The sequence below is a fragment of the Eucalyptus grandis genome, chromosome 1 (genome assembly GCF_016545825.1).
Source record: "Eucalyptus grandis isolate ANBG69807.140 chromosome 1, ASM1654582v1, whole genome shotgun sequence".
NCBI classification, from domain to species: Eukaryota; Viridiplantae; Streptophyta; class Magnoliopsida; order Myrtales; family Myrtaceae; genus Eucalyptus; species Eucalyptus grandis.
Window position 1 is genome coordinate 48,240,346 of NC_052612.1, and position 68,881 is coordinate 48,309,226.

Here is a 68,881-nt window from a genome sequence, read left to right on the forward strand (position 1 = left end):
TACTAAATAGAGGATGAGATAAATTTTATCTTTTTCTTTAGAACAAAAACAGAAAAAGTGTTTAAAAACAGAAAAAAAACATAAACAAACAGAATTTTATCTTGATTGTCAAGATCCAGTATATAAATTTTGCAATTTTGTCGATGAGTCAGATGAAAATATCGCTGCGTGTGGAGGCCCGCCACGTAAGCGGTTCTAACATCCGCACCATAGTAAAAGAGCACTCGATCATCCCTCCTTCTCAAATGTCCAGCGCGGGAAAATCCGATAACTTGGCGCCCACCAGGACAGGCAGCCCCCAAAACCTCCGCACTCCATCGCTCCTTTCGATCCTCCGTCACCTTTCTTCCACCCCAGTCCCTCATCCTCGATCCATCTTCTCCGCCCCGAAGTTCTCCGATCGTTCGATCTCTCCTCGGAAGCTCGATCCGTCGGAGCTCGCGGCGCGATGGACACGCAGGGCCTCTCCGCGATCTGCGCCGGCCTCGGCATCGTCGATGAGGACGACGACGGCAACCGCGTCGGTTATTCCAAGGGCGCGCACTGCCTAGGTACGACGATTTTTTTCTAGCGATTTCCCGCCTTTGAAGTGCCGAAGAGAGAGCTAGGGATTTCGGTCTCGGCCGAAGGGTTGATGTCGTGCTGCTGCTACTCGAGTCCGTCTGTCGAGTCGATCGACTGTCTACTTTCTCGGTTCCGGCTAGGGTTTACGCCCCCATTGGTTTCTGATCGCCCAAGTTCGATGGTTAACTTAGCTCCCATCCGTCGCGTCTAATTCTCGCGCATGGCTCATTGGATCGGGTGACCGACGTGGAATATCAGTTCAGGGGCAGGAACGAAGAAATTTTACTTGAACCATCAGAAATTATGTCAGATTGCTACTAAAAATTGTACCAAATCGGGGTTGGGGATAAGGAGGCGAGCCCCCCCCGTGAACCGTCTTTTTCTGTTGTTGGATCCTTCTGTCGGTGAAGGACAGGAAACGAGTGTTTTCCGTTCATTTTTGTTTCTACATCATGAAAAGCAGTTTTGTTTAACAACGTGCATCGTCCTAGACTCCAAATGCTAGAATACTGCAATTTCATAGTTTCACTAATATTTTTTCGTTGATTTCACTTTCCCTAATTGGTCATCAATGTGTTACCTTACCTCTTCGTTGAAAAGAAATAATAGACTACCTTTTACTAGAGGGAAGTCCAAATGTCATGTTTTTTGTTATTCTTACTTTAACATGCCATCTCACTAAACTAGGTGATGTATTAGTTATCCACCTGCTGAGATAAACTGCTGTTTGTTCACTTGTTACCAGATAATTTAAAGGATCTGCTGAGATTTCTCAGGCGTGATGACCCACAGACGAGAGAGGTTTTCAAGCAAGTCTGCAAATGGAACTGCGTGTCCAAAGACTTGATACCCATTTTAGAGCATTGCCAAGACGACCGCAGCTTGGTTCTGAACACTGGTAAATTGACATCTCAAATGCTGCATTGCAAGTTCATTGAGCTTGTGTCTCAGTAGAAGAGATGATTTATTATTAATTTTTGGTTTTCTATAGTGAAGGTCTTGGTGTTTCTCACAATGCCCATTGAGCCCACCTCCTCCGGTATTCACCTACAGATTGAGTATTTATGGGATCTTAAATCTGCAATTACCATGAGTGACACAGTTGCAGTTATTATTTCGCTGCTTGAGAGCCCGCTGGAAAACTTGGAAAGGTGACACGACTCATCCCATTCCGTCTGTTTTATTCGTACATTGTCTAAGCACTTAAGATAGAGATGTTGCAGACTCGGTATTGGTTGTAATGCACACAGCACTTAAGAGAGAGAGAGAGAGAGAGAGAGAGAGAGATTTGGATTGCTTTAGTTTCTGTCATCTGTTACTGACAAATTGCTCTTATTTTTTTCAAACTACATGGATACATTCCAGTGAAGTATTCACAGAGGATGACTGGAAGTTAGTGCAGCTCGTTCTTACTTTATTTCGAAACCTACTGGCCATCCAGGACATTTCAGCACTTCAGAAGGCTGCTGGATTTGCCACTCGAATATTGTCACTTCGAGATAGATTTTTGGAGCTTTTGTTCCGTGAAAATGTGATGGATCTATTTTTACTCGTTGCTCAGCACATTGGTGGGTCTTCTGACTACCTTCATCAAGATAATTGGCTTTTGCTGGAAATCTTTTACTATATATTTAATGGCCAAGATCCTGAGTTGGTCGCAAAAGCACATCTGAATAGTCTCAAGGTGGGTATAACTCTATTATTCTCATCTTTCAGTTTATGATACATCGGAATATGTAGACTGTAGAAGAGAGTACTTGACTAAATCTTCTGTATTTTCTGAAAAATGACCATTTTATCTTAAAATGATTGGCGTGATATTACTGAAACATGAATGGAAGCCACATAGATCATATTTGGTGTCTCAATTTGACTGTGCCATGATAAAGAACCTGATAAGTGGTCTTTCTTTTTGTTTAATCTCTTGTTGCTGAGATTTAGAGTAGACTTCTATTTTGTGTCCTTTACAAATAGTTGATTGACATGCATGTCCTGAATTCATTCACAATAATGTCATGAAGGATGCGGAAGCCAAAACTTCCTTGAGTGGCCTCAAATCAATTATTGAAGAGGAGAAGGACAAAAGGAGGCTTTCCAGGCTACAATATGGCAGCCGCTATTCACATTTTTCAGGGACATTTGAGCGATTTACCATGGTACGAGTTACCTTTTCTTTTACTTGCATATCAATTTTGAGCTTAGTAAACTCTATTTTCTTCTTTCAGGATGGTTCCAAAGCCTTTCTTAAGGGAACTCCTAATTCTGCTTCGCTCGATGTATACTCTAAATCTGATAAGTTCTGTCGGGGTCCAACAAAAAAGATCGTATGGGACCAGGGGAGAATACCGACAACAACTGATAACATTTTAAAGTTGCTTCATGGTTTCTTGAATCAGTTTCTATCTGGGGGTTACAATGGTATTTTTCAAACTAAAAGGATGATTTATATTATTTCGTTTTAGCACCCTCTGATGCATTGCTGAAACTTATCTGGTCCATGTATCAGTTTTGATGCAGTCAGTTTGCGAGGATATTGAGAGGGAACAACTTAATATTCAGAGAAATGATGTGGTGTACTTCTTTGAGGTTGCTAAATTTGTCACTTCTTTCCAGTATCACAAATTTTCGACATCAAAGGTAAGATTTAAATTTGGAAATTCACATATTTGCTTGTATCCTCTGCAATGTGGAGGATCTTATTGCACTATTTCCTCTTAAAATTAGGGTAGGTCATGTTTTGAATTATGTACTTTTGGGAAGTATGAATGCATTTTTTATTTGGGTTTCACTCGGTGAGGTACAGGGTTGATCAGTTATCAATTTTGCTGTTTGTTTTCTCTGGATTGACATCAATCCCATATGTATGCTGTAGACTTCTTCTGGTATAGGGGAATTTCGAGATTGGGAAATGCCACAAGGAAGGAGATTATGAGAGAAACCTCCTAGAAAGAGGAATAACTTCTAAGTGAGCAAATGTATGAGGGCATTATTTGAACCTGTGCATTGCACATTGCTTCTTTTTTTATGCTTCCTTATGCTTGAGTTTAAAATCTCATTCATACATTTGAATTCTAAAAGATCGTTCTATCTGTATACATCATTGTGGGAGGATATTGTCACAGAGCTTATGGTCACCTTTCTACAACCTTGGAAAATAATGTTTATGAGCAGTTGACAAAACCTATTACTTCAGTATAGGTTTGATAGGCATCTTTATACTGTTATTTGTTTGCCTATGCCCCTTAACTTTTTTCATTGTTCTGGTGGGAGTAGATATGGTTAGTATTCCTTCTTTTGAGTTCTGAAAGAGGGAAGTATACATAAGCTCAGATTTTGTAATCAGTCTCCAGTGACATGTGAGATTTTATATGAATATTTGGTTATATTACAGCCTAATGCAGAGATGGGCAGTTCCCTATCGAGTCATAGCAATGAAGATGGCATCCTATTTAGTGGTGATATATGCAGGCCAATTGCTGCATCAATGAATGAATCTATGTTTCTGATGGTTATTTCGAGGTGGCGTGATGGCTTTGATGGATTAAAGGAAACAAAAGACTACAAGTTTTTATCTGCAGCAGGATCTCTTCTGAAAGCAATGGTAAGTATTTCTTTTTGTCTACCCTAAAAAATGATTCTTGGAGGACAAGTTTTGACCGTATGCATCTTCCATGTTGCTCATGTATTGATGGATGCTTGGGTGAATATGTTGAATTTTCACTCAGGTCATGGATTACATTGTTAGGAGAAAGGAACGAGAGATTAGTATTCAAGCTCCTGCAAATTTTATTACTGATAACTTTTTGGAGCATTGATACTTGGATCTTTTGCAGTGTTATGAGAGATGTGCATTGGAGATGAAATTTTCCATGGTGACAGGGACTTAGGTACATCATAAGAAATGAAAGGAAAGATTCCTACTCAATTGCACAAGTATATAGTTTGAAGGAATTAATAAACTGTGTAATATGATAAGAACATAGTAGGACTGAGTAAATACTAAATATTTAATCTGATAGTGGTCTTCATATATTAATGGAATGGTGGGGTTTTGATATTCAAAATAAGTTGTGGACCACAATTGGTATAAAATTAGAAAATTAATCAGTTACTGCAGCACGCGATAGAGAGGTGGTTCATCCTTAAGTGGGTTCATTGAGAAGGAACGCTAAATATCTCATTTTATTGTAAGTTTAGTTGGCCTTTATTTTTCTACTGGGATCATAGGATGAAACAATAGAACTAATCTGCTGTCATGGACTTACCGCAAGACTGTTCATTGTTGTGGTTTTGATTTGTTTTTTGTGCAAAACATGGTTGAGGAACCCCCCTAAGTTTTGTATTTGTACTTCCTATCTACTGTTTTAAACTACATCCTGATGTTGGAGGGGATGTTGTGATGACTTGATGTCTTCCTGCTGATCGTAAAGTAAGCACTGTTATGGAAGGAATTAGTTTACTCACCTAAAAATTTCTTCTTTTGCAGATTCGGACACTAGATTTGGTGCTTAAATTATTGCCAGAAAATTCCAGGGAGCCTCAGACTGCTCGGGTTCTTCTTTACAAGTTATTTTACGATCAGACTGATCAAGGAATGACTCATTTCCTTCTCAATCTTGTCAAATCGTTCGATGTTCACAAGCAACCTAGAAGGTCTTCTACTTCATATGTGCTGTTGTTGTATAACATAGTGAAATTACTACTAGTGCTGGCTCTCTGAACATTTTACCTTAAGCTGGGACATAGTTCTATCATTAAGCAGCAGCTGATAATTTGAAACTTAGATGATATATGTTGCCTGTAAAAGTCATATGGTAAAGAAGAGGAGTCTTAGTTCTTACTGATGAGCTACCCACTGAGAAATCACCTCCCTGAGATAACACTACTTTTGCCTCATTTATATGCAAAGTGGATCTACATTACATGAAGTGTGAGAAAAAGTACCTGCCACTAAAATGTTTTCTCTGACTTTTGTCTGCTTTCCTTCTATATCCTGAACCCTATACTAGCAGAGGAAGGTGGGTGGGTAACAGTACTGCTGCCTGACTTTTGATCTTTTGTGTGATGGAAGTATTAGTGACATACTTTTGAGATTTTTGAGGATATTGTACTATGTAGTGAGATTAGCTGGGGTTACATGCCCTTTTTAGCAGTGTACTAAGGATAGTTTCCTAACTCCTAAGTATTACTGACTGCCTGACTTTCTATACTCTGTCATTGTAGTTTGCCAGGTGTAAAAAGTCAATGAAATTGATCTGCTTCCAGCAAACTTCTCATGTGTGTATAGCATTATTTCATAATCGAACTTTCCTTCCCTGATTTTCTTTTTTCCTCGTTATCAGTGATCTTGCAGATTTGGTGGAAGTGATTCACACAATCACGCAGTTGATGGAGAGACTTCAAGATCGCGGAACACTAAGGGTATGTGACAATTGTACAAGATGGGAAATATGCACTTTTCTGGCAACTTGGTTGAGGTGATTCATTGGATAATCTCTGTTGATGGCATTTCACAGTGATACCATGAGGCTTTTTATGATTTAACTTTGTTCTCAGCTAGTGTTTATCCATTTGCCATCTGTAGTATCAGAAGTGGTAAGAAAGGGGAGAATGCAATAATATCTAAGGTTAAAAAGATGAGGACATTAATTTGTGGTTAGGACCATTGACTTTTGCATGCTGCTCATCTCCCTCAAGAACCGATCTTTTACTTATGTGGCAAGTAAATTTCAGGTGGACCTATTGATTCTTTGTGCTATACTTTCTTGTAGGAGGAGACAAATTAATGAGTCTTGTCTCATTTGGAATACATAATCAGGTGCAGGCCCTGTTATCATGTAGAAAATCATTTAATCCTGCAGTAAGAAATGCCTGGTAGATGAATGCTACAAATGCAGCATATCATACATTTCACCTACACATAAATTTTTGGTCTCTTCATCCACAAGCATCTGCAATGACTCATTCTTTATGCAGTATCAAAGTTGACATCCTGTGAGTGCTAGAGTCACCACCTGCCTGAAGCCGGGTCCAATTTAAATTATCTGTTTTTCTAGAGAGGAGTTGATGTCTGTCGTTATGTCCATCCATTATTTTTGTCATCTTCTGTCGATGTCTGTTTCTGTTCGTGCTGTATACCTACGATGTGATTCTATTGAGGAACGCATCACCACACACCCAAAATCAACATACTGGGACACCAATGCAGAATAGTTTGCAGTCATGCATTATGCTTATGTTCCCTTGCACAAGGAACCAGTGATACTGACATAATGGGGTTTGATTATTTCTTGAGCTTGTATTATCAGATGCCAATATGATTTGCCCAATTATGAGGAATATCATCAATGAACTTTTTGGAGTAAACTCATGCAGTCTTCATAATCTTGTCAAGCATGTGTGGATTGTTTTTATAGTGCTCACACTGCCGTATCAGATGTTTACAGATTACTTTTCTATTTCAATAGATTTTATCTTGCAAATGATTGCATGCCCAATTATCTTTCTGGTTTATAAATGCCCTCTATCTCAGTATTATATATTTCTCAAAGAACTCATTTTGATAGGTTACAAAAAAATCCAGAAAGAGGAGAACGGGGAAAAGGGTGACCGACAAAGTAGAAGCAGCCATGGAACCTTCGGCAGATTGTCTTGTTGTTCAGAATGAAATTGCTATATCTAGTAGTGAAAAATTAGCTTCTGGAGACAAGTGTCACCAAGATGGCCAATTAGATACAGATTCTAATGGTGGGAAAACTGGCATTCTTCTTGATGCTGAAATTTCAGAGAATCATGGTGAATCTACCATGGAGCAACAGAATACTGACAACAATCTGCTATGTTCAGGAAAATCTGATCCTCCCCATGATCTTTGTTACAGTACAGGTGATTCATCTGGTGATGAACAAACTGTTCAATATGATGAAGTTGATTTTAAAGTGTCTACTGTAGTATCAGCTTTTGCAAACAATGGCATCATCCATAATCTGTGTTGGTTATTAAAGTTCTACAAGAGCAACTCTATCAACACAAATCGCTATATAATATCAATTCTGAGGAGGATTGCTGATGATCTGGAGCTCTCTCCAATGCTATATCAGGTCAAGGACGCATTCTTTATTTATGAAATTTGGATACTCACTTATCAAGTTTCTCAATATCTAAAGAGTCCTAAAACATTTTGCAGTTATCACTCTTGTCTATATTTCACGAAATATTGGTTGAGCAGAAGTCTTGTCCAAATGAGGAATACACAGAAATAGTGGACTTTTTGACCAACTTAGTCAGGAAAATGCTACGCAAGATGAAACAACAACCCCTTCTTTTTGTGGAAGTGCTCTTCTGGAAGACCCGCAAAGAGTGTCACTATATTAATGCCGAATATTTATTGCATGAGGTCAGCGAGTTGAAGAAACAGAATGGATATGGAGAAATTGGTTCCATGCATACTACAGGATGGGTTCGTAGGAGCATAGCAGATGCCTTGGGTGAAGATGAAGCTGATGTGGTGATAAGTCATGATGTAGGGTACCAGAAGTAAGAAACCCTAAAATCTCTCATGTGCACTACACATTCTGCAATAATATTATCTGAAACACGAATAATCCAGATAGCTACTTTTTGCTTTTTCATTGTGATTTCCTTATTTTAACGATTTTGCGATCGCAAGCTTTTGCTACTGTGTCGATATTATATAAATCATGTCCTCCATGTTTCCAGAGACAATGTAGACTCTGATGAATCACCAGAAATCACCAGTTCACTCATTGACATCGATGGGAAAGAGAAACTTGACTGGTACTAGATTTTCTAACTTGAAGAAATAATACTGAATTACCCTTGAATTCCCTGCTTTAAGTGTGGAAATGGCTGTTGCAGTGGAAATTCTTTGGACCATGACCATGGCAAGGTTTCCAAAAGAAAGAGAAGACTCGTTCTTAATGACGAGCTAGACTCCAAAATCAGAGATCTCTATGAAAAGTGAGTAGTATTATTCCTCCTTACTAATAATTTGTGAGTGCCATAGTAATGTTGGATCATTTTCTTTTCTGAAAAAAAAGAAAGAGAGAAAGAAAAACTCTTTCAAAAGTGCTTTGATAGTAGTTACATGTTGTTTTGTTGGTCATATGGCTCTAGAACATTATTCATGCCTTACCTAAGGATCAAGCGATTGTTCATTCATTCTGTTCAGTGTTTTGTGCTGCTTAATTTTGTTATAGGTTCAAAGATGAACAAAAATGCAATCATTTGATTGCGGAGGCTCTAGATCCTGATTGTAAAGTTTCACCTGCTCAAGTTGGGAACAAGCTTAAGCAACTAGGATTGAGAACTGCACGAAGGAACAGAATGCATTACAATAAAGAATCAACTTCAAAGCCCAGTCAGCCTGAGGATGGGGAAGATGCACAGGAAAGAGGGAGTTTGTCTCTCGAGTCACAGGATTTGATTGATCGTTCAACGAGACTACCTTTGTAAGCACCGATCTGAATGCTTGTGTTGTAAAGAAAAGTTAATTGCCTTATGTATGGACACTTACATAGATTTCTCTTTTCCTGTTTTGTGTACTGCTCAAGTTATTCAGACATTGAGATGCTGGGCCTTGAACAAATGTTGGTCCAGCAAAGAAGTAAACTCTTGTTGCTTCTTTTGTCCAGTCGGAAATTGGTTCTTTGTTTGTGTGGTCGGTCCACAGTAACTCCCTTAGGAAACAAGGAATATATTGTCTATGTTTTGTTAGTACCCATAAATCAATCTTTCCTTAGGAATATGAGATTGCACAAATCCCCTGTTTCTTCATTTAGAAGATTGTGAAAATCTGACACGAGCATCATAGAAGAGAAGAGATGACATTAATAGGATAAGAGGAATAGTAGCAGGAGTATGCTTTTGCTTTTTCTTATGATAGAGATGAAGTTGCCTTGTTTAATTAAGACTGAAATAGGTTCATTTTTTCTTCTTTAATAGGATTTTATCTTTGCAGCCATGGTACTAACATTGGATGTGCTCATAGAGAACTTTGAGTGTTATGTGAAATGCTGATGCTCTGTTTTGCTTCAGGCATGCAAGAAAAAGAGTACGTGCATTAAGTGAAGATCAGGAGGCAGCTATTAGAACTTTATTCGAGAAGTGAGTTTTGCCCAATCATCATCTCTCCACTTTTTTAGGACATTGTCCCTTTCCTTTGCACCACTGATGCTAAAAGTTATGTGGTATGACAGGTTTAAGGATCATAAAAGGTGCAGCTATATGATTGCAAACGCGTTGGATGGTGATAGGGTATTCACACCTGCACAAATTGCTCGTAAACTCAAACAGCTAGGTTTACGTGTTCCCCAACAGAAAAAGACTGAAGCCACCTTGCATTTGAGAGATGAGAATCTTAGTGATCATTCTGCTGATGAAATGCAGGATTCGGACAATGAGACATTGCTATCATTGAGGCTGAGGTAATTTGACTCGACTTATCCCTTCATGCATCCCCAGATGTTAGGTACACGGTGCTTGCCATTCTTAAAGAACAAAACAAGTCTGTTACAATAGCTATGCTATTTGTTTACTGTATTGTTCGAAACACTGGATTTGACTGGGCAGCTCATACTAGTCCAGGGGAAAGTGGTTTGGTCTCGAGTCTGTTTCAGCCCTTCAAACCATGGTCGGTTGCACATCTGATCAAAGGCAATTATCTCCCTTCATCTGTATTTGGGGTCTTGAAAACCAATGCATGTACTCTGTTACACCATTGGTCCACTTGAAATCAGTTGTTGGTAGTCATTTTTTTATTAATTATATAGATTTCATTTAGAAGGGGTCTGGCAATTAGGTTTTGGTGTATACATGACTCATCCTTCATCAATTTTGTTACACACGCTCCTTGACATAAACTGCCACCCATTTTGCATTTTCTCAACTTCTGTCAAATCTAACATCATTCCACGGCTGGGTGTCATGTTCGCAGCTTTGTTTTCTAAGAGGAACGTGCCACATCTTAGTCTTGAATCTCGATCCTCCCTGCCTTATATTTTGTATGGCTGTGACATAAGGTTTTTGTCAACTTGAGAAATCTTCCACAGCAACGGATGCTTAATATTATCCCAAATTTGTACTTGCCATCAGGGGAAGAAACAAGGAAAATAGAAACCTCTCCAGCAGTAAATTGCAGAGTGCAGAAATTGAAGGAAGATTGTTGGAAGATAATTCTGATGATGAAACATTGAGCTCAGTCCTGAAGTAAGTCTTTTAAGGAAAGCTGTAGGCTATAGTTGCTTTAGTCTCAGTTTTAGGCAGTATATAAGATTCTCCTAAGTAGTGCCAGAACTATAGATGTATGATCTCGTCTTTGAAACTTTACAACTTGAAGATGGATGTGGAGCATTCCTTTAGTTTTCTTCAGATTCATGTTCAGTTTCTCCAATTCATTATTTGATAGTACAGTTATTCACAGGCTAAATGGAAAACCGCTTACCAAGTAGTACCTCAGTTATGTAGGCAGTTGGAGCATGTAATTGCATGATCATCATGTCATTTACATCTATTTATTTTGACAATCCACTATGATTTACCATAAAAATGTGCATTAAGTTTATTGAAATCTACCCAAGATTAGTGTCACAAAACTGATTAGAGAACCCGCAGCAAGTAGAAAGAGAGAAAGAAGGAAGAGAGAAGGAGGAGAAAGAGAACGTAAAAGAAAGAAAGTGTATATAAGAAACAATAATATATTGAATATAAATTGTATATAACCTTATGTAAGTAAAAAAGGAAATAAAACTCTGATAATAAAGGAAACTTAATAAAGTAACTTAACAATTAGCATTCTGTAAACTGTTGGTGGCGGATCTTAAATAGCCATTTTCACTCAGTTTAGAAGGAGAATACCCCGAGTGCAGGTCTAATGAGAAAGAGAAAGTTATATACAAGTAATGTGTTTCCATAGACGTGAATCTTTCTAGTTGAATGGCTACACAATATCTTTCTCATTACTTAGTGTTCTGAACCTTTAGACCCATATTCAAGTTTTAAAGATAAGTAAAACTTGTTCTGCAAATTTGCCTTGTGTTTCCCCTGCAGATATATGGGGACCGTAGGTTTTTGTTATTCTGCATTTGTCATTCTAGATATATGCACACATGCCCACAAATAGACATGCCCCTGACATTCTCTTTGCTCATAGAAGTAGAAAACTCACCACATCATCAAAGATCAGGAGCTTTGCAAATAAGAGCATCAGAATAACTTCGTCAGAGGGGATCTTATTGGACACAGAGAGCGACAAGGCAATGGTTGAAAATTCTGCAGAAGGGTATGTTAACTAAGAAGAAACTTTTTGCTTGCTAAAGTACTCTTCTGGCCCTCTTCTACTGTTTATAGATGACTGCAGCCATCGGTTAAAAGGCTTCACTCATCTGCAACAAAATTTATCTGTGTATGTATGTATGTATGTATTCATGTATGTATATTGTGCACGTGCTTATGTATGTATGTATGTATGTATGATCTCAAACTATCGATTTCTCTCAGTTAACATGTTGCTGAATATTGACCCATGGAAGTGTCTTGAAACAGAGAAAATGAATGTTTTCTATGACTTACTTTTGTGAGCTGAAATTGCCAAGCATCATAATTATGGATGTGGATTTGCATTGACCCGCTCAGGTCAAACTGGCTTGGATTATTCTCTCAAGCAGATTAAACTTGTTTTGCACCAGGGATGAACAAAACTGGCCCATTAATGTTGAAGCCACGGGGGGTCAACACAGTGTTTTCTTGAACAGTTTAAACTCCAAGGGCACTTCTGAAGCTGAAATAACTGGCAGCATCAGTGACAATCTTGGTTCACCCATCGAACAAGCAAATGATGCCCCACTAGAGAAAATGGATGATGAGTTGGCAGATTCAGGTGATGACGTTCCCTCTACTGCTATAGCCCAAAAGGCTATTGGTGGGAGAAGATTGAGGGTCGTGTTTGATGATGATGAGGATTAGCATAATACCAAGGTTCTCATTTTTCTATAGGGGCCTTGAATAATTCTTCCAATGATTACGGTTGCCTCACAATGTGAATATTAGTTTGGATTTCTGTACACTTGCAATGCTACTCCACATTTTCTTTTAATTTATCCTTCACTATTACAAGTTGATCGATCGCCTGGTAAACTGAACTGCAACCATGATTAAATCTGAACTATTAATCACATTTTTGTAGAGAACTTAGAGTCGAATTGAATTTGGTCGGGTGGGAATCAGCAAGACTTGACTATGACCAAGTCCAGGCTTGACAAATGTAATCGTTCTAGCTTTTCCAAATATGAAAATTGTCACATACCAGTCGCTCCTAGGCTTCTGCATGTTCACGGTTTCTTCATCATTCTTATTAAATAGTATGTACATGATCCAGATGGGGGCCAAATGCAATTTTGAATTCTTACAACCGAACAAGAGAACATTATATGGAAGTCTGTTAAATGAGATTAATCTTAGATTTGCTGCTCTGAATAGTTTTCTGTCCTGATGTATTATTATTAGTCGATAGAGGCCACAGAACGGGGTTGTATTGTCATTGTAATCAAAACGATACCTTGTGCAGGCCTTGTGTTAAGAACCTGCATTGATTCCATTATCAGGAAATTATTGTGAATTTCCTCAATAAAGATTGTTACTAACAAAATCTAATCAATATATGGATATGATGCCAGACAAACTAGTTAAATCACTGAACGGATCAGGAGAGCAACCATAGGAGTTTGATGACAAGTTCTTGTTACACTAGTTCATAAACCATATGGATAAAGGACAAAGAATGTAAGTTTCATTAGGAATGGCTAATCGAGGCAGTGGCACTTCGTGGTTGGCTTTTCTCCGTCTCGGCTAACTAGACATTGTCTGTCATCAAACTGGATTTTATCACCAGAGAGAACAGAGAGAAAGGACGCAAGAATTGCAACTGCGAGACTTGCAAGCTTTCAATACCATGCCTTCCAAGCTAAAGAGCAAGAGGGCATTTTTGTTAATTCCAATGAGAGGTCTTTCTAACATCTATAAAAGAAAGTGCCCTTCAAACTTATGAGCGTATAACCTCCAACATCTTCTCCTTCTAGATAGAAACACCAATCTACATTCTGTCTTCAATAGATGGCTTCTAAGTTTTCGGTTTCTCTGGCATTTCTGTGCTTAGATATGCTGATTTTAGCTATGGGAACTGATGCCAGTGGAGTCACAATATATTGGGGCCAAAATGAGAATGAAGGCACTCTGCCCGATACTTGTGCGACCAGTAAATATGAATTTGTTAACATACCTTTTCTTGCTGTATTTGGAAAAGGCCAAACTCACGTGATCAACCTCACCAGTCATTGCAACCCGTCTGTCAATGGTTGCACTAAGCTGAGTCCTGATATAATGTATTGCTGAGCCGAGGGCATTAAAGTCATGCTTTCCAATGGAGGAAGTGCTGGTAGCTACACGCTAGCCTCGTCTGATGATCCTAGGAGGGTCACAACTTGTCTCTGGAACAACTTCCTGTGAGGGAAGTCCTCTTCGTGGCCGCTTGGAGATGCGGTTCTGGATGGCATCGATTTCAACATCGAAGGAGGCACGAGCCAGCACTGGGACGAGCATGCGAAGTACCTTTCCGTGTATAGCAGATGCAGTAATAAGAAGCTGTACTTGGCTGCAGCCCGGCAATGCCCTTAAGACAGGACTGTTCGACTATGTTTGGGTTCAGATCTATAACAATTGCTGTGCGAGTACATTCCCAGTGATGTGGCCAACCTTGAAGAAGCCTGGAAACAGTGGACTTCAACCATTCTAGCTAGCAAGATTTTCCCGGGATTACCGGCCGCACCTCAAGCTGCTGGCGGCAGTTTTATCCCCGCTGCCAATCTTACCTCAAAAGTACTTCCAAATCTCAAGGGTTCAAAAGAATACAGCGGCATCATGTTGTGGCCAAAGTACCACGGTGATCTCTCTGATTATAGTGCCTCTATTAAAGGCCACGTTTAAAACTCGAATGGCGATCCCATAGTCATATCTATATGAGGTTTTGAAGCCTACACATCAATGTACCAACGTTTTCTTAACAGATATAAGGTAATTGGTATATCCTTTTAAATTCTTTATCTTAAGCATTCCGATTGATTGAAGTTTGTGGATAGGCAAAAAGGACACATTTGATCATTTGAGGTTACATACGGCTTATCAATGATCTTCTGGAGGATTAGAATCAGATAGATTCCGACAGTTCCATCCTGCTGCTTTGACATTCATTCATAGTTGCGAAAACTGCAAAGTATCATTTTCATTCAATTGAACAGTCTTTCCTTTAATCCTGTCTATATTATCTAGGTGACATCGTCGAGTAACTACAAGTAGCATTAGACGATGGATGACTGGTGATAGTAAAAGAGCTCGAGCGATTATATTCTCTTTTCATTGCCTTGTGGACCTGATCTAGTCCTTCTTCAATTAATTCAAGAACAGTCTGCGGCATTGGAGGCGCGTTGATATCCATCGAGCCTTCTAGCATCCGCACCACTTCCCCCATTGTAGGTCTCATGAACACTTCATCTTGAATACACCAGAATGCGACTCTCAGTGCTCTTATTAGCTCTTCCTCTTGCACGGCCCCTTCCAGTCGTCTATCCGCCACTTTAATTGGTGTTCCTTTCGTCATTTCCTAAGAGGAGGTTGACAGGATTTATAACGAAGCATATGAAAAGAAAGAATGCATCGATCTGCTACAAAAGGGAATGAGAACACTATTACACAGTATAAATTCTCTCGTTCGAGAGGGTACCTTAAAAGCCCAGCCAGGGTAGAAGAAGTCTTCTGCGTCCAAAGACATGTCGAGGTTTCTCCGTCCTCCGACGATCTCCAAAAGAAGCATCCCATAACTATAGACATCAGCCTTTACAGTGATAGGCCGGTTACTAACCCATTCCGGAGCTAAGTAGCCTCTAGTTCCTCTAACCATGGTCATGACATGTGAATGCTCTCTCCCCATCAACTTAGCTAGCCCGAAATCTGAAACTTTGGGACAGAAATTCTCATCTAGGAGAATATTTTCTGGCTTAATGTCGCAGTGTATGATCCGGTTCCTACACTGCTCGTGAAAGTAGGCAATCCCTGTGCCATCCCGATGGCTATTTGGAAGCGGGTTTGCCAATCTAGCAATCTGTCTCGCAAGCTGAACGAAGGGAAAATCCACTTGTCCAAGGACCCGTTTTTCATGAACTCATAAACAAGAAGCCTGTCCATTACCAATCAAAGAATCCAGAAGAATGAAAATGAATAGTAACGTTCATTAGTCAGGATTCTCCCAAATGAAGAATTAAACATACAAAGTCAGATGAGCACACAAGTTCTTTTCGCTAACCGGTATGCGTTATGCACATCAAGCTTTTCATGCCCTCAAAATACTTAATGGGGATGGTTTTTTATACCTGTGTGACTCCTCAGAGCAATAGCCGCATAAACGGACCAAGTTCATGTGATGCATTGAACCGATGGTGTTCACTTCGGTTATGAACTCCTTTTCGCCATGAGGCAAAACCCTGTCAAGCTTCTTTACTGCGACTAGAGTTCCATCTGCAAGGCTTCCCTTGTACACTCTTCCGAACCCCCCTGCAAATAACATGGTATTTACTACATCAATAATCTCCTATCTCAAACAGAGTAAAGCTGGTTTACTCTGTGGTTCCTTGGCTCTGTTTTCCTAGGATTAAAAAAAGCTTTGACACTTTTAGCAGTTACCTGTTCCAATCAGCTGCGAGAAGTTGCTGGTGCGAATTTGCAAGTCACGGTAAGTGAAGTTCATTGGTGCACCGGACAAGGTTAGTAACGAACTTTCCATTGCTTTCCTAAGCAACCTCCTCCTGTGGACATTGTAATACAACAATGTACAGAGTAGACCTATGAGAACCACCATGACAAGTACAACTGGGAGAATCACTACTTTCTGGTGGCCAATTCCTGATGAATCCCCCGATTCTCTTGCATTACCTTCAGGTGTTGCCGAACTGTTAGAATTGACTTTCACGAATAAGGTCGAACTGGGGTCCTCAAACCCACCAAAATCCAAGCTCCTAAGTAGCCAACAGTAAGGCTTTTCCTCATCAAGTCCATAAACGGAAGCAACACATTTACATTCTGATAAACAAGCATCACCGCACTTTGAAACCGTAGCTATGTCACTGTAGTTTGCTACGATAGAATAATCAGAGAAATAGTAATTTGTCTGTTGAATCACTGAGATTCTAAACTCAGATGTTTGATTTCTATTTTCTGAACCGCATTTCCCGGTCAGGGAAGAATTTTCTGAGCACAATTCATCAGTGCCGACCTTAGAAGTTCCTGGCAGGCATGCACAAGTAGCATTAGTTTTGCTCCTATTTAAATTGCATATCCCATTTCCACAAATTCCAGTTATATCACAAGGATTTGAAACGGCGGCCCAGTCAGGTACCCATTGGCTAGAACCGTTGACATCGTTATCCCATCGGTATAACCTTAAATTTCCATTTGTCTCGAGAATCAATCTCCGAAGAACCGGAGGCCGAGTTGATCGGTTCACAGCTGAAGACAACCCTTCATCATCGTCGTCATTTTTGTACACATACACCGCTCCATTTGCTGAATCACCATACACAATCCCGAAACTTCCCGCCTCATCTAGTACCGCTATCACTTGGCCAGTCACATTGGAGATGTCCGGTCCGGCCCAATAAGAGTAATTAGAGTACAATTCAGGCGAGGAATCATAGCTTCCAGGCAAGTTGTATGTGAGGGCAAGGCTCAGCGATGTTGGCTGTTGAAGCATTTTGAGAGTGTAGTAACTACCATGTGAAGGCGAAGTTGCTGAGGTGAGCTCAAGAGAGGCGGTTAATGGTTGGTTAGGGAGGAGTGTGTCGGTTGGATGTGAAAAGCTCTGCCACACTATGTGGTCGGTGGCATTGTACAGGATGAAGTTGCCAGTTTCGGACATAGTTGCTGATTGCACACCGGAGTTGGACGTGTTGGAAATCCATACGGCAGCGTCACCTTCATGCAGGACAAGGTTCCCTGTGGTGTCGAGCTCGAGGATCGCGTTTTTGCTGACTGGGGATTTTCTATATGGAGATGATTGTAACAGAGAGAATGAAATTGGTTGGCTTTAGTTCATTATATACACCTGCAGAAGCTCTTGTAAAGACTAGAGATGGAGAAAGAAATCCTCGCTTTCTTCCATTAACAAAGTCAGAGACCAGAAACTGAGAACTTTCCAACACAAGTGAAATGCAGTGAATGTACAAAAAGTAGATTTGATATACTAACTCTGATTCTACAACCAGTTAAATAACAAATGAGACATGAATTAGACAAGTCGTTTTCATTGATCAAGAGAATTCTGTGAATCTACGTAACTCTATTATTATGTTGATGTGTGAATTTGAAATGTTAAGGACTCTGAGTAAGTCTTAATGATTAATCCTATAATTCACCGATTCCCTGCTTTCACTGAACACTTTTCCACCTTCTGATATCTTTCGAAAAGAGTACTTTTCTTCTGTCCTTCTCTACTTCTAAACCTTAAGTGATCAAGGAAATTCTTCAAGCACCTATATTTGAGACCTATCCACCACTGGTCTTGTTGAAGTCACTGTAAGAATATCTAGGGGTGATCTATTCCTGATCCAGTTTGATTCCAAGGTGGAACCGAGAACCGGATCAGGAGGACTGGTTCCCAATTTTTAGGACCGAGAATTGGGATGGCCAGTCTTGGAACTAGGTATCAGATTGGTCCGATTTGGTCCGGTTCAATCTGATGGAATTGTTCAATTTACTAAAAATTTCACTCAATCAACATTTCTGAAAGAAGAAAGAAATTGTCTTTCCACAGCAAAATGTGTGGATGGATGAAGACAGGCCATGATCCTCTAGTTTCTACTCGAGGAAGACAAATAGAGGGAAATTGAGAAAATTAGTATTTATTAAGAAATAAATAAATAAATATTTATATTGTTGGTCTAGGCTACTTGTTCAAACAATAGGAGCCAAAAACTGAACAGTCGTTTGTGGGAACCGCCTGAAACTGGCTTGTCCGGTCCTCGATCTAGGTAGTTCCGGTTTGGGCGGGTCTCATTGTGCACCCCTAAGAATATTCGACATGACCTAATTTGAAGAATGGCTAGACTTTTTATCTTTGCCATTGCTAGGTAAGATGTAACAACATATTCAACGAAAAGCTTTGTCTACAATCATCTGTCTTAGAATAAACGGGATGGGTTACATCTTAAGAAACATGCATGCATAATCGACATTCACGTCTCGTAGACCTAGTGGACGACTGGTTAAAGGACAATAAGTATGCCAGAAATGGCAACTCTTTAGCATTGGCATTCCTGTGAATTAATGAACAGAAGCAATATATTATGAAAACATTTCATTGCACTAATGCGAAAGGCGTAATGATGATGACTTTCGACTTACTGGTTGGCCGACCAAACTACGGTCCGATCACCGGGAAGCTGAAAGAACCAAACCGCCACCTGAAACCGGTCCTCTCGTCCATTCATGGCAGCAAAACCAAAAGCGAAAGTCCCATTATCCGAAACCCAAGCTCGGTCCTCACTAGCCACCAATCGCGACCCCAATCCTATCTCACCACCCATGGCCGTGCACCATCCGAACCAATGCAGAAGCACGACCCACAATGCCAAAACCCATGAACAATAAGAAGAGGCACAAAGCTTCATATTAAACATGAAGGTAGAAGTTCTCGTTTCACTTGGAAACCTCTTCGCTCTATAAGTGGTGAGTTCACGTTCGTGGGCTCATATATACACGCAAAGGTATCTGGCAAGCTGGTCAGTATGGGAAATGGAATGAGAGTTCAACGAGGGAAGGGCCAAAAGAGGGAAATCGGGACACGTACAGGGTGGTGGGTGAGCTAAACTTTGAAAAAATAGGCAGATCAAGTGGTCGGCTTCTGGATAGGATGGGGGACATGCATAGAACTACCGGGGTACGTGTTTGAATCTCTACGGTCTTCACGGACCGCTGGCGACGAGAGAGAGCAAGAATGGCCCATGAAATTCACGTATTTCCTACTGTGGTCTCCATGAAAATGCTCCGCGTAGTTTTATGTCCACACTGGTCATGTAGCATGGGCTTATAAATATTTTAATTTTACATATATTAGAATAGAGTCTTTGCAGTTAGAGAATTAATGAGATTTCTAACGAGTTGGGATTTTAAAAATTGCTTCAAAATACATTACGTTATAACTCTTTTAAGTAAACAAATATCACCAACCACTAAAATTGTAATTCTTGGGTGAGAATATATCATTTTAATTTGAAAAAATAATTTTTTTTTTCATTTTTTTTATGAGAACAGAAGATCTGAAATATATACAGGTTCTTGAGTAACACATCGCACATCATTTTACCTCAATATATTTATCAAATTAATACCTTTTTTCAGAGAACGTAGCTCATTGACAAAATTGAGGCGACTAATATTAATTGGCCCGTTAGTTTTACTCTTTTCTAAGAGATTGATAAATGTACCGGATGTGTTGTAGATGTTTTTTTTTTCCCTCTCTCGAAACTCAATAGGGAGCATAGATTATATACAAAAATGAAATATGTACATTCAAAAGGTATGCCCATTATTATATTCATATACATACACATGCAAATTGGAAAGTATTCAAAGCACATAAGTACTAAATCTCTATGATTTTTCCCTTCTTGTACTTGAAAATGGAAAAGCCATATGTATTTATCTTAATTTCACTCCTTCGCATATTTATTTTTTAGAATGAAAAGAGCACGGTGTGGTTTGGAACTATAAATAAAATCTTTTAAAACATTATCTGATTAGTCTCCACGGACCTGTTTTTATACCCTTTTCTTATTATTTAAGGAAGTACAGGCAAAGTCATGGTTGGGATCGGTTGTGGGGGAGAAGGAGATCAAGCAAGTAAACCCCAATGACTGAACTTTGACAATCCAGGTCTTTTTCGTGTAGAGACAAGTCACTCATCTTTGGCCGATTCATATTAAATGACTATGGCATTAATGGTTTGGACTCGTGGCAGCGGAAGGTCCACGCCGTGACATCACTTTGCCAAAGATTTTCTACATTGAAAATGGAATATACATTATATATGTACACAAACACATCAATGCGAGTGTTCATTAATCACTCTAATCTCTCCAATAATTCATCCTATTGACGGTTCTAACGCTTTCTTTTTACCATGTGTACTGAGTTACAAGGAAACGGGGATGTATCGTGTATTAGAAATTTTCTTTGGTAGAGCAAACTCTCGTAATAACAATCAATATCAATGCTCGTTTAGTGAACATTTAAGATAAGATCTAGAAGATTTTACTCGTATATCAAGTATATGTTCATAGCTTTACAATTCCAGGTTCCGTTCTCTTAGTAAGTGCGAGCAAAGCAAATTAACATAAATGCAAGGCAATTAGCTTAGAGATGCTGATTTTTGCTAGGGGAACTAATGCCGGAGGAATCGCAAATTAATGGGACCGAAACGGGAATGAAGGCTCTCTGGCCGGATCTTGTGCGTCCGGTAAATATGCACTTGTTATCATAGATTTTCTTGCTGTATTTGGAAAAGGCCGAATCCTGTCATCAACCTTGCCGTTCATCGTGACCCGTCCGTCAATGTTTGCACTCAGCTGAGTCCCGGAACGAAGTCGTGCCAAGCCAAGGGCATCAAGGTCATGCTTTTCATCATCGGAAGCGCCGGTAGCTATATGCTGGCCTCGTCCGAGGATGCTCGGATGGTTGTGCCTGATCTCTAGAACAACTTCTTGCGAGAAAAGTCATTTTTGCAGCCGCTTGGAGATGCGGTTCTGGATAGCATCGACTTCGTCGTTGAAGGAGGCATGAGCCAGCACTGGGATGAACTCGTGACGTACCTTTCCGGGTATAGCAGACTCGGTAATAGGAAGGTGTACCTGACAGCCGCTCCGCAATGTCCTTTCCCCGATGCATGGATCCGGAATGCCCTGAAGACAGTACTTTTTGGACTTGGTTTAGTTCAGTTCTATAACAATCCGCCGTGCGAGTACATTCCCAGTGATGTGGCCAACCTTGAAGAAGCCTGGAAACAGCTGACTTCGACTATTCTGGCTAGCAAGATTTTCCTCAGTTTACGGGCCGCGCCTCAAGCCGCTGGCAGTGGCTTTATCCCTGCAGCCGAATTTACCTTGAAAATTCTTCCAAATCTCGAGAGTCCAAAGAAATACGGTAGTATCATCTTATGGTCTATGTATCACGACGATTTCTCTGGTTGCAGTGCCTCCATCAGCGGCGACGTTTAAAATTTGATGACTTCGCCATAGAGAAATAGCTGTATGAGGATTGTTGGATGTATGCCCTAAAGTTATTATGTAATAGTTACATATTAGTGATTTCAGTTGTACTTTCATCATTATTATTTAATTAATGGCAATGACGTATTCATTCATTTGTCCAATTATTTTATATTTATAAATGATTCCATAAGATTAGTTGCAACTAGACATATTATTGAAACGTCAAGAATATATGTGACGGATTCATAGTTAGACTGAATCTTTAAATCATTCCCGGATAATGAATTATTGAGTGGATATTAATAATCCAATTGAGACCGGTGTGTTCTTAACTTCGCCATTAAGTATTAGATACTTAAGGGAATGATGAGTCATATGTCATTGGGCATTATGATGCATGAGTTAGAACACAGGTGTTTGTATTAAACAAGTTCACTGAACGTGACGCATATGGAACGGTTAGCGACATTGAAACTTTTAGCGTGGTCAATGTCTAATTGTTCATGCTTTGGTCTTGTGTAAATAATCCTTAGACCTGAGGCACAATGTTAACTTGTGTGTTGAACAACTATGGTTCACAGGTGCACATAATGCTGGGTCGTTGATCCGTCTTTCTACCCGATGGTCATACTTCGTTCATATACGAAGTTGCACGTGTACGTAATATGAAATCTGTCTCCTTGTTACATGCAATGTATAATAATGATGTTATATGCGATCTAATTATGACATTGCATTGAAATCCTCGACTGAGTTGTAACCGAAAATAAAATTGTTTATGTCTCGAATAAAATGCATGTCAATTAGATTTGTGCATATGATCGAATTAATAATTTGACAAATATTCCATGGTCTTTGTTTGATCGGGACATAGTAAGACAGAGGGATTGAATTACATTGTAACCAAAACTGATAGGTTCATTATGTTCTTAAAATATTCACACTATCTGGGTAGCCATGACATATTGCTAGATATCAATCATGACATTATGTTATTAAAATATTCACACTATCTAGGTAGCCATGACATATTGCTAGATGTCAATCATGACTTGTAGGACCCAAAGATTAATCGAGACAATTAATTCTTTTGGAAGCACTAATGTGTTAGTATAAGTCTTACTACCAGCTTAGTGATGAACCTAGGGATGTTACACATCATAAACAATTAAGATAACGTGGAACAAGAAATAAATATTGTTGCAAATGTGTTTGCAATTACTATAATCAAATTGAGTCGATTTGAAATTAAATTAAATGAGATTTAATTTAATTTGTATTAAAGTCACGAGCCTACTTGCATATGATGCACACGCATGTCCAAAGTGAATATATATGTTAATGTGTTCCAATTATACATATAAAGATTATGTTCTTTTTATTTTAAGGAGATTGATTATTTATTTATTCATTCTTTTAATTAATTAATTAAAGTTGAAATGGTCAGCAATTCTTGCTGACCGTTTGGCACGAATAATCGTGCGCATGCAGGAAGCAACCGTGCATGATGGTCAGCAAACCATCATGCACGTTTGCACGTTTGCTTCGTGCATGATTGTGCACGCAACCGTTGCTGATCCGTGAAGAAGAAAAGCCCCATTCTGCTCAAGCGGCAAAAAAGGGTGGTGGTTTTCTTCTTGTTCCGTATCGGTCTTTTCACCATCAAAAACATATTAAATTCTGCTAGTTGTTGAAAAGATAGCAAAGTGTGTATTCTTGTGTTTTTGAGAGACGCGAGAAAGAAGTGTTCTTTCGTTTGGGCCGTGACTATAATACATCAACGATACGGCGGATCGTTTCCATAAGATTGCTAGCACAATCGTAGTGATGAATATCTGAAAGTTCTCTCTTCCATTCGACGTTCGTTGTTGGTGTGTTTGAACTAGATGTCCGACGTTTGTGGAGCTTGAACTATAGAATATCCGAACCAATTCGTAGAAAGCGCGCTTCGAAAGGTAATTTGTTTAACTCCCTTTTTATATTCAGATTTTTGATTAAAACGCACGAATAACGCTTCCGGAGAATCATGTATAAAATATATCTTTGTTTACGTTGCGTTCTTTATGTTAATTTTACTTATACATGATTCATGAAACACTAACAATTTTGAGATCTAAACATTAATTTACTTGTTCTTAACAAATGCACGGTACATCTTTTTGAAGTGGTTTTTTTTTTTTTTTTTTTGTAAATGGTAAAAATTATATTAACTAAAGCCAAAGAGAAGCAAGAAGCTATACAACAAGAACTTGGTATCAAAAACTTACACTCACGAGGACAAGAACAGTCAGAGTGAGTGGAAGGGTGCCAAGGTAAAACAAGACCACCTGCACATGAGTAGAGGAAAGCCAAAACAGCAGCAAAAGCAAACCAAACGGCCTACACAGGGAGCAAAAAGAACAAAGAGCCCAACAACAACACAAGTGCAGAGTGAAGAACCCCATGATAAGATTGGTAGGTGAGTGATCAGTCCGCCAAAATGAAAGAGTTTATAGATCAGCAATGCAGCAACCTATAATTCGTGGTGTTGGGAGGGACCTGTTAATGCTTTGTACGACCTTCTCCAATTGCACCTTCATAGTTAAGAGGGATGGTGGCCTACCCCTAAAGATAATATAATTCCACTCCTTCCAAATGATATTGCATAAGGCTGCAAAAGCAAACCAGCCAATGGTGGAACAGAAAGAATTCACAAATAAATACTTGATCGCCCAGTGCAGGTAATCCACTCAAAATTAAATCTTTTTGAAGTGTTTATCTCTAGCATTTTAATTGATTAAGGTTTGTGGGCAGGAGTAAAGGAAACATACTCGATCATTACAGGTTGGCTATGGGTTATCAATGATCTTCTGGAGAATTAGAATCGGATTGATTCTGACAATCCCATGCTGCCCTTTGACAATCAGCTATACTCGCAAAAGTTGCGATGAATCTATTTCATTTGTTTGGCCGCTCATTCCTCTAATCCTGTCTATTATATCTGGTGACATTGTCGAGTAGCTACGTGTTGATTGGCCACTCATTCCTCTAGTCCTGTCTATATTATCTGGGCGACATTGTCGAGTAACTACATGTAGCATTAGTCGATAGATGAGTGGTGATGGTAGAAGAGCTGAACTGATTATATTCTCTTTTCATTGTCCTGTAGACTTGATCTAGCCCTTCTTCAACTAATTCAAGAACAGTCTGTGGCATTGGAGGCGCGCTGATCTCCATCGAGCCATCTAGCATCCTCACCACTTCCCCCATTGTAGGTCTCATGAACACTTCATCTTGAATGCACCAGAATGCGACTTTCAATGCTCTTATTAGCTCTTCCTCATGCACAGACCCTTTTAGTCGTCTATCCGCCACTTTAATCGGTGTTCCCTTTGTCATTTCCTGCGAAGAGGTCATCAGGATTAATAATAGTGAAAGCATATGAAAAGAAAGAATGCACCAGATCTGCTATAAAAGGAAACGTGAACACTATTAACCGGTATTAATTCTCTCGTTTGAGAGAGGATACCTTAAAAGCCCAGCCAGGGTAGAAGAAGTCATGAGTGTCGAAAGACATGTCCAGGTTTCTCCGTCCTCCGATGATCTCCAAAAGAAGCATCCCATAACTATAGACATCGGCCTTTACTGTGATAGGCCGGTTGCTAACCCATTCTGGAGCCAAGTAGCCTCTAGTTCCTCTCACCATGGTCATGACATGTGAGTGCTCCCTCCCCATCAACTTAGCTAGCCCAAAATCCGAAACTTTGGGACAGAAATTCTCATCCAGTAGAATGTTTTCTGGCTTAATGTCGCAGTGTATGATCCGGTTCCTACACTGCTCATGAAAGTATGCAATCCCTTGTGCCATCCCGATGGCTATGTGGAAGCGGGTTTGCCAATCTAGCAATCTGTCTCGTGAGCTGAGCGAAGGGAAAATCCACTTGTCCAAGGACCCATTTTTCATAAACTCGTAAACGAGAAGCCTGTCCATTACCAATCAAGCAATCGAGAAGAAAAAAAATGAAAAGTTCAGTTTATAGTCAGGATTCTCTAGTATGACTAAATTAAATATACAAAGCCAAATGAGCACATGGCTTTTCTCACTGACTGGTATGCAAAGTTATGCAAATCAAGCTTTTTATGCTCCCAAAGTACTTCATGGGTATGGTTTTTATACCTGTGTGGCCCATCAGAGCAATATCCGCATAAACGAACCAAGTTCACATGATGCATTGAACCGATAGTGTTCACTTCAGTTATGAACTCTGCCTCACCATGAGGTAAAACCTTGTCAAGCTTCTTCACTGCGATTAGAGTTCCATCTGCAAGGCTTCCCTTATACACACTTCCGAATCCCCCTGCAAATAACACAGTATACACTACATTAATAGTCTCAGATCACAGACTAAAGCTGTTTCCCCTATGCTTCCTTTGCTCTGTTTGGCTATGGCACACAGAGTTTAGCACTATCAGCACTTACCTGTTCCAATTAGCTGTGAGAAGTTGCTGGTGCGAATTTGCAAGTCCCGGTAAGTGAAATTCATTGGCGCACCAGACAAAGTTAATAAGGAACTTTCCATTGCCTTCCTAAGCAACCTCCTCTTGTTGACAGTGTAGTACAACAATGAACAGAGTAGACCTATGAGAACCACCATGACAAGCACAACCGGAAGAATCACTACTTCATTGCGGTCAATTTTTGCTGAGCCGTCAGATGTGACTTTCACGAATAAGGTCGAACTGGGGTCCTCAAACCCACCAAAATCCAAGCTCTTAAGTACCCAACAGTAAGGGTTTTCGTTTTCATCATCCAGTCCATAAACAGAAGCAACACATTCGCAATCTGATAAACAAGCATCACCGCACTTTGAAATTGTAGCTACATCACTGTAGTTTGCTATGACAGAATGATCGGAGAAATAGTATTTTGTCTGTTGAACCACTGATATTCTAAACTCAGATGTTTGATTTGTATTTTCTGAATTGCATTTCCCAATCCGGGAAGAATTTTCTGAGCACGGTTCATCAGAGCCAACTTTAGAACTTCCTAGCAGGCATGTACAAGTAGCACTGGTTTTGCTTCTGTCCAAATTGCAAATCCCATTTCCACAAATCCCAGCTATAGTGCAAGGATCTGAAATGGCGGCCCAGTCAGGTACCCATTGGCTAGAACCGTTCACATTGTTATCCCATTGGTATAACCTTAAATTTCCATTTGTCTCAAGAACCAATCTCCTAAGAACAGACGGCCGAGTTGATCGGTTAACAGCGGAAGGCAACCCTTCATCATCGCCATTGTTTTGATACACATAGACTGCTCCGTCAGCTGAATCACCATACACAATCCCAAAACTTCCCGCCTCATCTAGTACCACTACCGCTTGTCCTGTCACATTGGATATGTCAGGTCCGTGCCAATAAGAGTAGTTAGAGTAAAATTCAGGGGAGGGATCATAGCTTCCAGGCAAGTGGTATGTGAGCATGAGGCTTAGCGACGCCGGTTGTTGAAGCATTTTGAAAGTGTAGTAACCGCCATGTAAGGGAGAAGTCGCCGAGGTGAGCTCGAGAGAGACGGTTAGTGGTTGGTTAGGGAGGAGTGTGTTGGTCGGATGCGAAAAGCTCTGCCATACCATGTGGTCAGTGCCGTTGTGGAGGATGAAGTTGCCAGCTTCAGACATGGTTGCTGATTGCACACCGGAGTTGGAGGTATTGGAAGTCCATACGGTGGTGGTGCCGTCGGAGAGGACAAGGTTCCCTGTGGCGTCGAGCTCGAGGATTGCGTTTTGGCTCACCGGGGAGTTTCTATATGGAGAGGATTGTAACAGAGAGAATGAAAATGGCTGACTTAAAATTCATTATATAAACCTGCAGAAGCTCTTGTAAAGACTAGAGATGGAGAAAGAATTTTGTGCTTTCTTCCATTAACAAAGTCACAGACCAGACTGGGAACCTTACAAGACAACTGAAATGCAGTGAACGTACAAAAGTAGATTTGACATGCTAACTCTAATTCTACAACCAGTTAAATTACAAATGTAGCACGAATTAGACAAGCCGCTTTCATTGATCAAGAGAATTCTATAAGCCTCTGTAGCTCCTCATTATGTCCATGTCTTGGTTTTCAAAGTTAAGGACTCTTGAGTAAGTCTTAATGATTGATCATTTAACCTCTTTTCCACATTCTGGTATCTTTCGAGAAAAGATTTTCTTCGTCTCTGTCCCTACTGCTCACTTTCCTAAACATCAAGTTATTAAGGAAATTCTTCAAGCACCTGTTCCTTCAAAAACTACCCACCATTGGTCTTGTTGAATTCGCTGTAAGAATATACGACCTGAACTTATGAGAAGACTTTGGCTAGACCCTTTGCTCTTTGCTACTGCTGGGTAAAATTTAAGACATGTTCACCGAAAAAACTGTCTACAATCATCTGTCGTAGAATGAAACGTACAGGTTACATCTCAAGAAACATGGCATGCATAATTGATATTCACAGCTTGTAGAACTAGTGGACAAATATTTGAAGGACAAGAGGTCTGCATAAAATGGCAACTCTTTAAGCATTGGCATTCCTGTGAACTTATGAACAAAGCGGTATATTGCAGAAACATTTCACTACAACCAAGTGACATTTACTAATGGGAGAGGCATAATGATGACAGCTTTCGATTTACCGGTTAGCCGACCAAACTAGGGTCCGGTCACCAGGAAGCTGCGCGAACCAAACTGCCAACTGAAACTGGTCGTGTCTTCCATCCACAGTGGCAAAACCAAAAGCAAAGGTCCCATTATCAGAAACCCAAGCTCGGTCCTGGCTAGCCGCCAATCTCGAGCCCAAGCTTACCTCACCAGCCACGGCCGTGCACCATCCGAACCCATGTAGAAGGACTACCCACAGTGCCAAAACCCACGAACGACAAGGAGAAGCGCAAAGCTTTATATTCCACATGAAGGTTGAAGGTTCTTACGTCACTAGGTAAAGCCTCTGTGTTGGGAGCGAGCGAGGTGGCTCTTCCCTCTGGAGTGGCAAGTTCATGTTCGTGATCGCAGAAATGCACGCGTATATCTGGGGAAGCTGATTACAATGTGAAACGGAATGATACTTCAAAGAGGGATAGGACAAAAGGGAGGGAAAACAGGACCCGCTTTAGATGGTGGTTGAACTAAACTTTGACAAATTAAGCAGATCAAGCGGTCGCTTGTGGAAAGATAAAACTTGCTTGCAGGAGCTTGGCAAGAGGAATTAGGATTTGTTAACTCCTCTAAAGCACACCGATTCTCTTACGTGCGACTTCTTCCTAACCCAAATTTTGAATCTTTCATGCCGAAAGAGGGTGATCCAGAATGCTACAAATCCTAATAATGTCAGATCATTGGAAGACAATAGAGTAAATTAGTGTTGCTAAAAATTCAACGAAAGGGTCAGTGTAATGTCTGGATACCAATATAGTTAATAAACTCGTTAAGATGGGCAAAAGGTCAAGATGATCTGGAACGCCCAAAAAATTCTACCAGCCTGCTATTGAACAATTGAAACAAGACAAAGTACTTAAATTTCTCAAGAAAGAGAGATGAACACTTTCTTTAAATGTGGAATTAATTTTTATATTTTCTTTCTATTATACATGGGCCAGGGATTTCCCTGTCTGTAATAGAGAAGTTTCCCCTCTTAATGATGGAAGTTGAGGCAAAGTCAAGATAGGGATCGATTGTGGGGGAGACAGAGATCAAAAAGTAAACCCTGTAAATTGACCTCTGGAAATTTAGGTCATTTTTTGAAGAGATAAATCACTCTTTTCTGGCTGATTTAGAAAATGTAACTTTGACATTAACGGTTTGGACTCTTGGGAGCTAATGGTCCCATCCTTGACGTGACTTTTGGAAAACGAACTGAAAATGACATTGATAGTTCAAAAAAATTTGTCCCATATATTGTTCTTGAATATTTAGTTTATTTAATATGATCTTAAATCATTTGTAAATTTTAATTTAGTCATTTGATTGGATCAAATAAGGGACAAAGTCATCACAGTCTTTAAACTATTGTAAAATGTGCAATTCAATATCATAACTACTGCAAAATGTGCGATCTAATTCCTTAAGAATAAGGCAAAAATTCGAGAATAAATTGCGAGTTGGAGTAAGGCATACCAAACAAAAAGAAATTCCTAAACTTTCAATCCGTTTGATCTAGTTCCTCAAATTTTCATAATAAAGTCAAATCAATCTTTATATTATTCACAAGTTTCCATAATTAAACTATTGCTCGAATTCAGAATATCTTTTCATTTCAATCCATTTTTTATATCAACAAAAAAAATAATGCTATATCTTTATTCCATTTTGACTTTTTTGGTCTTTATAATTATTATGGTAGCTCCATTTTCAAGTCTAATTTAATTTATGAGTTGCATAATTGTAAAAGTAGAACTTCATTTGGAGTCGCATTGGATTTGATAGTTTTGCTATTTTAAGACAAAGTGTGCTTACGAGGATATCTAGAAAAGATATCAGTTTATCTATAAATATTCATACTTATATTAATCTTCCTCATCTTTTACATAAATATAAATTTCAAGTTTTTGTGATATATATTTTCTTAATTAAGTTTTGTTAAATGTGTGTGTTTTATTTTTGTAAGACTACGAGCCCCTTCTTTTTCCCCTCCTTCTCATTCTCCTTCTTTTTTCTTCTCCTTCTCCTTCTTCTTCTTCTTATTCTAAACAGACCAATTTCAATCATCAATGGATAATGGTAGAACAAGTTTGACAAGAGCCTAAACTCCTCCTCCTCCTCCTAAACAAAACAATTTCAATCATCAATAGGCAACGGTAGAACAAGTTTGACAAGAGTCTAAACAAAGTAAATCTCAAAGGGGTTGAAGAAGTTTGGCAAGCCAATTGGGGAGAAGTGATATTTTTCAATGGGTTCTGCGATCCAACAGTAGAACAAGTTTTATAGGAGCCTAAACAAAGTAAATCCCCGAGGAGTTGAAGAAGCTTGGTAAGCTAACTAGGGAGAAGAGATCTTTTTGGATGGGCTCTAGCGATCCAACGATAGAACAAGTTTGACAAGAGTCTAAACAAAGGGGTTGAAGAAGTTTGGCAAGCCAATTGGGGAGAAGGGATCTTTTTCAATGGGTTCTGCGATCCAACAGTAGAACAAGTTTTATAGGAGCCTAAACAAAGTAAATCCCCAAGGAGTTGAAGAAGCTTGGCAAGCTAACTAGGGAGAAGGGATCTTTTTGGATGGGCTCTAGCGATCCAACGATAGAACAAGTTTGACAAGAGTCTAAACAAAGTAAATCTCAAAAGAGTTGAAGAAGCTTGGCAAGCCAACTAGGGAGAAGGGATTTTTTCAATGGGCTCTCGTGATCCAATACATCACTTGATTGTGCTAGCGGGGCGATGAACCAATGAAGCTCATCTGAAATGGGCCAGCAAAGTCTTAGAACTATCCCCTAAAATTAGGGCCCATGTGTTGGGTGATAAGCCATTCACTCGAGCTAATTTTCTCTTGCTTTACAAGAGCCTAAACAAAGTAAATCCCCAAGGCTGCGTTTGGTCGACCGGATAAAAACCAAGATAAGATATGTTTTATCTTATCCCGTGTTTGATAGCTATCTAGGATAGGATAAGGTCGGATATGAACGGGATATAGACCGGATAAAAAAATCCGAGGGGGGTGGGATAAGGTCAGATAAGATTTCTTTTATCCCAAACATAAAACCCTATGTTTTTGTTTTTTCTCTGTCGTTCATCCACAAATGACTTTGTTTCCAATGTATCAACGTTGAAGCCTTCTCCTCAATAGCTCTTCGATTCTCATTGAAATTTTACGAAAGCATTCTTCCTTCACCAAGGTAAGACCCCCCTGTCCGCTGGCGATCGCCTGTCGGTCACCCTCCTGATCGATTCCCCCCACCACATTTCTGCTTCACCTTCCATCTCCGATTTTCCATCAATTGCTTCATCTTCGCTTCTCTTCAACCAACTCATCACCACCGCCATCGGCAGGGATGGCGCCGCCACCGGCGGTGGCGTGAATCCCCTCCGTTGACCGAACCCAAATTCGAGTCCGAGCAGTCGCGGCTCAGGTTGAAGCAAAACGACATTGGAGAGGGCAGAAGAAACTTTCATGGGTCTTGGTCCCAAACAGCCTCAGTTTTGCTTGAAGTGGCCATGGGACATCCACCGGAACCCCACTGACCCCAAAGGTTGTAGCTTTGAAACTCCATGGTTGTTCAAGTCTTTGCAGAACGTGGGCTCTTTGGCTTCCAATCTCCTCGTCTCCGCCTTAAAACCCCCTCTTTCTCATGACCCATCTTCTCATTCGTCGCCCTTGGTCGCTGGAGACAGTAAAGGCAAGGTCTTGAAGTCGCAAAACAAAGGCTTGAGCACTAAAGAGCAAGGGGAGGCAAAGAGGGCGTTTGCCTCTGCTTTGGCCAGTCGGAAAGAGGCCATTGTGATTGAGTTCTACTCGCCCAAGTGCAAACTGTGTAGTTCTCTGCTCAAGTTTGTTCTGGAGGTGGAGGGGCAGAATTCGGATTGGCTAAACATTGTTATGGCCGATGCAGAGAATGAGATGTGGCTTCTTGAGGTGCTTTCATCTATCTTCCCCTTTCGAGTCTTTTAAGTTGTCATGTGCTATTACTGAGATTTGGGAATTTAAGGATTGTTTGTACAGTTTAGTTCTCTTTGAGGGATGGTTCTTTTGTATGTTGTGATGGAAGGTCTTTCAGCAACAAATTGAGTACGTTGTTCAAATATTTGAGGATATTCGACTTTAAATCTGTAATTCACCAAATGATAGATTGGATAAGATATGAGGATATCCGACTTTAAATCCATAGTTCATCAAATAATTGATGTGATATGAAGAAATTCATGGATTTTTTTATCATATCCTATCCAGTCTTATCCCATTTACAAATCCGGACGACCAAATGCAGTCCAAGGAGTTGAAGAAGCTTGGCAAGCTAACTAGGGAGAGGGATCTTTTTGGATGGGCTCTAGTGATCCAATGATAGAACAAGTTTGACAAGAGTCTAAACAAAGTAAATCTCAAAAGAGTTGAAGAAGCTTGGCAAGCCAACTAGGGAGAAGGGGTTTTTTCGATGGGCTCTCGTGATCCATCCATCACTTGATTGTGTTAGCGGGGCGATGAACCAAGAAAGCTCATCTGAAATGGGCCAGCAAAGTCTTAGAATTATCCACTAAAATTAGGGCCCATGTCTTGGGTGATAAACCATTCACTCGAGCTAATTTTCTCTTGCTTTCCAGCGGAGGCGGCAATGAGGCATACGTGATTTCATTTTTATTAATTTTGGATCATTGACTTTAGTGCTTGATAATATACAAATTTAACTATATTCAATCAAGAAAACACGAAATACAAAAACTTAAAATTTGTATCTATCTAAAAAATTGGAAACAAGATTTGGATTAATATAAGTACAAGTATATATAGACAAAGTAATATCATTTCTAGACATCTTTACGGAAACCCAGACTAAAAATAACAAGATTATCAATCCATTATGACTCGAGGCTTTACTTTTGCTATCATAGAGAGTATTGGCTAAATATGCTCAAATAAAACTATCGTAATTTCTATAAGAACAAAAAAGATCAAAAGGAGATCAAAAGGAAATCAAAATGGAATTTTCTTTGTTGGCTCAGGAAATGTGTTGAAATATAAAGATATTCTAAAAGGCAGGTAAGGGTGTAATTATGAGAGCTTGTTTGAATAATTGATTTGACTTTGTTATGGAAAGTTGAGGAATTAGATTGAATAGAACAAAAGTCGAGGAATTAGATTGCACAATTGAAGATAGTTTATGGATTGGATTGCACGTATCGCAATAGTTTAGGAAGTCAAGGACTTACAGTGACTTTCTCCCTTATTTGATCAAATAAAAGGACTGCATTGAATATTAAGAAATTGTTTGGGGACCACATTAAATTAATTAAAAATTCATGGATCATATTATGCATAGAACCAAAATCTATGGATTATTGATGTTATCCTCCAAAATGAAATATATTTGTATACTACACACATCCATGCAAGTTTTTTCTTTTCTCTTTATTGGATTCATTGTATTAAGAGCTAACCAATTCTTCCGGGGAAAAGAAAAGATCGGTACTTATGACCACATGTACGGGTCCTAAGGAAACGGGGACACAAAATAAGGCAATTAATCCAAAGCCGATTGACACAAAATAAGGCAATCAATTAGCTTTAGCTAAGTTATTTCTTGGCAAAAGGAATTATAGGAAACAGCAAATGCTCCTACGACACGCCGTTTCAGTGGTGGTGATGAAACGGCCTGCATTTCCCCAGCGAGAGAAAGGCTGCATTGAAATTGAGGGTGATCAATTTTCGATCCAATCTGATTTTAAAGTAGGACCAGGAAAATTGGTTTTCAAAAATCAAAATTGAGGATTGGATTAGAAATTGGATCGCACCTTTGTCCTTGATCCAATGGAATGATCATTTATTTTTTCTATTATTTTTTCATTACTTTTTTTTTTCTCAAACTCGAAATCAGATCGAAATAGTAGTTACTTCACATTTTATTAATTTTTTAAAAATAATAAAATAAAAATATATATTCGATTGGTCCGATCCACTTTAATTCTTCTTTAGAATCGGAGCCTGTATTGTCTAAACACCAATTTTACATTTAGGAAGCGGGAGCCGGACCAATATTTTTAAGAATCAGGACAAACTAGCCGATCCAGTCTGGACACTTTTCAATTTAGGCGGCTGGTTTTGCAAACTCCAAATTAGAACCTCGCCTTGTCTCATTTTCGCAACTTGCCACTCGATATCAACAACGACGACGCCGTAGCTGTCACCGGGCCACGACCCCCGCGCCTTCACGGCACCTCCGTGCCCGAACGAACCACCAGCAGCAAGCAGTCGACCAACCGGTCTTCGCCGCCATCCATCCCTCCCCCTCCCTCTCGTGCCCGGCCGAATCCGATGCTCGGAATCGGAGCGTCGCTTCCAATCTGATGCATGCTCCGCCTCGAACCCGCCGGTGCTTGCCTCGATGCCGCGCCCTTGCGTCCCCTGCGCCGCCTCTCGCGCTCCTCCTCCTCCCCTCCTCCTCTCTCCCTCCGCCTCTCGGCTTAGGGTTTTGAGGCGGCGCTCCGCGGCCACTTCCCTCGCCGTCGCTCGCCGCTCGCCCTTCGCTACCTCGCTCCACAAGCCTTCGAAGCAGGTAAAGCTCTCCAAAGTTCGGTAATTCCCGTTTCGCGAGTTCGAATTTGCGAGAAAAACGGAGTTGATTTGAGCTGATGGTCTTGGTGGCGGGCGGTTATTGTTGTTGAATCCGCGATTCTTGTAGCTGCGGATGAGCTATGATGAGCTTAGTACTTGTAGACTGGCTGAAGATCGGACCTTGTTTGTTCAGTCAGCTGTTATATATCTTGAACGGCACTGGCACGGGTTGAGAGTTACGGAGTGTTACTTCCATTATCTGCGGGTACTGGATTAGATGGGTTTTTGCTGTTTGGTGGGTGGTAGGAAGAACTGATGATGATAAGTCGAGCTCGGGTCGAGAGTTATGTGGTATTAGACTGGATAGCTGTGGAACTTGCATGAGCTTCGGTGGAGAATTGGATGGCTTTGTACTGTTTAATTGGTTTTAGGAAGAATTGATAATGATAACCAATGGAAATATGGAAAGTTATCAGCTCAATGTTCTGTTTGATATCGTCGGAATCGACTATTTTCCTGTCTTTAGTTTAATTGAAGATGGCCTGATGTGAAGCATTATTGTCCTGTTGTACTACTTTTTTTTTTTGCCATTTCCATCATTGAACCAAAAAAAGGATTAACTTCATATTAGGCTCAAGCTACTATATGGCTGATTTTTCATAACCCTGAAGGTAGTTTACTATAACTTCAAATTTTGGGGTTTTAGAGTTTTCTAGCCTTTATGAGAAAAACTGGAAAAACAAGAGTAGCTGTAGAGTGTATTTGTTGTTTCATAATTGGACCTCATTAGTGGTTCTTGTTTTGTAGAGGTGGAGATTTTCATGTTTTCGACCTGATGAATTTGCATCAGAAAATCCTGATTCTGAGTCAGTGGAAGACAAGAGGTTGGAAAAGTTAGAGAACCATGATATTGACCAATCAAATAATGGGAAGAAGAATTGGTTTTCAAGCATCCTTAAGGTAATACTTTTTCTTGATGCAGATATGGGAAGGGCTTCTGCATGATACTGGTGGTCAATTATTGTTTTTGATGTCAAGGACTATGTTACGTGGGCCAGTGAATGCTGTTCTTGATGGTGTGCATTGCCAATTCAATGGTCTGAGTGACACACATGGCTATGATTATTTTCCTGTGCACCCATTTGAGTATGGGATTTGCAGTCATGAGTATCGACTATTGCCTTCTATAGTTTATGATATCCCCATGTGAAGAGCTGCCTGCAGATATGATTAATTTGTTGTTATCAATGCAAATATTATTAATGTTGAAACCATTTCAATGTTACTAAGCTGTGAGTGGCCTATGATTGTGGTCATATTTGCATGATAGCTTAAGTGTTGGAGCTAAGTTGTGCATCTTGACAAAAATGCTTCTCTTTAGGAGGGAAGGCGGATCTGGACAAATATTTTTTGCAACTCCGGTTTTGGAGTAGTTCAAAAGTGATTATAAATCACGTCTTGCGTGTGATATTCAGATGTTCTAAATATTTCAGGTGAGAGATGCAATTTTCAGAGCAAAACCTTGGACGGTGCCATGGACTGCGGAGACAATTCTGCAGGTTTTCCCCAACTATAGCTACTATTAATTTTATTCGATATATACGTATCTTCTTTGTTATTGTTTAATATTATATGTGATATTTTATATAGAGAATCTGTCTTGGACTTCAACACTTTCATGAATAGTGTCTACAATAGTTTTTTATATTGTAAATGTCTATTATGATTTCTCTGGATGTGGTACAGTTATTTATTGAACAAATTGGCAGTCTTCAACTTAATTGTCGTCTACAAATTACCTTGTTTGAACCTATGAGTTACATTTTATGATCTGTCATTTTTTCTCCTCCAGTGAAAAGCTGCAAACTGTGCAAAAGGATTTTAGCCATTAGCGTTTGGAAAAATTGAATATGACAGCATTTCATGTTGGATAGGCTGAGTTGATAAATGTGTTTTCATGAGGGGGCTGTATATTTTAGCACCAACGTAGCACCTTTGGTCCTTTTGTATGTTGTGTTTACAAGCTTTTGGTTTTTCAATGTGCACATGAGCATTTGTGATGCATGTTCTGCTATGGAAGAGACTATGAAAATGAAAGAAAGAAATATTCAATAAGGGCATAGGTGCATGGTCTCTGTTGGATCAACCTTAGTATTTTTTTGGTTCAATGATATCGTGGTGGTTCATGGTAGCCCAAACTGAAGTGGATGTATTTCTCCGTTCTTTCTTTCTTTTTCTGGTTTTTATTTTTGGTATCAATAAGGTACCTGAGGGGTGGGTAGATCATTTACAAGAGATGAAGTCTGCTGGATCCAAAAGTCATGGAACTCTATTTCTCCCAATATTTGAACAATTAAGAAGTGCATGAGCCTTGTGTTACATTTAAGATACTGCCAACCACCCCCCCCTCTTTTTCTTTCTCTCTCGCTCCCTCCCTCCCTCACTGCCTCCCTCTCCCCGTGTTTGTCTGTGAGGGGGTTCGAGCGCACAACTCCAATCTGTGTGTCCAATCAGAGCTTATGCATCAATGTACATAAGATAATGTTCTTCTGTAACTTGGAAATTAATGATATTATAGAATTAAATCAAGACTATAATGGTGGATTTGCTATTTGGTACTGCAGGTAATGCTTCTATGGATTGCATCATTTTGGTTTGTGGGATCTTGGATTATACCTTTCCTGGCTCACATGGGAGGGTTCAGAAAGGAAACCCTAACATACAGAGGCCAAGCACTGTACAGCCTCTTGACTGATGTAGTAGAAGGTCTTGCTGGAATTGCCATCCTCCATCGTTGTCTTGCAAGATTCCGTCCCCTTCCATCCGATTGGTTTAGGTTCAGCCTTAAAGGAAAATGGCACTTTGATGTTGGTCTAGGCTGTCTTATGTTTCCGCTTGTAAACCGTTTGTCTCAAGTCAACCTTAATTTATTGCCTGTTCTTCCCTCTACACCAGTTACAGTCTCCACTGTTGAGCAATCGATAGTTGCACGGGACCCCGTGGCCATGGCCCTTTATGCTGTGGTGGTTTCAATATGTGCCCCAATTTGGGAAGAGATTGTCTTCCGTGGGTTTCTTCTACCTTCCTTGACCAAGTACATGCCAGTATGGTGCTCAATTTTGGTGAGTTCATTGGCTTTTGCTTTGGCTCATTTCAATATGCAGAGGATGCTTCCGCTTATATTCCTAGGAGTGGTGATGGGTGCTGTTTTCGCACGATCGAGGAACTTGTTGGCATCGATGGTGTTGCATAGCCTTTGGAATGCATTTGTATTCTTAGATTTGATGAAATAATATCACCTCAAACTGTATATTCTTTGACCAGCTAGTTGAAAATTGCCATCATTTTTTTCTAATTACATTGCTTCCTTGATTTCTTGTTCTGTTTATTTTGGGGTGGGAAAGTCCCGAGTTCTCTTTCTAACTTACCTTCTTCACACTCCCTCTTCCCTGCCCACGTGCACATACAAACATGCTGCATGACATGTCATGCGGAGAAATGGAAAAGAAGGGCTTGTTCAAAGGGAATAATAGCGCTCCTTTAGTAGAGGCTGGAGGACTGAGGATGTTGAACTTAGAAAAATCTTCTTGTAGGATTTTCTTTTCATCCATCAGTAGCAATTCTCCAGAACTCTCTAGTTCTCTTGTCAGATTTCGTTGTTTTTGTGGAATCTTCTTTGGTACTAAGGTGTTGAGATTGATGTGGAGATGGGCAGGTCCTGGAATTATTAAAGGAATCTGAGCTTTTTGGAATACTGTCTCTGTGTTATGTGCTCCGTGGAACTAACTTCACTTTATTAACAGAGGATATTGCCGATGGATTCTCTCCGTGATTTTCACTGTTAAGTCACAGTGGTGATGCATCAGTTAAGCTTGTTCATTACCTCATGATTGTGAAGAAATCAAGCACACTCGAGAAAACATTCTGTTTGAAACAGTGCGCTGCTTTCTATTTAGTTTTTTAGATTCTCTTGAAGTTGCTTGGTGTCCTTTAAAGAGAGGGCAGATGGGGCCTATCACCTTTCACGTCTCTTTCCATCTCAAGCTTTTGCCCTCAAAGAAAAATTTGGGTTGATGTCCATGTCATTTGCCGACAACCATGGGACACTCTTTGTCTGCCTTTTTGTCTTGTATTTGTAGTTTGCTAGTGAATGGTATAGTTAGGTTAGCTTACATGATAATGACGGAACTTTTCCCAGCATTTAACTTTGAGAAGATTCCATTCTCATAAACAACACGGCCATTAGTGGATGCAAATGCCTGAGTTTTCCTTGCCACTTAAACTCCCTGATATTTTTATCCCCTAGTTTCTTTCTTCAGGTCTTATGTGTTGGCTAATAATGCCATCTCTCTATTTCTTAAACCGACATCACTTGAGTGTTATATATTTCCATTATCTTCCGATGCTTTCTAACTGAAATGCTTATTTTAAAAGTACTCTTAGGCTGGCTACTCTCTATGTCTTAATGATTTCATTGTCGTGCTTGTCTGCCCGACAGTTGTGGCTGGGTAGTGTGGAATTCAACCCATTGTCCCAAGTGAAGGGTTCGATCCCTCTCTGAACACGTACCTGAATCTCACCTGATAATGGCCTGCCTAGGTCGGGTGGTTTAACCCGAGCTATGGATTTGTTGGCAGGCTTCTCCGAGAAAGTTCGTTACAAAAAAGAACTATAATTCAGTGCCAGCTACTTGATAGGATATACGAGAACCGAAGAAGACCAAGAGTCGATATCGTATTCCCAGGGTTTTCCGCAAAAAGCGTACTTTTGCTGCTTCAACTGTTTTACAGTCTTCTGATGTATTCTGGCTTATCTAGAACCATGATGCTGGCTATCTTGGCATTGCATGCTTTGGTTCTAGCTGAGAAGAATATAAGCACGAGCTCGCATGCCTAATACGTAATGGGTTTCGCATAAACTGTTAGAACGTAACATCAGAAGTCAGTATTATCTTTTCTTGGGTCGGCCATAACCACCCAGGCGCGAAATGGTACTGTGCAGAGCGCAGCATGAAAGGATGATGGGAAAACAAAGGCATGCTAGGCGAAATCAGCAAATTTGTCCACTAGGTAATAAGATATTGATCAATCAGGAGCTTCTGTGGTCATGTAGCTATGGAGGCTTGCTTGAGTAGATTACTGCAGGATGCATGAATCCGTTTCCATCGGGCACAGCTACACATTTTTTATTTGAATCGGTACGAGTTCCGAAGAGACATTAGCAGACACGATCATGGAGGTGCTTAATCTCAATAGTGGCTTTGGTCTGTTGCTGCAGCTTCAAACCTAAGAATCTGTCCTGTTTTACTTTTGATGTGTCCTCTGAACTCTGCTCCCACAATTATATTACTGAGAAAAAGGGAGCATCTTGCTTGGGAAGTCTAAAGAAGAAAATATTTAAATAAGATAAAGTACCATAGTGAAAATTTTTGAGTGATTGTAGGGCTCACTTCTTGCTCCTTTTATCTTCTTTTCAAAACTTTAAATTCATTATCATGCTACCAACCACGCACATACTAATCCTAGTATGACCATTTAAACAGGCGTATGGTTTCACTATATATATAGCAGAAGGTGGGAGTCAACTAGTTTGCAAGAGGCCTGTGAAATTGTTCATTTCTATATACACATTCCTTTCTCACTTCCTTCTTCGTTTCCAGATAGACTGACCAAAAGGAGGAAATGGAAGCTTCCCAGCCTCTCTCCATTGAGAGCTTTTCCTATAGTTGGCTAGTGAACCGAAATCCCTCTGCAGAAATTACAGACGGTTCCATCAGGACCTCACTTGATGCATCAGAAGAAGCTTATTTCATTGAGATGGACCCCAGATTCCCTTCCTCCAAGAGCTTCCGCAGGAACTCCATCTCTCATGATTTCAAATTTGATTTCCCAACTTCGCAACCTTCGTTGCCTTGTGTTCACGCCGATGAGGTCTTTCGCAATGGTTATGTCTTGCCACTTTTCGTTGATCCATTGAAGCTGAAGTCCTGCGAAGCCTCCAACCCAACTCCTTCCCCGCCTCCTCCAGTTCATGTGAAGAGAACCGCGATGCCCGAGAGTAAATTGCGTTCTCCATCCTTGAGGCAGTGCCGGCGATTATCGCGGCGGATATTCCGGAAGTACTTGCATTTGTTCAGGCCGCTCGTTCAAATAATGCGAGGACACGGGACGGGACCTAGAGCAGAGGAAACTCGCAGCACAAAAAGTCAGGCAATCAAGAACTCTGTCTATCCGGTCGAGTGCTCCCCCAGGATAAGCTCTGCCTACTCTGCAGATGAATGGCGGAGGTCTTGCGATTCAGAAAGCTCCATTTATGAGGCGGTTCTCCACTGTAAAAGATCCATTGGTGAGTACTGAATTCGCTCCAGTTATCCTTTGTCATCCTGTCATCTATGCTTGTGTCCTAGGAGGTCTTCAGGAAATGACCAAAATCAATTCTCGACCTCTTTTTCAGGGAGAAGAGAAGAGGCTAAAATGGCCTCCCAGGAAGGTTCCTCGGAAGAGATGCGATGGACCAAGGTAAAAGATGAAAGACAGTTAAAGGCCAACTGGAGATAAAGAAAGCAGAACGAGATACGTCCGACCAGCTTTAACGGAAGGTCGCCGTGGGAATCTCCAACTCTTGGAGGAAAGAATATGGTTGGAACTTGTACTGTAGTTTTTTCCCAATGGAAGAAAAATCTTTGGACTGAACTTAAAAAAGATAATATTCTACTCGCCGTGCCATGTTCTTTAGCAGACTCGTCTTTTACTAATCATGTGTTATCGGTTTCTCTCTAATCTCAGTCGGACTAGTTTGTGAGATTAAATCATGAAAACTTGCTTCATGCCCGTCCCTGCACGAAGCGAAACGCAATGCTCCAAAATTGCCCTTCAGGATGTAGTAATCCTGGTTGCAAAATGAGTGACATGATTGAATTGAGGGAAAGGCAGAAACTATTCACTCTGTCCGAAACGTAATTCTGATATAAAGCAGTCGCATTGGCTCTTCATGATTGTCATTTGGTAAGAGAGGTTCTTGATACTTTTGAGTAGTCTGACTGTCCGATTTATTGGGACGAACTGACATATTGTCGATGCTGCTCTGTTGTTTTGATCTCACCCTGTACAAGCAATGCATAATGTTCGTCACGGGTACCAAATGTTCATAATAACGAACTTGCCCTGTCCAACGCAAGCGCCGGACCTGGACAGTGATTAATTCTACTTTGAGCAGCATGAACATCAACATCTCAGTCCTGTGTCAGTAACATTCGATGCTATTCAAGTTAATCACATGTGCTTACATTGCTCTCTGATCTTCGGCGCATTGATCAGAAGAGAAGCACAGGCCAATTTATTCGACCTGTCGACATATCTCGAATTCTTGACGAAGCCTAAGTCTCAGAAATCCTCCTCCTTCGAGGCAGCATTCAGTCGACTCACCTTTTATTTGTTAATGTTTATCGAAAGAGTCTCCTACACATCTTATGCATTCGATTACAATGTAATGATTGTGCCCACATGAATGTGCATCTTCTGCTAAAGCATTAGGACCGTAGATATTGTCACGCAAGAGCTAGCCCAAGATAGGCAAATGGGATTCTAATCGAACCGTCAGAACTTCTCCCGCAAGGCACGAAGTCGTACGAGACGAAACACCGGAGTACGAACAGAACGAAACCAGCCTGGACCATTCGAGGAGAACATTGACAGCTGATATGGAGTTCTTTTAGTTCTCCTTTGCGACCACCCGACGTTACGCCTTTTTCAACCGACGTTGCGCCTTTGCCGATCACTCGTTTTGGACAAGTGATGATAGAGTCCTTCCACATGTCAAACAGCAAAGATTGAAGGACATGGACAAATTACGTCAGAGGAAGGTGACATTGTTTGATGAGTCCCTTTTCGCGCTCTCTGTCACCTTCCATGGCCTGGTTTCATCGTCTTCTTCAACCTCTGCCAACAAATATGCACCAGCAAGAGTACCTTCATCTTGGGTCCTTTCCTGTTGCCCACGCATCATTATGCAGGGGGGACCGTCAACCGCGTTCGCTCTACCTGTCGCCCCTCATCACTCTTTGCTCAGCTCCAGGTACTAATTGGACTTGGCTTGAGGTTTAACCGGTGCCACGCTCGTTACTCTGCAACACAAAGTTTAGCAGGTGATGATAGAGGCCTTCTAGTCATGGAGACAACAAAATCGAGAACTAAAATTATAAAATATTATATATTTCTTTTATATGATGCATATATCGCGTGACATGCTGACATGATATCATGTACCTAATTAAGTATGAGGACCGTCGAAATCAATCAAAATGATTCGCAGCATACGTGAATCACCGATCAAGTAAGTCGCGCGGTGTCATCATTTCCACCATGGCTGCATCGTATAGGAGATTTTTCATGTAATATACGCACGGAGCATGGATTACCAGCTACCTACCGGCGCCTCTATTTATTTCTTTTGGTTGGGGAATCCACGCGAGGAAAGAATTTGGGCCTGCTCCAGTACAAAATTGCAGCTCGAAGCCCAGCCCAAAATAAGAGGCTCAGCCCACGAAGCAACTTGGACTTAGATCAGTAGACTAGTACCACGGGATTCATGTTGCCTTTCTCTCTCCCTCGAAGCCATACCATTCATCCCATATTTGCAATTTTGTAAATCGAGTCTCTCGGTCTCGACCTATCTCATTTTCTTTACTTCGCAATATCGAGATGCCCGTGCATTGTACAGGTCTCGAATTACATTTTGCCCCATTATTCTAAATGTGACAAAAACACACTTCAAGTAACAAAACTTGGTATGGATGGATATTTATGGCTCGTTTGATAACATTTCTATTCCGAATAATAATTTCTTTTTAGAAATAGTCTTTTTTTTTTATTTCTATTCCCTAAAATAATTTCTAAATAAAATAACGCGTTTTTTAACTATGCAAAATTTTTATTTCAATAATATAAAAAGAATAGGAATGTGTTTGGTCGTAGAATTTCTTTTAATTTTTTAATGTATTTTTTTTTTTTTTTTTTTTTTTTTTTTTTTAGAATTTTTTTCCTCTTTTTTCTCTTTTTTTTTCTCCCTAGCCGATGGCAATAGCGGTGGCAAGTAAGAAGAAGAAAGGAAAAAAAATGACTTACGTCTAGAAATTGTTCCAAAAAACATGAAGTTACTTTTTTTCTAGCTCTAATTTATGTTCCAAATCTATTATTGGTCACTTTTCTACTCTGGAAATAGAAAAATTAATTGACGTTACTGAAATGATTTCTATTTTCTTTCTATAACAGAAACAAAAGCATAGAAAAACAAAAGAATATGATTGTTGTCATGCACGTCCTTAAGTGCTAAAACTTCCAAAATATATACGTAAGTGTCACTTTTTTGGAAATTGGACACTTAAGTGCTAATTTCGACGATATGAAAATCTCATGTTGTATTATTTTAATAATAAAACTAGTCTATGTGGCTCGCTAGATGTCTACTCAACAATGTTTGTTCCAAAACAACGTCATTTTACCCTAAAATTTGATTTTAATGTAAATATTAATTAAATTAATAAAATCATTTTTTTTTTAAGAACAGGACAACTAATTAGCAAATGCCTTTTATAGCCCTTGCCACTACCCTTGACCATTGCTAAAAAGGGCTAGTGAAAGGGGGCAAGAGTTGGCCATATCAAGCCAAGGGACGTTGCTAGTTGAGGCATGGTCAGGCACTAGGTGAAGCCCGTCATTGGCCGTCGCCTGCGATCGACTAGGGTCATCGGCCACTAGCTAGGGCCTAGCGCCCCAATCGACCCTCACCCCACTATTGTTGACCCTTTATGGCGATGATGGTGTGGTGGTGTGGCAGTGGCCCTTTTTATGGCCCTCATTGATTTGCTGGCCTGTTTTCTCTCTTTCTCTCTCCCTATCTTTTAATATTTTAATTTTTAAAATTTTTTAGTTTATGATTTACTTTAATTAATATTTAATTTAAAAATCAAATTTCGAGGCAAAATCTTGTTTTAGACTTATCTAGCCACTTGGATAATTTTTTTAAAATAATTGCCACGTCGGTGAAAAATGTTGCCAAAAAATGTTACATTAGTAGTTTGGCCATAAATTCTTACCATTGACACTTAAATGTTCATTTTTCTCAAATTTTAGCACTTAAGCTTTTAGAAGTTTTGGTATTTAAATGTTCGTGTGTACCAAATTTTAATACCTAGGACGCCTAGCACTCTATAATTGTCGATATTGACGTGAATATTGCATAGGTCTCACATTACATTTCTCCCGTTACTCTAAATATTGACATCGACATGAATTTTCGTGAGTGGAATAATATTAAAAAAACTATAATAATGTAACTATTCGTATCGATTAAACTTGCCGCCGGAGTTCACATAGAGTATAACTTAAAGTGGATTTCCATGATTCAGGTTTATGCTCCGATGGAAACAAAACACTCAACATAGAATTCCAATGTGCATCGAATCATCATAGAAGTACGCGGAATATTTCAAGCATGTAGAACAACACGAAATGATGAGAAACACGAAAAGATGAATGGCGGTTTTTTCTCCATCTACGGAAACCCCTACTTTAATGCTGCCGATTTGGTGTGGTAATAGTTAGAAAGTCAAGTTCTTTATAGAATTTTCTATCTATAAAGAACTAGAAATGATTTCTTCGGGATCACATTCCAAATTCCATATATTTTTCAAATTCCCATTTCGAAGGAAATCCTTTTTCTTTGATGTCCATATCAATCTGCATTTGTAAAAGAGAGCTGGCCATCATTGCTTAGCCCGAGAAAGCTGGGCTACACCCGTTCAGGCCCTGCGAAAAAGGCAAAAAAAGATAAAAAATAACCCCCCACCACACCACACCACCCAACCCCCTGGAGCTGGAGCTGGAGCAGGAGCAGGCGAGCGGCCTCGCTTGCGTGCCGCAGCGATGCAATTCAGCTTTCCCCCACACCGCTCTGACGCAGCGCAGCAGCAGCAGCAGCAATCCCTGTCCTTTCCTTTGAATCGCCCTGATTTATAATATAAAAACTCTTACGTACGAAGCGATCGAATGTCTCGGATATGTTTCGCATGTCGGGAAAGTAGCGATGCATGTCGAAGTGCATGTACTGTTCGAGTCCCAACACCATATCTCTTTCTATATTAACCCCAAACCCTCTCTCAAATCTTTCGTCGAAGAGCCTCTGCCCCGTTCCATTCTTCTTCCTGTAAGCCATGGAAGCTCTCTCTTTCCTTAGGCTCTTGTGGAGACCCGCCGCCGCCGCCACAATGCCGGACGAGACGCGTAGCTCCGCCGCGAGAACGGACTACGCGTCCGACGACGAGGACGACGAGTTCTTCGAGCTGGAGCTCGCGCACTACGTCACCGACAGCGACTCCGAGGGCGGAACTGACTCCAGCGCTGCCGCTTTCGTTAAGTCCAACAACGGGATGAGACAAACGAGCCCGGCCGATGCGAAGACCCGCGACGCTTCGCGTTATTTCTCGGCTGATAAACCGGCCGTGACTCTGTCCCACCCTCCCACCGCTCCCTTTTCCAAGCGAAAGATCCTTCCCGTGGAATCGGCTTCCCAGCCTCAGTCTCCGATCTCTCTTTTCAAGTCGTCTCCCAAGCTTCGAGTCCTGATGTTCAGGAGGTCCAGGTCCAAGTCCGTGGCCGCCCCTAGCGCCAAGGCAGAGGAAACAGAGGAAACAGAGCTCAAGAAGAGCGCCAGCAGCAACATCTTCTTTGCTGTCAAACCCAGAGAAGTGCAATTAGCTCCTCCGGCGACCGATGACCCTTCGAAGAACCAGAGCAAGAATAAAGAAACCGCGGGTCCTTCGCATGGTAAGCTCGTGGAGTGCTTGTTCTCCGACGATTCTAGTTCGAAGCGTCTTTCGAAGGACGGGCTGCAGAAGTACTTGAATCTGGTGAAGCCCCTGTCCGTGGGCATCTCCAGGAGGTACAACGAAACCTTCAAGTTCCCTTCGGCCGAGTCGCCGCTGACGTCGCCCGCTTCGTCTCCGGCGGCGACGGCGGCGGTCTTTTCGCCGAGGTTGGGGAAGGGGTTTCGAGTGAGGCCGAAGCAGCTGCTGGGAAAGAGCAAGTCGGCGACTCTGGCGACGACGAGCGCGACCTCGTCGCCTGCGAGGAGGGATGGCTCGCTGGATCAGCAGCACGATGGGATTCAGGGCGCCATTTTGCATTGCAAGACATCATACTATTCCTCGCGAGGTACATAATAATACTGTAGCAGAACGTTTACTTGACATTCAACAGAGGTCTCGTCAAAATGATTCCTTCTTTTTGGTTGTATTGTTAATCCTTGGACCGAAAGAAAAGATCTCACTTTATCTCACTTTGCTCTTGCGTTTGGGTATTCATTTTTGCAGATGGATCCGTGCTATGGCGGTCAGCAAGCGATCCTTCCTCTCATGGAAAGTCAACAGATTCAGTCTGAGCTTCAACTCCGAAGCTGGCTTGGTGCTAAGCTATACCCCAAAAGACAATACAAGAAGCACGACAGAAGATCAAATAGGAACGATGTTCTGCTCTGTTTCCGAGTCTTCGTTTTCCCTCAGGAGAAACAGAGCTAGAGCGTGTAGGACTTTAAGCTGCTGTAGTTTCTCAGCTTTTGTAAATGTTCTTGAAAAAGCGGTCAATGTTGTAACTTTGATCGATCATGGACACGCTGGCTTGTAAATGATCAGTGTTAATAGTGACGGTTGATCTTTCGGCAGTCAAGATTCGTGCGTCTGCTTTCTCTTGCCCCTTGCACAGGTCTTTCTAATCAGTCCCTAAAATCTTAAATAAAAATCATTGCCTTATGGTAGTAATTTGTGTAATTTTTATACTAGAGGATATGAAAATCCACAAGTATAGTCATTATTCATTATGATGTGGAACATTAGGATGAGGTCCCGACTGTTCACATTAAAAAAAAAGTCCGCTGATTTTCTGCATTACTAGCAGCCTTCATGCTGTGTATGTCATTTGGCTTTTCAGCCATTCATAAATCAACTTTGAACTGTTGAACGAGTGAAAGAAAGATAAATCTAAAACATCAGTATTGAAAAGTTCATGAACAAAAGCTTTAGATAAACTTTTGATTTCATCTTTAAAATACTAAAGAAATTAAAAAGTTAAAAGTGAGAGTACGTCGCCAGAGAAAAAGAAAAGAAAAGACGAGCGTTTGATTTCAATGATGTGATGAGATTATTTCACTGACACAATTACTTCATTACGTTGCAGTCAATGGAGTACAGCTTTGTGTCTCTACCATCCATCCGGTGTCTATCTATTTATCTGCACAAAGGCACTTGTTTGGTTTTTATTTTATTTTTTACTTTGTTTTCCTGAGAGAAACCCAGAGGCAGAGCGAAAAGTTTACATGGCTTTGGCGGCACCTCCCAAAGAAAAACTTCACCCAAGTCTAAGATCATCCATTTAAAAATATAAATAATTCATGAATTTTTATTTAATATACAAATCCCTAAAATTTTAATTTATTCAATATGATTTTAAACTTTAGCCTCATATATAATATGATATATGTTCAATTTAGTTTCTGATCACATTGAACATTTTCATATGGTTTAAATACTACATTGAATATGTACTAAAAATCTATAGATCACATTAAATAGATTAAAAGTTTAGAAATTATGTCGAACATTAGGTTAAAATTCAGGGTTCACATTAAATAAATTAAAAATTTAGCAATCATATTATACATTGAATCAAAATTCATGAATTATTTGTACCATTATCCTTTTAGAAATGTGTGCAGTATTGGAACTTGAAGACCTAATCTCAAGCGATAAGATCAAATTTTGAAACAACGGTGTCAAAAATCGATAATTTAATTATAGGATTTAGTGCCCGGCATCAACATCTCTCAAAGGCTCGATCCTCTGAGAAGACGACCCAGTAACACTTCCATGAACGAGACCTCAACCTGCGAGAGTTACTTTCATTGGCTGCTAATCGTATAAATAACTCATTTACTGATAGGGACCACAACAGGGCAACCTTAAAACTTGCCAGAGATGCCAACTTACCCCTAAACTAAGTGCCCTCGTTGACCTCGTTCGAGTCCATAGTCCATCCATTTTTCAAATACGAATGTAGAAGGCGCAGGGGCAGGAGACCGAGAAGGTTGAGAAAACAAAGAGGTCTCGTGCGCTTCGAGGTGGACGAGGAATGGCGATAATTCACTGCATTGCAGGAACCCACGGACATGGAGTCGCCCTTTCTGCTTGGGGGGTTCCTCAAGATCGAGAGAGAGACGCAGTGCAATGCATCTGATTCAGAGTTCTAACCCAACAAAAGCCCGACCAAAGTTGGATCTCCTCCGAAGACCATTCGATCTGCACTGTTCTGTTCCCCTCCCCCTGTCCGGATCGTGCGCCTCCATGTCCCAACGCTGGCAAATTCCTGTTTTGGGATCCTTCCTAGTTCATTGGACGAGAAGGTGATTTGGAGGCAGTTCAATGGATCTTGCCCTGCTGGGGGGAAATTTCTTTTTTTGCGCAATTAATCGTCCTTGAAACATGAAATGTCGGCTTCCAATGATTTATCCTTAGAATGACCAGCTGCGCCTAACAGGCACGGCTGCGTGTAGACTTCGGAGCTTATCTGATTTCGTAATAATCAACCTACCGACCTTTCTTTTTTAGCATCCACACATGTATCGTACAAAAAAGTAATATAAAAATGATGCCTTGAACAAGTATTTATTAATTGTTATAATAAAAAGTGCCAACAGTCGCTCTGAGAAGGCACCCTCGCCCGGCATAGTGCATAGGACGATGGCGAGGCAAGCGGAGGATGATGACCACGATCCCAGCCTCGTGCCTATCCTTATTTATCTATCTGTTGAATTTTCATAAACACCGAAGATTTTAATAATAATGAGAGGCTGCTTGATTGTTTCTATGGCTCAATAGATCACATTGGCATAACATGTGGTATCAGTGTTTCGTAAAGTCATAATACGTCTACTCGGATGATCGAATAGGAGATTTGCACCGAAGGTTATTCTTGAGTCCAGAACATTTGAACAGTGCAGAGAGGTTAAATGCAAGTTTCCTCACAGCATAAATGATCCAGGTCCAAAACCACGAGGTTGCCAGTTCCTGGAAACACATTTTCCTTCTCTCTCTGTTTTTCATTTTTCATTTTTTTCAATTTTTTACCGATGTCAACTTTTCATAGGGTCATCAATTTTTTCAAGCTGATTTGTCGAATTACCGATTCGTTCCAACAGATGCATTCGATTTCTTTTTATTTTGACATATATTTTCTATGTAAATAGGCCTCTTAAGTGTGGACCGACGATCATGAAGCTGGTAGAACAGCCCAGCCCATCCCAGCCCAACCCAGCCCAACCCAGCCCAACCCAGCTCATCAGAAGATTAAGAAGCCAAGACAGGACGAAGTATTGTGGCCAAGAATCACGAAAATAAAAAGAAACGGAAAATTTGTAGCACGGAATATTATAAATTCCATGTTTCGCATTTATTTCTTGACATCATAAGTACCTGAATTATTATTCGTTTTACAGTCCAATACCTATTTGTTTTTCTGTTGAGTAAGGTAACTTTTTAAATATTATTCATATAAGATATCTGTTAATTGGAGCGTTATATTATATCATATTTACTCAGTTGAATTATACATGAAGTCAAAAGGAATAACATAAAAAGCTGTGTGATTTTATTTTTTAAAATCAACATATAATTTTGTTTTGTCTTCTTTCTCTCCCATTTTAATTTCTTTCCTTCTTCTTGTTCCACTTCTTTCTTGTTACACCCCCAGTCAAATCTTGCGGTCGTCTCCTCCATCCACTACCACCATTGCGATGTCGGCATTCTAATGGCCATAACAATCCAGTCACAAATGGCTATTCGAGTTGGAGCTGCATGGCCTCCGCACAATAGATCCAAAGGTTGCACAACTTATGGGGGGATCGCCGTCCTTGTGATGGTAATTATGGGTGGCGGCGACGGTGGCGGTGGCGGTTGAAGGTGATGACCCTAGCGGTCGTGGAGATGGTGGTCGTGCTTGGTGGCGGCGCCAGCGGTCCCCGGGAGTGGTTGATGATGAATTGATGATGGAGGCACAAGGGCTATGGACGTTGCCGACTGGCAGTGACGGCCGGTGGTCTTGAAGTCGAGAGATACAGAGAGAGAAGAATGAAGGAAAGAAGAGTTGAATGACTTGGCGAACAAGTGGGGGCCACGTCACCATATCGGACGGTCACTTAACGACATTAGGGCCCCGTTAGTGGCTACTAGTGTGTTCTGTGCACGAATTTAACGGAGGGATGAGTGTAATTCGCAAACTCGAGGTATTTGATTGTGAAAAATAGTTTAGATGCTTGATTAAAAATTGGGCAGAAGTCGCCTTTTATCCACATCAATTCCACGTGCGTTTGACTTTGCTTGGTTATGTTCAACTTCAACACGAACCAGAAAATATTCTCTCCACTAACATAAATTGCATTTGCATGCAATTAGCAATAGATGACAATTTTCAAACTCTTTTACTAGAAAAGAAACTCTAAAATTAGCAAAAGATCGTTTACTAAAAACTAAAGTCTCTACCCTATTTAGTGAGCACATTAGTTTGATTTGGCACCACGATGATAGTGACCGACTTAAATGGTAAAGGAGTTTGTTCCTCTTCTTGTGGTTTGTGTTCATGAGCTTCATCGGGAGCACTCTAAGAATATAATTCTAATTCTACCGTGCTGATGTCAGGTGCAGCTTACAGAACGATGGATCGGTTGAGTAACGAGAGCAAAATATAACGGCAGTTCGCGAGTACAAAACCTTCGTTTGAAGCACAAATAAAGGGGGAAAAAATAGAGAACTGTCGTGAGCATCTACGGATTCAACTTGTGAAGGGATAATTGCTTTGCTGTATAGCAGGGCTTTAGCATCATGGCATGTCGATGTCTGCACTTTTTCGTTTCTCTTTTTTCCATTTTTCTGAACTCCAATACAAGCAAAGCATTTCAGATGCCACTGTCCAGCTGGTGATGATGATAAACCGAAGATTTGCCCCGCTTTCACGTTTTTCCATGTGAATCTGGTCAGGCCAGGTGGGGAACCCAGAAAGACCGACAGTCTATGACCATCAACTTGCTTCTTAGATCATTGTCTTCTGATAGATTAATGTGCGGAGATCTTATTAACATTTCTTTGTATACAATAAGATAAAGCATCGCTCCCCGGTCCAGTACTTTCATGGGGAATAACGCTCCCGCTTGGAAATCTTCTTTTGGAATGGAAAAGCAGCATCGTGATATATGTGTTCAAAAGAAAGTTATAACATCTATACCTAACGTAGCATGTTACCTTTATTTGCTCATTTTTTATGCTATGACCTAATAATGACAAAGTTCACATAGACCCGTTAAACGGATGGATTGGGTTATAAAATGATATTGTTAAAATAATTTATTTTTAAAAAGCTTATTTCTTTTATATATATATATATATATATATATTAAAATGGAATTGCTAAAATAGTTTTATACAACACAAATTTAATGGACAATTTTTATAATTTTTAAAATAATTATTTAAAAAATCGAATTTTAATTATTTTTATTTTTTAAAAATAATTTTTAATAATTTTTTTTTTTTTTAAATATAATTCTCTCTCTCTCTCTCTCTTCTTCTTCTTCTTCTTTGGTCGGTTGCCAATGACGACAATAGCCGGCAATCGACCATAGGCGAGCCTCGCCAACAACTCTCTCTCTGTTCTTCTTCTTCTTTGGTCGGCTGCCAACCACAACAATAGCCCGCAACCATAGGCGAGCCTTGCCAGATGTCTCGAGCTCGCCCCTTGCCAAATCTAGCGAGCCTTGAGCCTCGCTCAATGTTGGCAAGCTCAAGCTCGCCTGACGCTGGCCATTGCCGTGCCAACCACCGGAAGGAGGAAGAAGAAAGAAAAAAAAGAAAATTAAAATTTAAAAAATTATAATTTTGACTTTTATAAAAAAAAAATATTTTTGTAAAGTTAAAGAGGGAAGGAAGAAATTGTGAGGTTTTGGTTGAAAATGGATTCTAAATCCAACCCATTTAAGACCCACTTAAGACTCATCTATCTTAAGTCTTTAATTGTTAAACCTATTTAACTAGTTTCTTAAAAAAATAAGTGACCCATTTATGATTTAAATGAGTCATATATGGGTCCAAGACCCATTTTGCCACCTCTAAGTTCACGGTATCCCATTACACTAGTTGAGGGAAAAGAAATGCAAAGAAGGTGTACTACAGTTTTTCCTTTTCTAAATTAAGAACATATATGCCACATAAAATGTTGTGCACTTATTGATTGATACAATGAACGAAAAAGTAGCTAATACATGACGTGGGTTGCACAATGTACACATGCATCTAAGTTTAGCATAATCGATGATGCTAATGAATGTTGAAATGGTTCGGTTTGTTTCCTGTGAATCAAACACCCAAAAGAGCCTTGGACCCAAAAAAAAAAAAACTAAAAAAGAGTACTTTAGGCGGTGAGGTTTTGCACAGGAAGTAGATATCGAGCTCAATGCAGAACACTCAAAATGGTCTTTAAAAGCCGAATTCAATCCGATAAGAACAACAAATTCATGTCACGAAAAGGATGTGCAAATGAGAGGCCTGTCGACAATATCCCTCTCCACAAACCAAAGAAGCATAGCGAACACTGGCAACAAAAAAAAGAAAAACCGAAGAATCGAACTGACTTGAAAAATAAAGAAATCAATTAAGAAAAAGTAAATTACAACGAGTATGCATTGTATCCATGTTATTTCACTTGCACTTCAAGTTCTTGATCACTTTGGCTTTAGTATCCACGTCCATTGTGCAATTCATTTCCGCAGATTTCTTCTTCTTGAAAATCTTGAACAGCACAACCTTTCCACTCAACTTGGCATGTCCACTCAACGTCAATGTCCCCGAATTGACGTCGCTCCTAAACTGTGTAGCCGACGAGAATTTTTTAGAGCCAACCGAGGCCGTCACGTTCATCCTTTTTGTGGATCTTGCTTTCGCCTTGGCCTTCATGATATCGGCACTTCCGACAGTGGCACCTTGATAGGAGATCGTCGCGCTGGTGCTGTCAAACTTGAAGTGGCCGAAGTTGGTGTTCTTGACGGCGACCTCTGCACGGAGCTGCATGCCGAAGGAAGGCGACGTGGACGAAGTGTTGAGCTTGAGATTTTCAACAGTGGCGGAGCTGAGCCGGACTTTCGGGTTCCGGATACGCATTACCAGGAGCACGAAGAGGAGGATGATGGCAGTCTGTGCTATCACGCCGGCTATGACGTAGGCGACGATCTTTTTCTTCCGGCGAGGGTGAAGCCGGTCGGCCATTGCTCTTTTCTTGGTTTTTGGAGTAACAATTCAAGGGTTTGAGATTGCCTTTGTCGTCTTTCCTTTTTCTCTCTGCTGTGAGAACTCTGTGATATTGGAGGCGATCCGACAATGCGGGATGAGAAACAGAGAGATTAAAGGGTATGTGACGAGATTTTAAAAGCTTCGAGGGTGTATTTATACGAGGGTTTGTGTATGGGTCCGTTAAGACACTTTTAGTGGAGGGCCTACTTGTGCTTGTGTTGATCGTGAATAGTTGCCTTATCCCTACCCTTTGTAATCCTTTTAGCCCTCAAAGTTTGCAATAAAGTATATTTACTTGGGAAATCACCTTGCGGTTTACGTTGTTTTTGGGTAAAAATTAGTAACCCTAGATAGATCGGGACCGTTGGAAAGCCGAGATATCAAGAGGGATGACGTGGAAAAGGAAAATGATTTCGACAAACTCTTTGGACTAAAGTGGGTCGCACAAGTTGGAAATATTCCATGTGGAAAAAGTAGGCTCCTCTAAGAGGTTTCACATTAATTTTCCATTTTTTGCCTTTTTTGTCACTTTTCTTCTTTAGAGTGTGTGAATCAGAAGATCCAAATGGCTCATAACTTCCAATCGGAGGGTAGTTCAATTGTTGTTATTTATTACTAAGGAGGGAAAGAAGAAATAAAGTCCATGAAAAACCAGAATAACATAAAATATGCAAGGCCTGTTTATAACGTAGCACTGCAGCTACTAGCTAAAATATTTGCAATTTCTTTTTCTTAGGAATTAGAGATTGTTTTTTGCATATATTTTGTGTACAAAGAAAGACATTTTTAAAAATTGTAGTTCTACACGATAATATATTATATTATATGAAATGAAGCTTTTTGTGCCCATAAATCTCACATCATTATCAATCTTGACTTGTGTTAAACATATTTCTCTCCTAACTGAGATTAGGGTTTTTCTCAACTTGCAATCTTTCACATGTTCAATCGCGACCATTGAAAGAGACTAACATCCTCTATCTTGGGTTGATTGATTATGGCCTTTGATTGTATACTTCGTAGTCTCAAGCACTCCAACATCAAAACCAAGATTGACTTTGCGACTTCGACTAGTTAGAATTTCACCATTATCAAGCAATGAACTTCATTAGGGCTGATTAAGCTAGGGTACAATACAGAGTTAGATTTCAGCTCCAAGTGTTGGCCCTAGGTACATCCGGTGAAATAATTTCTGCTGATCTAGAAAAAGATGGCCAGCGGTCCACCAACTGGATTCGCATCTTTTCTGTTTTCCTCTATCTTCAAACCAAGGTAAGAAATCTTGGAAAGATAGCGTGGCAGAAAAAGGGAGGGTGAACGGTGAAGTAGTTTCCAAGCAAGCATCGTTGATTAAGCAGCATTCAACATATGGGAGCGGCGAAAAGAAAAAAAATAGTGCGAAAACTTCTTAGCAAGCAATCAATTGCAAGAACTTTTAAGGGAAAAATGATGGTGAATTATAGAGACATATACTCCAGTTTCGGCAAGGTTGGAGCAATTTTCAAATCAAAACTAATAATTTATTCGGCTCGAAAAATGCTTTAAATTGAGAGAAATAATAGAAAGGTTAATAATGCTAGAAATATGGACCCGAAAAATAACTTATGAATAAAGGTTCTGATTATTAGATAATGATGGGGGAGCCCTAAAACTTGTGGTTGATTCTGCATTTTAATCCTAAAAATTTTGTTTTGTGCACTCAAATCTTAAAATTTACGTACTTTATGCACTTTCTTTCAATTTGCTTTTTTTTTATGAACGGAAAATCTCAAGTAAAACTTTTATTATTCCTTCGTAAGCGTGACTTTGTGTTGAATGGATAAAAGAGAAGGTCACCTGGACTTGCCGTCCTAAAAAGACAATAATAAAAAGCTAAAGTGCTAAATCGGAACGAGTGTTAGGACTGAATTACACGAAGGAAAATTTTAGGACCAAAGTATCGGACCGGCACAGATTTTACGACTCCTGATGTTAAATCCAGTTCAGAACCCCATCCCGAGGTGTGGGCCGTACCGTCTCGGATCCAATCAAAACCCATCTTTTGGGATGGAAAATGAACGGGCCCAAGTTCGTTTCCCACATTCAGTTCTAGGACAAGTCAACATGCTCAACTTCACATCAGCAGGAAAAGCAAACAACGTGTTCTTGAATTCAAATCATAGACTAAACTCGACAAATCATATGGTATTGAACGGAATCATTCTTCTAAAATTTAAACATCAACCTTTGGAAAAAAAATGAGTCATTGCTGAGATGAATTTACTGGAATATATGATGATCTTAGCATGAGCAAATCGAATTAATTTACTATTCTTTGATTAATGACCATAAAACAATCACCATGGCAAATCATGTGAATCCATGCATAACCTCACAAATGAAATGTTAGTTCCTATGCTGACTAGTTACTCAGCCAAATTGAGGGGGAGAAGCATTCAGGCTGATGAATCTAGGGCCAGGAGCAAACTGTTGTTTGGAATTCCCCAGATTTATTGATTAAGTACTTTTGGGTCCTATATTTGATGCCCGCACAGTAAATTCTACAACCAATCCAGAAATTATTGATCTTTCCTATCCTTTTTACTCAAAGAAAAACTCCAAGAAATATTCACAGGCTCATATGGTGAAATATATACTAGAATTTCCAATTATACGGCATTTAATTTAGTGCTGCAAATTTGAATTTCTTAACTTTCAAATTACATTTATTTAAGTTACTTCGAAAACTTGGATTGTGAGAAATGCCGATGTCATATTATTCTGATGATAAAGTCACTCCAATGTGATTATTTTGTCGATAATGTCACATTAGCTTTTTTGTCAAGAAATTGGCTGATGGAGCTTAAATAGATGGATTTTGAAAGCTTAGGAACTTAAATGATCGAGTAAAGTTATCACACAAAACTGAGCATGGTACAAAATATTTGAAACTTTCAGCATACTATTTTGGCTTATATGTAAGTTTATAGACGCATATAATAATAGCCGGAAAATGCATATTAGATTACTAAGTCATAGAGCGCAAAGAAAAACTATTTATGGGAAGAGAAAAGTCATTAAATAATTCATCAAAATGACTTGAAGGAGGCCGATATTAGGTCACTAAGTCAGGAGAAGTATAATCACAGAATAATGATTATGGCGTGCTTTATCATGCTTATACATGAGCGAGAAAAACGTCATTTCATCAGTGTGGGGCATGCAGCTCGCATCACCTATACGAACAATAGCATGAGACACATCAAGCCCCCATTAAAATCAATGATTCAAAGTGCATTTATTTTGTAAAAAATAAATAATTTAAAATATCATTTTTTAACAATGATTACTAATATCATTTACAAAAATGAACGAATAAAATATATTTTCATTGTCCATGAAAATGTTTCATAATTAATTATTATCGATAACAAAAAACATTGTTCATCAAATAATTATTTCAAGGAATCCAAGTTATCATCTTTAGAAAAAGTGTTTTTAAATCATCGATTTTCTTTAAAAAAAAGACAAATAAGAAAAACTGTTGTGGGAAAATTGTTTTCCTACTTTTCAATAAGACTTTACTAATATAACAATTTCTGGTTATTATGAAAATAACAATTTATTGTAAGTCATAAATTTTTGTAGGAGTGAATCTCGAAATAATTTATAATTATTTGTTATTTGATTCTTCGTGATTAAAAACATATTGTTATTTTTATAGTAGATTAAATACTGTTATCCAATTATTTTTCTTTATAGTATTTGGATAATGGAAAACTAATCGGAAAACGTTTTTAATGAATTGAAAATAATGAGCTTAGATTGGGGAAAAGCGACTTCCCTATTGGCAAGAAGAAAAATGCAATTTTTAAATCATTATGCAAATGAAAACTATTTATTTTTTTATTATAAATTTTTCGTGAAATAAATACCACGTCGGACGCATTGTCCAGAATGGTTGTTCACCCATTGGGTGAATGCAATCATGTGTATACGACCTATACTTGTCAATATGACCTATACTTATCAATGAACATTGGGACCTCCCTCAAGTGAACCAAACATAATATGGAGGGATGTCAGGTCATTTTCTGGGCTTTCGGGCTTAGGATCATCTCTCTTTGTTTTGGTCGAATTCTCTTGCCAAGAAAACCTCACTGGCTTGGAAGTTTTGTCTCTGCTCGGTCGTTTTTTCCCCGTGTCCAGACGAGGAGCTTTCGCCCTTTCTTTTCAACTTGTCGACGAATGATGCGACATTCACGGCTAATGGACCGCATCCGAGCATGGACAAGTCACGGATGTGCTACGAACTGATGATAACGTCGTCGTGAAGTGCCGCTCTCGTGATCAGTGAGAAAGAATATTTCCAATAAAAAATTTCGTACGGTATAACCTATCTATACGGCCTATCCAATGAAATATCGCCATTTTCAATACATAGTACACAATCATGTCTCGATCCAACAGTTCACACATCACCATCATTTCATTTGATATGAACATACAAATAGAGTATAAACTAGCGGCTCACAATAATATAACTTACATATGAAGAGCCCCGCTTCACTTATTAACTTAAATGATTGAATTGAACCTTTTTGTATGGTGTCACGGCACAGTTCGAAAGTTCAAACCCTAGCATTCTCAATTTCTCGTGGTGGATTCACAACCTGTTCCCGGAATAAGAGCTTTTAATATTTGAAATGGGCTGTCACATGATTCTTCCTCACTGAGTTGGCTCGAGGCCACGCCTCTGTCCTCTTGCTGGTTTACCCATCCCGTCTCTGGGATCACATTACTCTTCGGATATTTCTCTCTAAGTCCCTGCTGCTGGGCATCCTCAACTAATCTTTGGGCCCGCTGAATCTCAAGCCTTATATTTTATGTGACTAATTAATCCCAATTCGTACGTTTGTGCTGAAGCTTCCCGTCAAGAAGAAAATTGCTGAATTTTGGTGCAGAAATGATTCGTTTTTTCTTGTCACGGACCTCAATCAGGACATTGCTCAAATAATTGGACGGCATCATATTACACCCTTTTTTGCAGGCCATCAAATGCATTAAATATTCTCTACTCTCCTTGTGACACCATATGAGATCTCGTACAAATGATGTAGTCTTAAGACCTGCAAGTTTGTCATCTTATAAGCTTCTTCCGATGAACTCTTAAAAATGCATGCACGGAGTCAATCCAAGTTTTTCGACGCTGAATTATCTTGTTCATAGGCATACACTGCAACAGATACGTTCAGTCGAGGAACCATGGTAAATATTATGTATATAAACGATGGAATTAATAAAAAATTAGAAAATAAAAAAAGTAAATGAGACACTAAATTTGTGTGATTTTGTCAATGCGACCTACTCTACATGGACACTAGGACAATATTCCATTATAGGTTAAGTGATTCTTACGGTTACACAAATACTTTTAATGTTATATCACTTTTTACATGGTCAAATCACATGCATCCGGATTTTTTTCACTTTCATATGATTGGATTTCGTTCGACGGGTTAAACTCAAGACATTATTCTAGCAACGGAACTATTAGAATTTAGAAGTCTATAATAATGACATGTCACGTCTGAAATGCAGCGTGACCACAAATCTCGTAATTTTTTGTTATAAGATCATATGTCAATTTGAGTTTACGAAATTGAGAGGACACAGGGTGTTCTAGTTCTGTTGGGGGAACATGACGATTGTAATTGGCCATAGTCCCAATTATAGATATTTAGTCCTTTAGAGTTATATCTGGCGTGGATACCTTCGAACCTTTTCAATGCCAATCTCTTTCATATCCCCACCAGCATTATACTCCCAAAACACGACACATGGAAATTATTGTCCACAAATCCTCCCCTTTTATCTCTCTCCTTCTCATGTGCCCGCCCCTCCCTCCATCTCCACCAACTCTTCTCCATGGAAGACCATTCACCTCCACCCTCAACTTCACCACCAGCACCGCCACCGGCTCCTCCGCCTCCATCCACCACACCACCGCCATCACAACCTGCTCTCTACGAGCTAACAGCTTCTTCCATTTCATACAGAAAGTCTAACACTTTCATCACAAACACCCTCCATCATTTCCTAGCCTTCAAACCATGCACAAAACCATCCCCTCCCACCTACATCCTCCGCGACATCTCCCTCGTCGCCTACCCATCCCAAATCCTTGCGGTGGTCGGCCCAAGCGGGGCGGGGAAGTCCACCCTCCTCGACATTTTGGCGGCTCGAGTGACGCCCACCCGCGGCACCCTCCTCCTCAACTCAACTCCCATCAACCCATCCACATTCCGCAAACTCTCGGCCTACGTCCCCCAGCACGACGTATGCCTCCCGCTACTCACCGTCTCCGAGACATTCATCTTTGCCGCCCGGCTGCTCATCCCTGACAAATCACAGCTCCTAACAGTCGTGTCCACTCTCCTGACAGAGCTAGGGCTGAGCCACCTGGCTGAGACCCGGCTCGGGAATGCCCTATCGGGAGGTGAGCGGCGGCGTGTCTCGATCGGGCTCAGCCTCCTCCACGATCCGGCGGTGCTCCTCCTTGATGAGCCGACTTCCGGGCTGGATAGCACTTCGGCCTTCAATGTCATGCAGATCCTCAAGAAGATCGCCGTCTCGCGTCACCGGACCGTGATCTTGTCAATCCACCAGCCGAACTTCAAGATTCTCTCCACTATTGACAGAATTCTGTTGCTCTCAAAAGGGTCGGTGGTCCACCATGGAACGCTTTGCGAGCTCCAAAGCTTCTTGCTCTCCATTGGCTTCACTGTGCCACCTCAGCTTAATGCCCTTGAATACGCCATGGAAATACTGAACCGGCTCCAAGAGAACAACAAAACCCTGACGCTCGCACAGTTTCCGCAGTCACTTCCTCCATCACTGGTTCATTGCTCCGAGACTAGTACTCCTTCCGATCATCATCACAAAATACCAAAGATTAGATACAAGAGCTCGAGGCTCGACGAAATTTTGATACTCTACAACAGGTCGTGGAAGATCATCTACAGGACGAGACAGCTCCTCCTGACCAACACCATCGAAGCCCTCCTCGTAGGGCTCGTCCTCGGCACCATCTACATCAACATAGGGTTCAACAAGGAAGGTATCGAAAAGAGGTTTGGCCTCTTCGCCTTCACTCTCACTTTCCTCCTTTCCTCCACGACCGAAGCCTTACCCGTCTTCATCAACGAAAGGCCCATCCTCTTGCAAGAAACCTCGAGCGGAGTCTATCGACTCTCATCCTACTTGATAGCGAACACGTTCGTTTTCTTGCCCTACTTGCTTGCCGTGGCTATTATATACTCGGCCTCGATGTACTTTCTTGTTGGCCTATGCGCCTCATGGCAAGCCTTCGCCTACTTTGTCCTGGTGATCTGGATCATTAACCTGATGGCGAACTCTTTCGTCTTGTTCTTGAGCTCCATTGCGCCAAACTACATTGCCGGGACGTCTTTAGTGACGGCATTCCTCGGGGCCTTCTTCCTCTTCTCAGGCTACTTCATTTCGAAGCAGAGCATACCCAAGTACTGGCTGTTCATGTACTTCTTCTCCATGTACAAGTACGCACTCGACGCGCTCCTCATCAACGAGTACTCGTGCCTCGTGTCAAGATGCTTGATCTGGTACGAGGAGAACAAGACATGCATGGTGACCGGGAGGGACGTGTTGCAGAAGCGAGGGCTTCACGAGGGCGAGAGGTGGACGAACATTTACATTCTGATCGGGTTCTTCATGTTCTATCGCGTGCTTTGGTTGCTGGTTCTGATGCGAAGGGTTTCGAGATCAAAGAAGTGAAATTTGCGACTCTACTTTACTCATCATCATCGTCATCTATCGTCTTCAAGAAAAAAATAAGACACTGCCCTTCTTCTTTTCTGTTTCTTATTCGCTCTCTCCGATTTTACACTGCTATCAGATCTTCATATGCTCCTCTAATTGCTTCCGTTGCTTTATAACTTGTGTCAATTCCCGTTATCGGGGATAAGTTTCTCACTGAAGCTTTTAAGCATCAATCTTACAAAAAACGCTTTGCATGGACCAGATTTATGGAACAAACATAAATCACCATGGCTAGATCAAAGAATCCAGTAGACATGGAAAAGCGAGCAACTTTTAAAATTCAAAGACAAAGTTAGGTCGATTTTGCATGTTGTAATTTGGTTTATTACGTCGTGTCTGTTGTGCAATTACTGAAATTTTACGTGGAGCCATCAATATCAATACTCGAGATTCTCCTGGCTCACGATGGATTGGGTCCATGCGAGGACAAACCTCAAGAAATGTCGAGGCTCGAAGAGTATCGTAATCATATTGAAAATCTTTTTACCACATAAATCTGCATGTTGACCCCACAAGCAAATTTGCACCTCGTGGACATGAAAGTGGTGGATCCCAATTAGGTATTAAATTTGTCCAGCAATTATTCCTTTCCTGTGCAAGCCAAGAGCAACTCTGTCAAGACGATCGTGTGGGTCTCGTCCTTTCCCTCTCTCTCTCTCTCTTTAAACTGAAATGATAAGTTCCTATTGGTTAGGTGTTAATTAGAAATGACCCCACAACTTATTTATTTTTCCATGATTATAAGAATTTAAAGAATTTGAGGTCACGGGTTCACTATCGATCCACGAAGAGCTAAAGCTATAGCGAAAAAGCCAAGAAGATGTGCAGTCGTCTTCCACATTCATGATGTTTTTGTCCGAAGGTGAGATTTCCGTCTTTTCTTGATTTGTTGTCTTCCCTGAAATCGATGCGCGTTCACGGGTCTCTCTCGCGATGTCGCTCGTGAACTGGTCGTTGGACTGTCTCCAGCGGGTGTCCACTCAGCTCGTACACGCATCATCTCTTTAACTGCAACCCCAATCGCCATGCGAATTTAAGGACTAGCGCATGGATTGAAGGAATCAAAAGGTAAAAGCTTAGATCATAGGCTTGAAAGTCCTAATCGAAGCATAAGCTAGCAACGTCACGTTGTTATAAATGTAAACCGAGTCCACAACAGCAAGGGACAACAATTGAAACAAGGGTCTTTACAAATGACTCCATGCTCAAAACGTCCCATCTGTGGCCACATATAACAAAATGTTTTCACAAACAAATGATGTATGATAGTGTCATTTTTGTATATATACCAATCAAGACAAAAGGTTTATATGTCTTCTTTACTGTGAAATTTTCAAAAAAATCATAAACCTATTGCATTTGTGCTAATTCAATTCAAATTTTTTTTGAAAATTTGCCAATTAAGTTCTTTTGACTAATTTTGGTAGGAAATCGTTAATATGGACGTCGGTTGTCCTATGTGATACATCCGGTGTTGATGTGCATAAATTTCGTATTTTTTTAAATTGAAAATTTTAATATAGTTTAATTTTTGAATTTTCTTTTTTTACTTTGCTTTTTTTTTTTTCATTGTGTTGATTAGGGTCACCGGCAACCCTTACCCATTGTGGAGGCCTTGCCTAAACTGTGTGAAGGCCCTTGCCAGATTTGGGCATTGGCCTCGCCCTTGCTGAGGGCCTTCAAGACCTCATTGTTTGTAGGAGTGAGCCTCGCCCATGGCCTGGTGGCCTACGAGGGTCACCGACCCTTTCTAACCCAAAGAAAAAAATTCAATAGAACATTGCATCATTTTATAAGTTATTGGACAAATTTTCTTTGTAATATATTGTCATGATGATAAGATATCCATTAACTCTTAACAAAATAAGAGATAGATAATAAATGGTTACAGAAAAGAAAAGAGAGAATGTCGTAAAGAAGGAAAGTGAAATATATAGAATTGGGAGATCTCATTATTCATAAATAGAGAGGAGAAAATGGATAAAAGAAAAACAAATATTTGACACTAAAAAAATAATATAAACAGAAGGCTTCCTCGTTTTTTCCGCACCAAGCAGATGGCAGTTGAAACTTTTGACAAAATGAGGAAAGCTATTGAAAAAGGGAATTTATGCTATCGTGTTAGCTTTATGCTTTCGAGAGTGAGGGGGATTTACCTTCTTATCTTCGATCTCACTTTATTGATTCACGTGCTCAAAATATTGCAATTGATTACCTTATAATTCAATAGATATTGTAATTTTATGTCTTTTATTTTCTTTTAATAAGGAATAAACCTACATAATGGTGAGAAATCGATTGATTCGAACATTTATTCTGCTATAGATTCTTACATATTATAATTCTTCTGTTGCAAAAGTTCACGTTGCCGCTGATGTTTAGAAATATATGATAAATAACGTTAATTTTCATTTGCAAAACAAATTTTACTTCAGGTCATCAAAATCCATTCGAACAAAAGAACCAACAAAAACCCTTATAAATCTTGGTCGACTTCTTGGGCCAAAGTCAAACCGCCCCCAATTCTCCGAACTTGGGCCGACCAAAGTCTTGTTACAGGCCCAAAGTTGCTCGGGCCTATCACCACCCTCATCAATTTAATCCCTCAGCATGCTCAGATTGTTTACAAAAATTCGATTCTGAACTTACGTGACAGGCTGGAGTTGACTATTGAACATATTCTTGTTGACTGAAAAGGTCACTGTAACTTGCCACTTGTTAGCATATCTAGCATTAACCATCTTCATGAGTGATGCAAGTGATGACATTGTTGTGATTTGTTTAATTGCTTGGACGTGGCAAACTATAAGTTTATGTTATCCTATGGCCTACTTGCTTAATTCTCAATTTGCATTTTCTTCAAGAGTTTGTAAATCACTTCTGATATGAATGTGAGTATGTGCAGCAGCATTACTCTATCCTCATTTTCCATGCATAAGTACAGCAACTGCAAAACCTTGGCTCTTATTACTGCGTACAAGCAAGAAAAGAAAGGTCCTGTGCAGTGAAATTTTCACCTCAAATATGCGAAAATATCCCTAAAGGGATTCTTAATGAGAATATTATATAAGGATATATCAAGCTAGTTTATAATATAGGTTGCACACACTACAAATGAGTGTGTAGACGAATGAGTCAAATTCAGGAACCCAACAAGAGAATTGCCACGTTATTTTTGCTTTGTAGTTAAGTTTTTTGTATATATAGCTAGTATTAATAGGGCTGTCGAAATGAATCACAAATCTAAGAAATCTTTGCTTGAGCTTTTTGTACTAGAGTCAAAACAAGGACTTCAGAATTGCTTGTTCTTTCCTTAATTGCACGCGAGAATTCTTCCTTATAAAAACAAAAGGGCGTGCCAGATTTTTCGTCAGCCTAATCAAGAATGGGTGAAGTGAGTGTTTGTGCGTTTTCTCTGTGCAGACATGTGTAGAACTTCATAGCATCGCACGGTAAGGGACATTTGATCTTTTGAGCTATCTATGTTAATTTTTTTACTCTCTTCCTTGCCATTTTTAACGTAAAACCCAAAAGCAAATTAAATAGTCGGTGAATAATAGGCCGTTATTTGGTTTGATGACCGGGGACGGTTGCCAAAGTATTTTCCTTTATCATTTTAGACATCAGATCTTTGCCCCCATTAATAAAGTTGACAATTTTAGAAGAAAAGAATGTGTAAGCACCTGAATTTTGATAAATATTTTCTTGTAACTTACCCATAAGAAGCACTCAATTTTTAAAAATTTGAATACTGTAGCACTTTTTTTTTTTTTTTTTTTTTTGGGTGACTCAGGGAACCCGTACACTGTACTAACACGGACAGTCCGAAAGGCCCAAGATAACGGGAGGTAAACCCTGGGGGTAACACGTGCTAGGTATCACACACGTGCCACCGGATAAGTCACTCTGCGACGCCTGGAATCGAACTCCTCCTCTTGCGTTAGGGGGAGAAGCTCTCCGCCAGCAACGCCATCCAGGTGGGTGGTCAAATAAAATCTTATCTTGACAAGGAATATACTTTATCAGCTTTGGATATGCTTTGACACGCTGGAAACTTTGTTTTAGTCATTTAAACAATCATATCAAGAAGGTTAGCGGTAACGAGATGTAACGTGGGAGGAACCTGTACATGTAAAGATAATCAAGGAGCGTGAACCCGTCGTGAAATCGTGGACTTGCTAGTCAGTAGTTATAAATCTAATCATCCTTAGTTTGTATCTAAGAAAAATACACATTTAAATGAGATTTGACATATTATTGTTACAAAAATAAATACTACGAAGAGGTGCTTTCCGAAAGTAAACGATAATACTGCCTCTTCCAATCAAATAGCATGGATAGAAAAATTCAGTAAATCCAAGGATACCAGATGATTCAAAGCTATAAACAAGCCTTTTGTATATAGGTGAATGCAAACATTTTTTATGGTCTATCTTACTCTTAATGTATATGATTTTCAGATGTCCGTGGCATGCATCATTAATATAAATATGTGATTGTGGTTCAAAAATATATTATGTCAATCTATCATGAGCTAAATCATTTCAAACAAATATATATATTCTTTTCTTAATTCTTGCTGAAGAGTTTTTATTATGAAGAACTACGAAATGTGTTCAATATATAGTTTCAAATGATCTCTTCAAAGTTCCACTATATAGATATTTGATAAATGGGTTAATACCCTGAAAAACCCCAAATTGGTATCTGTGACAAATTTACCCTAAACTATTTTTTTTGACTACAAAAAACTTCAAACTGGTATACATTTGACAAATTTACCTAAAACTGGTACACTTGTGACAAATTTACTTTATGTTAGTTTTCGTTAAATTTTACTATCAAATTATTAAGTTAAATGACACATGATAGTTGACTGGATATATCAATTTGAGATTTTACGCTCCGTTTGTTACAGTTCACAATTTTTGTGATTTTTTTTTGTGGTATTAATCCAATTTAGCGGATGATATATTTGTCATAAATTTACCAGTTTGTGGCTTTTTGCGGTTGAATAAATTAGTTTGTGGTAAATTTATCATAAATGTATCAGTTTAGAGTTTTTTTTTATGATCATTCGGGATAAATTTGTTACGGGTGTACTACTAGTTTGGGGTTTTTCATAATATAAAAATAGTTTGGGTTAAATTTATCACATGTGTATCAGTTTGGGGTTTTTTAGAGTATTAACTCTTGATAAATTGAGACCACTCGCCGCGATGGCTCTACTGGATAAGTGCTCCATTGATCATTCCCCAAATGTGAGGGGTTCGAAACCTAGTTGAGGCATTTGGTGTCTCACGTGGGATGTTGGGGTGGTGATTCATCCGCTAGCATCCCCTCAGGTTTCTGCCGTCGGTTGTCAACTGTACGAGGTTCTCGAGTTATAAAAAAAAAAAAAAAATACTCTTGATAAATTGAGCTTGCTCGGTAACATTTATAATCAATTTTTTTTTCAAAATTAAAATGTCGCTCTTGCCGACAACAAGGTGGGATTAAAAAAAAATGTTGCTTTTCTTAGATAAACAATAATATTAAACAGACCACCGCCTATGGTGGCCTAGCTAGATAAAAGCTTCCATGACGTCTATCCAGGACGGAAGAGTTCAAATCCCATAGAACGCACAGGATCTTAAGCGTGACGTCAAGGTGGTGGGTTTTCCGCTAGCGTCGCTTTTGGTTCTCTTCAGCTGGTTCTTAAGCTGTACAGGGTTTTTGGGTAAAAAAAAAAAACAATAATATTAAACTGTAAGCACCACGAGTGGATTTTGTCGTTTTGCGCCACTTAGTTGATGCGTAAAATGATGACGGCCCATGTGCTAAACCTGCCCACGAACAGCAACGCAACCACTCTAGTCTCTTGCGTCTCTACCACCGCTTCCTCCTCCGCCCTATCTCCGCTGTCGTATTCGTTACTCTCGACCAACCAAATGGACGGCTCCATCCTCCTCTACCCTTCACCTGGAAGAGGCCACCTCGCCTCCATGGTGGAGCTCGGGAAGCACATCCTCGACCACCACCATTCCTTCTCCGTCACCGTCCTCCTCCTCTCCACCCCACCTCCGGACACCCACCTCATCGACGCTGTCTCCGCCACCCACCCGTCCATGACCTTCCACCACCTCCCCGCCATCTCCCTCCCCAACTCCGACCACCTCTCCTCGTCTCCCGCCAACTTCATCCTCTCCACTTTCGAAATCGTCCGCCTCCACAACCCAACGCTCCACGAGAACCTCGTCTCTCTCTCCAAGTCCTCCGCAGTCAAGGCCTTCGTCATCGACTTCTTCTGCAACGCCGCCTTCGGCGTCTCCGCCTCCCTCAACATCCCCACCTACTACTACTTCACCTCCGGCGCGAGCGGGTTGGCCTCGTTCCTCTACATTCCTGCTCTCCAAGTGAAGTACCCCGAGAGCTTCAAAGACCTCAACGTGCCCATTCAGATCCCTGGCTTCCCTCCAGTCTCGCCCCGAGACATGCCCATGGCCATCAGCAATCGGAAACTCGAGGTCTATAGCTATTTCTTGGAGACGGCGGTTCAAATGGCTAAATCGACCGGTCTCATCGTGAACA

The 68,881-nt window shown here is 40.2% G+C and overlaps 10 protein-coding genes and 2 pseudogenes across 15 annotated transcripts in view; 9 read left to right on the top strand and 3 right to left on the bottom strand.

Annotated features, from left to right (window-relative positions):
- The first annotated feature begins 296 nt into the window (after positions 1-296).
- On the top strand, positions 297-12,717 carry LOC104447916 (topoisomerase 1-associated factor 1). 3 transcript variants are annotated; one of them, XM_010061663.3, is made up of 20 exons: positions 298-551; positions 1,310-1,462; positions 1,556-1,715; positions 1,930-2,248; positions 2,586-2,720; positions 2,790-2,982; positions 3,071-3,201; positions 3,956-4,165; positions 5,051-5,217; positions 5,907-5,985; positions 7,131-7,664; positions 7,751-8,100; positions 8,284-8,361; positions 8,443-8,544; positions 8,784-9,035; positions 9,622-9,690; positions 9,783-10,010; positions 10,678-10,791; positions 11,735-11,863; positions 12,270-12,717. In XM_010061663.3, the coding sequence occupies exons 1-20, from the start codon at positions 449-451 to the stop codon at positions 12,544-12,546; spliced, it is 3,783 nt and encodes a 1,260-aa protein (XP_010059965.2). In that variant the 5' UTR covers positions 298-448; the 3' UTR covers positions 12,547-12,717. The 3 variants fall into 3 exon arrangements, with proteins under 3 accessions (XP_010059979.2, XP_010059965.2, XP_010059988.2); XM_010061677.3 differs by lacking the exon at positions 8,784-9,035 and having other exon boundaries at positions 297-551; XM_010061686.3 differs by lacking the exon at positions 298-551 and having other exon boundaries at positions 1,336-1,462; positions 1,561-1,715.
- A 975-nt stretch (positions 12,718-13,692) lies between these two features.
- Positions 13,693-14,723, top strand: LOC104447941 (annotated as a pseudogene).
- A 109-nt stretch (positions 14,724-14,832) lies between these two features.
- Positions 14,833-19,329, bottom strand: LOC104447951 (G-type lectin S-receptor-like serine/threonine-protein kinase At5g24080). The gene is given in 6 exon segments (XM_010061706.3): positions 14,833-15,235; positions 15,356-15,681; positions 15,684-15,808; positions 16,002-16,182; positions 16,312-17,666; positions 19,027-19,329. Coding segments are annotated over 6 exon segments (2,601 nt in total). The 5' UTR covers positions 19,302-19,329; the 3' UTR covers positions 14,833-14,896.
- Positions 19,330-19,534: 205 nt separating this feature from the next.
- LOC104415257 lies at positions 19,535-21,896 on the top strand (annotated as a pseudogene).
- Positions 21,897-24,139: 2,243 nt separating this feature from the next.
- On the bottom strand, positions 24,140-29,262 carry LOC104447958 (G-type lectin S-receptor-like serine/threonine-protein kinase At5g24080). Of its 2 annotated transcripts, XR_726152.3 has the most exons (6): positions 28,542-29,262; positions 26,350-27,671; positions 26,047-26,227; positions 25,399-25,852; positions 24,701-25,271; positions 24,140-24,540 (listed from the first exon to the last, which is right to left on the bottom strand). XR_726152.3 is itself a non-coding variant. In XM_010061717.3 (5 exons), the coding sequence occupies exons 1-5, from the start codon at positions 28,814-28,816 to the stop codon at positions 24,933-24,935; spliced, it is 2,571 nt and encodes an 856-aa protein (XP_010060019.2). In that variant the 5' UTR covers positions 28,817-29,262; the 3' UTR covers positions 24,140-24,932. The 2 variants fall into 2 exon arrangements, 1 of the variants encoding a protein (XP_010060019.2); XM_010061717.3 differs by having other exon boundaries at positions 24,140-25,271.
- Positions 29,263-31,874: 2,612 nt separating this feature from the next.
- Positions 31,875-32,629, top strand: LOC104447972. The gene has a single exon (XM_010061730.3). The coding sequence runs from the start codon at positions 32,005-32,007 to the stop codon at positions 32,500-32,502; it is 498 nt and encodes a 165-aa protein (XP_010060032.2). The 5' UTR covers positions 31,875-32,004; the 3' UTR covers positions 32,503-32,629.
- Positions 32,630-34,640: 2,011 nt separating this feature from the next.
- Positions 34,641-38,457, top strand: LOC104447982. Its single transcript, XM_010061742.3, has 4 exons — positions 34,641-35,098; positions 35,905-36,057; positions 36,591-36,656; positions 37,722-38,457. Exons 1-4 carry the CDS (start codon positions 34,928-34,930, stop codon positions 38,388-38,390), a joined length of 1,059 nt encoding a protein of 352 aa, XP_010060044.1. The 5' UTR covers positions 34,641-34,927; the 3' UTR covers positions 38,391-38,457.
- A 1,481-nt stretch (positions 38,458-39,938) lies between these two features.
- On the top strand, positions 39,939-41,905 carry LOC104447991 (probable membrane-associated kinase regulator 6). Of its 3 annotated transcripts, none has more exons than XM_018860036.2 (3): positions 39,939-40,166; positions 40,757-41,442; positions 41,551-41,905. In XM_018860036.2, the coding sequence occupies exons 2-3, from the start codon at positions 40,779-40,781 to the stop codon at positions 41,652-41,654; spliced, it is 768 nt and encodes a 255-aa protein (XP_018715581.1). In that variant the 5' UTR covers positions 39,939-40,166; positions 40,757-40,778; the 3' UTR covers positions 41,655-41,905. The 3 variants fall into 3 exon arrangements, with proteins under 3 accessions (XP_018715581.1, XP_018715585.1, XP_018715583.1); XM_018860040.2 differs by lacking the exon at positions 39,939-40,166 and adding an exon at positions 40,196-40,335; XM_018860038.2 differs by lacking the exon at positions 39,939-40,166 and adding an exon at positions 40,521-40,670.
- Positions 41,906-46,006: 4,101 nt separating this feature from the next.
- On the top strand, positions 46,007-47,793 carry LOC104415267 (probable membrane-associated kinase regulator 2). The gene is made up of 2 exons (XM_010026533.3): positions 46,007-47,306; positions 47,465-47,793. Exons 1-2 carry the CDS (start codon positions 46,307-46,309, stop codon positions 47,530-47,532), a joined length of 1,068 nt encoding a protein of 355 aa, XP_010024835.2. The 5' UTR covers positions 46,007-46,306; the 3' UTR covers positions 47,533-47,793.
- Positions 47,794-53,647: 5,854 nt separating this feature from the next.
- Positions 53,648-54,587, bottom strand: LOC104447999 (late embryogenesis abundant protein At1g64065). The gene has a single exon (XM_010061766.3). The coding sequence runs from the start codon at positions 54,449-54,451 to the stop codon at positions 53,888-53,890; it is 564 nt and encodes a 187-aa protein (XP_010060068.1). The 5' UTR covers positions 54,452-54,587; the 3' UTR covers positions 53,648-53,887.
- Positions 54,588-60,268: 5,681 nt separating this feature from the next.
- Positions 60,269-62,464, top strand: LOC104448008 (ABC transporter G family member 4). The gene has a single exon (XM_010061777.3). The coding sequence runs from the start codon at positions 60,383-60,385 to the stop codon at positions 62,264-62,266; it is 1,884 nt and encodes a 627-aa protein (XP_010060079.1). The 5' UTR covers positions 60,269-60,382; the 3' UTR covers positions 62,267-62,464.
- A 5,639-nt stretch (positions 62,465-68,103) lies between these two features.
- The window catches only part of LOC104448017 (UDP-glycosyltransferase 88B1), a 1,792-nt gene continuing 1,014 nt past the window's right edge, over positions 68,104-68,881 (top strand). Inside the window, exon 1 of the mRNA XM_039307868.1 lies at positions 68,104-68,881. This exon is cut by the window's right edge and continues 1,014 nt beyond it. Coding sequence (XP_039163802.1) covers positions 68,104-68,881 — 778 coding nt within the window.

Coding starts and splice junctions, on each gene's coding strand:
- LOC104447991 (XM_018860036.2), top strand. CDS start 40,779: ATGGAAGCTTCCCAGCCTCTCTCCATTGAGAGCTTTTCCTATAGTTGG. Junction 41,443..41,550: donor CCACTGTAAAAGATCCATTG/GTGAGTACTGAA, acceptor CCTCTTTTTCAG/GGAGAAGAGAAGAGGCTAAA.
- LOC104447972 (XM_010061730.3), top strand. CDS start 32,005: ATGGGTCTTGGTCCCAAACAGCCTCAGTTTTGCTTGAAGTGGCCATGG.
- LOC104448008 (XM_010061777.3), top strand. CDS start 60,383: ATGGAAGACCATTCACCTCCACCCTCAACTTCACCACCAGCACCGCCA.
- LOC104447982 (XM_010061742.3), top strand. CDS start 34,928: ATGCCGCGCCCTTGCGTCCCCTGCGCCGCCTCTCGCGCTCCTCCTCCT. Junction 36,058..36,590: donor GGTTTTCAAGCATCCTTAAG/GTAATACTTTTT, acceptor TAAATATTTCAG/GTGAGAGATGCAATTTTCAG. Junction 36,657..37,721: donor CTGCGGAGACAATTCTGCAG/GTTTTCCCCAAC, acceptor TTGGTACTGCAG/GTAATGCTTCTATGGATTGC.
- LOC104415267 (XM_010026533.3), top strand. CDS start 46,307: ATGGAAGCTCTCTCTTTCCTTAGGCTCTTGTGGAGACCCGCCGCCGCC. Junction 47,307..47,464: donor ATCATACTATTCCTCGCGAG/GTACATAATAAT, acceptor TCATTTTTGCAG/ATGGATCCGTGCTATGGCGG.
- LOC104447916 (XM_010061663.3), top strand. CDS start 449: ATGGACACGCAGGGCCTCTCCGCGATCTGCGCCGGCCTCGGCATCGTC. Junction 1,716..1,929: donor CCGCTGGAAAACTTGGAAAG/GTGACACGACTC, acceptor GATACATTCCAG/TGAAGTATTCACAGAGGATG. Junction 2,721..2,789: donor CATTTGAGCGATTTACCATG/GTACGAGTTACC, acceptor TTCTTCTTTCAG/GATGGTTCCAAAGCCTTTCT.
- LOC104447999 (XM_010061766.3), bottom strand. CDS start 54,451: ATGGCCGACCGGCTTCACCCTCGCCGGAAGAAAAAGATCGTCGCCTAC.
- LOC104447958 (XM_010061717.3), bottom strand. CDS start 28,816: ATGTGGAATATAAAGCTTTGCGCTTCTCCTTGTCGTTCGTGGGTTTTG. Junction 26,228..26,349: donor CTCACAGCTAATTGGAACAG/GTAAGTGCTGAT, acceptor TGTTATTTGCAG/GGGGATTCGGAAGTGTGTAT. Junction 25,853..26,046: donor TGCTCTGATGGGCCACACAG/GTATAAAAACCA, acceptor GGTAATGGACAG/GCTTCTCGTTTACGAGTTTA.